This window comes from Bactrocera tryoni, unplaced genomic scaffold (genome assembly GCF_016617805.1).
Source record: "Bactrocera tryoni isolate S06 unplaced genomic scaffold, CSIRO_BtryS06_freeze2 scaffold_25, whole genome shotgun sequence".
NCBI lineage: Eukaryota > Metazoa > Arthropoda > Insecta > Diptera > Tephritidae > Bactrocera > Bactrocera tryoni.
The window spans coordinates 2,007,048-2,079,136 of NW_024395977.1; the positions used below are offsets into that span (position 1 = coordinate 2,007,048).

A 72,089-nucleotide genomic window follows, 5' to 3' on the forward strand; every position below is an offset into this window, starting at 1 on the left:
ATAAGATGTTAAGCCCACTTTTGGATCAACGAATATGGGTTGCTCACATAATTTAATTAGTACAGGAGAGTGATCAGAAGATAGATCAGTATATGTATCAGCTGTTATGTGCGATTTATCTATATTTTTGATTACAGCAAAATTAATTAAATGTGGTATTTTTGTACGATCTTCTTCTTCTTCTTAATTGGCGTAGACACCGCTTACGCGATTATAGCCGAGTTAACAACAGCGCGCCAGTCGTTTATTCTTTTCGCTACGTGGCGCCAATTGGATATTCCAAGCGAAGCCAGGTCCTTCTCCACTTGATCATTCCAACGGAGTGGAGGTCTTCCTCTTCCTCTGCTTCCCCTGGCGGGTACTGCGTCGAATACTTTCAACATGACCTAGCCAGCGTAACCGCTGTCTTTTAATTCGCTGAACTATGTCAATGTCGTCGTAAATCTTTTACAGCTCTTCGTTCCATCGAATGCGATATTCGCCGTGGCCAATGCGCAAAGGACCATAAATCTTTCGCAGAATTTTCCTCTCGAAAACTCGCAACGTCGACTCATCCGTTGTTGACATCGTCCAAGCCTCTGCACCATATAGCAGGACGGGAATTATGAGCGACTTATAGAGTTTAGCTTTTGTTCGTCGAGAGAGGACTTTACTTTTCAATTGCCTACTCAGTCCGAAGTAGCACCTGTTGGCAAGAGCAATCCTGCGTTGGATTTTCAGGCTGACATTGTTGGTGGTGTTAATGCTGGTTCCTAAATAGACGAAATTATCTACAACTTCAAAGTTATGACTGTCAACAGTGACGTGAGAGCCAAGTCGCGAGTGCGACGACTGTTTGTTTGACGACAGGAGATATTTCGTTTTGCCCTCATTCACTGCCAGACCCATTTTCTGTGCTTCCTTGTCCACCCTGAAGAAAGCAGAACTAACAGCGCGGGTGTTAAGGCCGATGATTTCAATATCATCGGCATACGCCAGCAGCTGTACACTCTTATAGAAGATGGTACCTTCTCTATTTAGTTCTTCGGCTCGAACTATTTTCTCCAAAAGCAGGTTGAAAAAGTCGCACGATAGGGAATCGCCTTGTCTGAAACCTCGTTTGGTATCGAACGGCTCGGAGAGGTCCTTCCCGATCCTGACGGAGCTTTTGGTGTTACTCAACGTCAGTTTACACAGCCGTATTAGTTTTGCGGGGATACCTAATTCAGACATCGCGGCATAAAAGCAGCTCCTTTTCGTGCTGTCGAAAGCAGCTTTGAAATCGACGAAGAGGTGGTGTGTGTCGATCCTCCTTTCACGGGTCTTTTCCAAGATTTGGCGCATGGTGAATATATGGTCGGTTGTTGATTTGCCAGGTCTAAAGCCACACTGATAAGGTCCAATCAGTTTGTTGACGGTGGGCTTTAATCTTTCACACAATACGCTCGATAGAACCTTATATGCGATGTTGAGGAGGCTAATCCCACAGTAGTTGGCGCAGATTGTGGGGTCTCCTTTTTTATGGATTGGGCATGCTTTCGTCCGACCATATTTTACAAGGAAGCTGATGCATGCACCTTATCAGTTCTTCGCCGCCGTGTTTGAATAGCTCGGCCGTCAATCCGTCCGCCCCTGCCGCTTTGTTGTTCTTCAGGCGGGCAATTGCTATTAGAACTTCTTCATGGTCGGGTAATGGAACGCCTGCTCCATCGTCATCGATTGGGGAATCGGGTTCTCCTTCTCCTGGTGTTGTGCGTTCTCTGCCATTCAGCAGGCTGGAGAAGTGTTCCCTCCATAATTGAAGTATGCTCTGGGCATCAGTGACTAGATCACCTTTGGGGGTTCTACAAGAGTACGTTCCGGTCTTGAAACCTTCTGTAAGCCACCGCATTTTTTCGTAGAATTTTCGAGCATTACCCCTGTCGGCCAGCTTATCAAGCTCTTCGTACTCACGCATTTCAGCCTCTTTCTTTTTCTGTCTGCAAATGCGTCTCGCTTCCCTCTTCAACTCTCAGTATCTATCCCATCCCGCACGTGTAGTGGTCGATCGTAACGTTGCGAGGTAGGCAGCCTGTTTTCTCTCCGCTGCGACACGGCACTCTTCGTCGTACCAGCTGTTCTTTTGCACTTTCCGAAAACCAATGGTTTCGGTTGCAGCTGTACGTAAGGAGTTTTAAATGCCGTCCCACAGTTCCCTTACACCGAGTTGTTGACGAGTGCTCTCAGAGAGCAGGAGTGCAAGCCGAGTAGAAAATCGTTTGGCTGTCTGTTGTGATTGCAGCTTCTCGACGTCGAATCTTCCTTGTGTTTGGTGGAGCGCGTTTTTTGCTGCTCAGAGGCGGGTGCGAATCTTGGCTGCAACAAGATAGTGGTCCGAGTCGATGTTAGGACCTCGGAGCGTACGCACATCTAAAACACTGGAGACGTGTCTTCCATCTATCACAACATGATCGATCTGGTTGGTAGTTTTTCGACCCGGAGACAGCCAGGTAGCTTGATGAATCTTCTTGTGCTGGAATCTAGTACTACAGATAACCATATTTCGGGCCCCGGCGAAGTCAATCAGCCTCAACCCATTCGGGGATGTTTCGTCGTGGAGGCTGAATTTACCGACCGTAGTGCCAAATATACCTTCTTTGCCCACCCTGGCGTTAAAGTCGCCAAGCACGATTTTGACATCGTGGCGGGGGCAGCTCTCATAAGCGCGCTTCAAGCACTCATAGAAGTCATCTTTGGTCACCTCGTCCTTCTCTTCTGTCGGGGCGTGGGCGCACATTAGCGATGTGTTGAAGAACCTCGCTTTGATGCGGTTTGTGGCTAGACGTTCATTCACCGGAGTGAATGATAGTACTCGGCGACGGAGTCTCTCTCCAACACCAAACTTGCGCTCCTTTATATGGCCACTGTAGTAAATGTCACAAGGACCTACTCGTCTCTGTCCTTTTCCCGTCCGACGCATTTCTTGGACGGCGGTGATGTCAGCCTTTATTTTCGCGAGGACATCAACCAGCTGGGCAGCGGCACCTTCCCAATTAAGGGTCCGGACATTCCTGGTGCATGCCCTTATCTCGTAGTCCTTATTCCGTTTGCCATGGTCGTCATCAAAAGGGGGGTCTCTCATCCGAGGCTGGTTATAGCTATTCACTGGGGGCGTTTTTTACGTGGCGGGTCCCAACCCCAGCGCACAACCCTATGTAGGGGATGTTTTGCCTTCTCACTTTAGCTTGCCTTCGAACGGATGTTCTTAGGCTACCCAGAGGATACTTGGTCAAAGACCAGCTCACTACGCTTGAGCCATGTGTAAGAGAATCGTTTCTGGCCACTCCCAAGTGAATGGCGATCAGAGAACTTTCCTCACTTGCGTGGACTTCTACACATGACTCCATCCTCCGATCACTAGGCCAATATGTCGGCTTACCAGGAGATATTATGTCAAAGTTATTGTGCCTATTTGTAACAGTGTGATACAGCTGTCTTCCTTTCGGATTAATTGTGAGCCCCAATACGTGTGATTTGCATTGTAATCTCCATATGCTAGAAATCTATGGCCTAGTGCTCCAAAAAAAATCTTTGAATTGGATGTCTGTTATTTTAAACCGAGGTGGGCAGTATATGGCGGTCAGATTTAAGTCCCCGCAGCGATTTTTTATTTTTATTTTTTAAGTTATTGTTGTAGCTTGTAATTGCGCGGTGACATAAGGTTTTGATGTGTGGTGATTTAACCGGTTTCTAACCAACACTGCTGTTCCTCCATGTGCCTTTCCATTTGGGTGGTTTGTAACATAGAGTCTAAATCCCGTATAAAGAAATTGTTTTTATTCGTAAGATGAGTTTCTGACAATAGCATTACATCAATATTATTTTCGTCCTGGGATCTAATAAGTTCCAATTTATGTTGGTTAACAACGTTAGCATTGCATAAACAAATGTTCAATACACTCATTTTTTACTTAGAAAAGTTTGCAACATTTGGTTTTGTGATTTGATTATCTCTTGAATCATATTTTGCATTGAAGTCATAAATTGTGTCATACATTGCGTAAGGTTTAAAATCATAGTTTCAACGCTTCCATTTGGTTGGTTTTGGGGCAATTGCATTTGTGTAGTATTGCCTTTCACCACGTTTGCATAGCTCCCTTGTGTAATTAGATTTGATGGAATATTCATCATTTGGTTACGACGTGCTTGGATGCCCTGTACAACTTCGATTTCAAGTCTTTGTATACAGGGCAACCCCTGTAGTTAGCAGTGTGATTTCCTCCACAATTGCTGCATTTTTTATATAAATCCTCTTCTTTAAGAGTACATTTTGAAGTAGGATGTAGATCACCACACACTACACAGACACTTCGTAGAGTGCAATATGCTTTCGTGTGTCCATACTCTTGGCAGTTTGTACATTGTACTGGACCATTTCCCTTGTGTAGTTCCTCAACGGTGATTCTGCGAAGGAAAATATATTTTAAATTGTAAATCGGGTATACTCGTATTTCATTTTTTTTTTAATTTGTTAGAATCTGGCATCATTTCTATTTTGAACATTGGTTGTGGCACTTTGTTCCTGTGAAAAATATTTATTACTGATTTAATGCTAAAACCACATTCTTCTAGTTCTTCTTTAACGTCGTTAGAGTCTACCGAAGACTCTATATCTTTTATGACAACAACTAGGCCTTCTGTGCTCTTCAGTTGGTAGGAGTAGTAATTCTTGTTATTATTTGATAGGAATTTTACAACATCCATGAAACTTTTTTCAGAGTATGCTTGAATTTTTGTTTCATCTATGTTAGATATAATCTGTGAAACACTACCGGCACTCACCTTTTTGACTTCGACGAATTCGTTTGGAACCAAAACTATATGAATAATCGGCGATCGCGATGTTGAAACGTGTATGCGCACGTATAGAGAACAAAAGAGGCCGGGCGCCGTCCGTCCGATGTGTTGAGTTGATGTGTGTGGTGTGGTGTAAAGATGTGGTGTGGATGTGGTGTGTATGTGTGGGGTGTAGTTATTTTTATTTAGAGGGGGGCGCAGAAGCTCATTTAACCATATGTTACCTGTTTTCAAGGGCACAATGTGAAAATTGTTTGTGCCTATTATATTGCTCATTTTGGAAACAAGCGCATTTGAGCTACGCTCACGCAAATAGATTGGAGGGGGTTTGGCATTCACGACCGTGGTGGTACCCTTCGCTTCGTCGTTAGGCTCTTTGCTTAATAAGGCAAATCTTTTGCCATTAAGAATTTCTGGCTTTTTACTGTTTGACGTGCCTGCTTGAAATTTTTTGGTATTGGCCGCTGTTTTAATTGGACTCAATTTCCTTTTTACATTAATATAGCGATCAATACCAGTCTGAACTGATGACCTTTTTTTGCTTGGTACATTTTCACCTTGCATTTTATTTTCCTTCGCTGTCCGGGTGCTTGCTGGTACCTGCATAGTGGCTGCTGTCAGTGAATTTGTTGTTGCCCGATTGCTGTGTACTTCTGCTTCTGCTGACTGCGCTTGCTTAGTCCCTCTTTCATCTGATCGCTGCGATGACTCATCATCGCCGTTACATTTGTTTCTGCCAGGAGTTGCTTTTGTTGGCTCAACAAAGCTGAAGTAGGCATTTAAGGAATGCCTACGGTTTTGCGGGTGAGGCTGCGAAGCACTCATTATTGTTTGTTTTTTTGTTTTGTTTTTTATTTTTATATATTTGTTTTGTGCACTATTTGTTAATGTTTATTATTAAAAGTTTGTGTGCACTGTTTTTTTTTATTTCCTTGTTTGTTTTTGTGTAAATCAGAATCACGGAGCGAATTCAAAAACACATCCGTACACCTTAAACACTCGATGGTATTTTCAATATCAGCCTGTGGAACTGTTGAATGCGCCAGTTCAAATGAAGTAAATTTTGACAGACGGGTGACCGGAGTATCAACGGCCTCGTCGAGTGTCGTACGAAGATCAAAGGTATCTAAATGATAAATTTGGGGAAATGCTTAGAGATGGGATTTGTTTTAATAGCACGTCGGCGTACAATGACATAGTTGACTATAGATCCGGAATGCGGATGAGACATGTAGACGCATTAAGTCGCGTACATTGTTTACAATAATGTCGTTAGTTCGGCAGGTGGACGGAATATGTGGCCGCATGCCAGTTGTGTTGAAGTTCGAGTAGTAGTTTTGCATACTGTTCCAAGAACTTGTTTTCTGTTCTTTAAGGGGCTATACACGTGTGACACTTTCAAACCGAATTTTTTATTTTTTTTTTTGCTTTTTCAATAGTTTATATATTCAAAAATATCCTATGAAATCGGCAAAGTCGTATCTTGAATAGTTTTTGAATGGCACCGTTCTAAACAGCGACCGCTGAGAGGTGCAAACATATATAAGTAAGCGAAACTTTAAATGCGTTTTTCTCGAAATGACATTTTTCAAAATTGCTGACATCATAACTCAACGAGAAATTGACCGATCGACTTCAAATTAAAACCGGGTATAGCTGAATACATTTGCCATAAAATGGACAACGATATATTTTGATTGGTTGAAAATTTTTAATTTGGCATTAAAAAAACGACCATTTTTTTCGTTTCAAAATTACGCCATTTTCTTAATTTTTGATATTTTTCAAAGATCGTAGTTCATTGTATAGAAAATATATTTAAGTTTAATAAACATTTTGAATTTTTTTGTTTCAGCTACTCATTCGACCGGAATCATGTCAGCAGTTGAGGCACATTTTTTTGCCACTTCTGCAGACAGCACATATCTCTGTTATTTTTCAATATTTTTGTAAAAAAAATTTTAATATAGCTAAAAATTTACTTTATTACGTCCGTAGAACATCGAAATATTCAATCTAGTACTTTCATTTAAAAAAATTCACGAAAATCGCCTAATTTTTCATGCGTCACACTGGCATAGCCCTTTAAACATTTTCCCTTTTACAAGACCAGATGCAGCATGCGACACGGACTTCTCTATGATGGCACTTGAAAACTTTTGGCTAAGGAAATGACAGAATATCCTGCACTTAGTTTCTTTAAAATGTCAACTTTCTATGTTATTGTTAGCAAACGTAAAATCGAGGTATCACTGTATACCTGAAATTATCGAAATACTCACAAAAACAATTAAATGGTGTCCACATCTGTCTATCTTCAACGTTCTATTCATTATCATTTGAGCATTGACGAGAATTAACAAGATTTTTTGAAATCCATTTTAAACGTCTGGCCTGTGCTTTCTGTTTTAGGTTTTACGTTTCACTGTTTTTTTAAATTTAAATACATATACAAATTTGCTCCTGCACTATACAAAACCGTTTTTACACTCAGATGACCACACATATTGTGCTCTATTTCGCAGTATTGCTAGAATATAATAAAAAAAATCTTGGTTTTTAGTGCTAATGATATGTACTACAACTAGTTGCCAGTAAATGGTCGTTTATGTAAAAATAACTTTAAATACATTTGTACGTTCATTTGAAATATGTCCAGTAGGCTGGACAAAAGGACCGAGGAAGTTAAAGCTGATGGTAAATTACAGTACTTAACCGTATGTTTAAACTTCGGACCAATATCCATAATATTCGTGAGGCAAAAATAGCATTCTGTAACATGGTCTTTAGATCCTTTTAACCAAGCTGTTAACAACGTTACGCAAGTTTTATAATAGATATGAGGGGCCCATGCTTTGTCTTGGTCCCCAACTTTAACACCAAACAAGCGGAGTAAATTACGTTTATGCAATTTAAAAGATTCGAACACCGTTAGTCTACTGATAAATTTTGTAAAATAAAATGATCGTAAAACACGCTGTTTACTTCAAACAAGCAGGCAGAACCGGTCTAAACCTGATAAATCCATGATCGTATGAAAATATTGCATGAGATGAAGCAATATAATGAAATTTTATGTATTGTAAAATTTAAAGTCGAGGGTTATAGAATATCTGTGGGTGGTAGAAAAATTATGTTTTCAGATTTGACTTCAGGGTATCAAATTTTCATGTCACAAATTATTTACCAGTGTTAGATGTGAAATAACATAACCTAAATATGCCTATTCGCGCAAAGTTTTATTTCGACAACGTTGTTGGCTCTCCGTTTGTATAGTGGTACTTCGAAGTTCATCTGAGCGAATTAAGATGTGAAATTTAAAGCTGACGTATTTAATTAGCGACTTAATGCACTTTTATTAGTTTTCACAGAAACTGTATCTGGAGATTGGGAACGTTGTTAGCATCCGATCTCCCTATGTGAGGAATATATAATAAAATAATACGAGTAATTTTTTTTCAAGTTTGAAGTTTCATCTTCCGTGCAATGCTGGAAGTTATTATTAGTTTTAACTTAGCCATATTACAATTGGCATTGTGACTCATATGAATTAATTGGAGTAAAATAAAGTATTGTTTCATGTGACTTTCAATTTAATATTTTTTTTATTCATACTTACTGCGGGAAATATATGTATTTAATCTTGCACAATCTTCTATCATTTCAATATCCCCAAGACAGTCTCCGGGCCCGCTGATAGATTCCAATTTATCCACATATGTGTGTTTTGTCTGATAAAGATAAAGCTTAATGTAATTTTAAGACGACCTTAATATTGGAGAATTATTTGTTATACTAACCCGATCAAAAACTCTTTTGTACAGTTCGACTTCTCCACTTAGAATAAAATACACCGTGGAAGGTGGATCGCCTTCCTTTATTATTTTCCTTCCAGGACCCACGAAACATAACTTAATTACTGGTGTTAGTCTAGCTCGTACTTTCTGGGGAATATATACATATATCATCATTTGAAAATAAAATGCCAAATTTAATCGATAACTAACCGGTGGTATTCGAGAAAAACACGTGAGGCTTGCCAATAAATTTACTAACTTTTTTCGGTCGTTTATTGAGCGAAGGTAGTGATGGGTTCGCAATAATGTCTTTTCCTTAAATAATACAATTAAATTTTATTTAAATAAATTAATTTAAGATTTAGTAGTTCATTATCGGAGCATTTAACTGATATTCAATTAGTTATTACGTGAAGCTATTGCAGGACACTTCATAATTTTTTTAAATAACACACGTTCCAATATTACCAATCAAAATGTAAATGTGTGCCAAAAATTAGTTGAATCGAATTAATAATTCACTTCGTCTCCATATAAGTAATAGGCTGACCCTGTACCGGAAATATCGGTCAGTATGTGAGTTATATTAGCGAAATTTAAATAGCGTACTTTTCTAATAACAACATAGCTTTCTCCATAAAATGAATAAAATAGGGTGAAAACTTATCTAGTCGGCATATAACTAATATCCCTCATAAATTGTAGATGGTATATGAGGTAGCTTAATAGAACTCAGAGACTTTTTTCTGTTAAAAATAACAGGTAATAGCAAAACTAGATAAAAGCGATCCAATCTTCTCTTCCTTATTGGCGTAGACATCGTTCACGCGGTTATAGCCGGGTTTAAAACAGAGCACCAGCTGTTTCTTCTTTTCGCTGTTTGGCACCAATTAGAATTTGCAAGGGCAACCACGCTATTCTTCACCTGGTCTTTCCAACCGAGTGGAGGTCTTCCTCTTTCTCTGCTTCCCTTGGCGGGTACTGCGTCGAAAACTTTCAGAGCGGAATTGTTTACATCCACTTGTACGACATGACCTAGCCAGCGTAGCCGCTGCCTCTTAATTTGCTGAACTATGTCAATGTCGTCATACAGCTCATTGTTCTATCGAATGCGATATTCGCTGCAGCCCTGTTGGCAGGAGTTATCCTGCGGTGGATTTCTAGGCTGACGTTGTTGGTAGCGTTTATACTGGTTCCAAGATAGACGAAATTATTTACGACTTCAAAGTTATGACTGTCAACAGTGACGTTGGAGCCAAGCCGCGGGTGCGACGACTGTTTGTTTGAGAACTTTCGTCTTGTCCTCGTTCACTAACAGATCCATATGCTTCGGTTCCTTATCCAGTCTGAAAAGAGCAGAACTAAAGGCGCGGATGGTGAATATCTGGTCATTTTCAGGTCTAAGGCCTTACTAATAAGGTGCAATTAGTTTGAGCTTTGGTCTTCCAAAATGTACGATAAAAAAATGGTATATCCGATGCTGAGAAGGCTTATACCAACATTTGGCGCAGATTGAGGAGTTTTCCATTCCGTGGATTAGGTAGAGCACATTTGAAGCCGTTTTTGAATTTTGCAATATATTGGATCCCGCCGCTTTGTTGTTCTTAAGGCGGGTAATTGCTATTTGTACTTCTTTATGATCTCCCAATGGAACGTGTGATCCATCATCATCGATTGTGGAATCGGGTTCGCCTTCTCTTGGCGTTATGCTTTCACTGCCATTGAGTAGGCTGGTTATGTTTTCCTTCTATAATTTCGGTTTCTTGTAGTGCAAATAACCATATTTTGGGCCCCGTCGAAGTCGATCAGCCTCAACCCATTTGGAAATGTTTCCTCGTGCAGGCTGAATTTACCGGCTGTTGCGCCAAAGATACCTTCTTTGTCAATACTGGCGTTTAATTCGCAAACACAATTTTGACATCGTGGCGGGGGCAGCTCTCATAGGTGTGCTCCAAGCGCTCATAGAAGACAGACGCAAATCAGCGATATGTTGAAGAAATCTGCGTTGACGCGGATTGTGGCTGGATGTTCGTCCACTGTAGTCTCTCTCCTATCCCGAATACTGCACTGAATATGCGCTGCTTTCAGTCTTTGTCCCGTCCATCGCACTTCTTGGACGGCGGCGTCTTCCCAATTAAACGAACGGACATTCTAGGTGCATGCCCTTTAATCGTAATCCTTATCCTCTCTTATACGAGGCTGTTGTTACCTGTTAATCGAGGTGTTTTTTACGGGGCGGGTCCTAAACCCAGAGAACAACCATGGGGAGGGATGGATCGTTTTTTACTTTAGCTCGTCTTCACACGGATGTTCTTTGGCTACCAGGTGGATACTTGGTCTAAGACCTGAAGACGTGAGCTGATTGAGCCATATGTAAAAGAATCGTTTCTGGTCACTCCCAAGTAAATGTAAGTTCCAAGTAAATCTTCACTTGTGTGAACTTTTATGCATGGCTTCATCCACCCTCCAATACTGTTGCGTAAAGCGACATCTTTTTAAAAATACATATATACTAAGTTCATTTAAAATAACAATTATGAATTTGAACATCAAAAAACCAATGAAAATTGTAAAGTTTCACTTATAATGTATGTAGGATTTGTACTCACGCACTTAAATGTTAACTTCTTTTTTTGAAATTAAACTCGAGTACTGCGATTTGATATTATTTTAAGAACATTTTAAAACGTACAATTTTTATTTGTTAATAAAAATGGTTACTATAAAAGTAAAACGATTAATAGGTGAATTTGGAAAAAGATACTTCGATGATAATTTAAGTCGTCACATGCGTCAAATGATGTTTACAAAAGTAAAAAGTATTCACAGTTAATTTTGAAAAATACACTTTGAAGATAATTCAATTCGTCAGATGCGTACGGCTACGCGTTCTCTCGTCAAGTCGTCGCCTATCACTGGCATTTTCTGGTTCGGAGTCTGTTGTTCGAAACTTCTTGCGAAAAAGGGTTTCCATGTTGCTCAAACCCCACAACTCGGCCATCCTGCATTGTTTTCGACCTCGAATACGCCGTCGTCTTAATTATGAAAATTTTACCATGGTTTTACAAATTCTGCACAAGTCGTCATTCGATTTCGACCTACGGCTAGGCCAACTTTTTTAACATCATAGGTATTATTGAAATTTTGTAAAGGTCATTTCCTCTTCAAGAAGCTTCTCATTTATCTAAACTGCCGATATAGGACCACTATAACATATAGCTGCCATACAAACTTCTTGTATGAAAAACTTTCACATTTGACCATGTATCAATGTTATTTTCTAAGATAATAATGCAATATACGAAGAAATTGTCGGATCGGCTTAATATAGCATATAGCTATACAAATATATTACAAATTGGACGATCGGAATCTAGTGCTGGTATGGAAAACTCTTGCATTTGAAAAGATATATTCACGAAATTTGGTAGAGATTATTTTCTAAGGCAACAGTGTATGCTACGAAGAAATTGTTCAGATCCAGCCATACAAACTGAATGATCGAAATCAAGGGCTTATATGGAAAACTTTCGCATTTAACAGTATATCTTCACGAAATTTGGTTAGAGTTATTGTTTATGGAAATAATGTTATATCGGTAGAAATTGTTCAGATCGGCTCACTATATCATATAGTTGCCATACAAACCGAACGATCGGAATTAAGGGCTTGTATAGAAAACTTTCGCATTTGACATGGTATCTTCACGAAATTTGACATGGATTACTGCTTAAGGTATCAACATAATGTCCGAAAATATTCTATCTATATATACTACCGCATATAGCTTCCATACAAACTGGACACATAGTTACTAAAAGAAATGCTCCTGTGATATACTGTAAGCGTCAAAAATAAGTAAACAGCAGTTCTATCAATATTAAAGTGTTTATAATAATGCAGTATTTAATGAAACAATATTTACTTTTTTTGGCGCGAAAAAACGAGAGTATTTTTACTTTAAGTGCATTATTTTTGGCTGTGCTTAATTTTTGTTTATTATTTATACTAAGTCAAACTCTTATAATTAAGCCTTGAATTCTGTAATACAAATTTTTATTGTTGCATTAAAGACTGCGTTGTTGTAAACACTTTAATATTGATAGAACTGCTGTTTACTTATTTTTGGCGCTCACAGTATACCCTTAGCTTCGGTGCAGCCGAAGTTATCGTTTTTTCTTGTTTGTTTAAGTCTCTTCTTATTTATTAAAATGGTTTTGTTCTTTTTTTGAGTCACTGCACTTTGTTTAGTTCTATTTTTTTTTTGTCACTACATTTGTTTTAAATATAATTAAATGTTATCTTTCGGTAAGACTCGAAGGACCATGAATAAAAGGTTACAAAGTTTTTATCGAATAAAAATAAATTTTGTTTGCATTTTCACAATTTCATCAACGGAATTATAATTTTTATAATTACAAATGTTATAAATGTTTATTATAATAAAAGTAAGTGTCGATAAGCGGGGCAGCGAGAGTCCTACAAGGTGCATTCCAAAGTAAACAGGTCCTTTTGAATCTAGTGCTACCTGGTGGCGCTATCTATACGTCGACTGGTGCGTTAGAATCTGCTATCTCTATCGATTGTCCAGTGAGAATTTCATGACATTTGATTGATTGGAAGTGAAGTTATTGCGTTTTAAGTGTGAAAGTGAAAATGAATTAAATTTTGTTTTAAAATTGCTACAACTTTTACCTTAACATTTCAATTGATAAAACAAGTTTATGGCGAGGGTTGCCTATCCCGTAGCCGAGTGCACGAGTGGTTTCAACCTTTTTAAAATGGACGTGAGGACATAAATGACGATCAACATGAGGGCCAATAAAAAAAAAAAATCCATCGAAAATGTGCGTGAATTCATCAAAAATCAGCCGAAATCGTCATTAAAATTCATGGAAATGGAATTGAACATCTCCAAAACATCCATTTGTCGCATTTTGACCAAACATTTGGGCTAACGAAAGGTGTGTGCACGGTTTATTCCGCACAAATTGACTGACGACCAAAAATTGCTCAGAATCCAACATTCAAAGGACATCTTGTGATACCGATTATTTGACCAAAAATCACATTTTAACCATTAACCACTTCCCGTATTCACCTGATACGGCATCGTGAACCTTCTTCCTTTTCGGAAAAATGCATTTGCCAATGAAAGGAAAGCGTTATGCAGACGCAGTCTTGCACCGGCATACTGACGGTCATACCGGCCAACGAGCTAAACCACTCGTTCGACATGCTTTTGGACCATGCAAAAAGCTGTTGTTTTAATTGTAGAATCAAACTGTTTGATTTGTATGATCAAACGCTGAAACTTAAATAAGATTCTTTAGATTTTTACCACTGGTAGGGGGAAAACAAAGACCTTATTCAAGCTGAGAAATATTTCATTCTAATTGTATTTTTAAATTTGTTAACCTTATATACTATTTTTGAGTTCTTAGTTATCTTATTAAATATATGTGTATGTACGGCACACCACATGGGGTTGTTTTCAACTATACAATGCAATACATGTGTGTGTGTGTGTGTTATCACAATGTATCTGCTGTATGGTTTGGGATTACTTTCAAGTGCACAAGTGCATTTGTAATCAATTGCCCAAACCTAAGTAAATATGTTTATATTATATTTTTTAAGTGCATGAGTATTGCATATAAATGCATACGTGCCTCATATATGTATGTATGTGTGTTTATTTATGTACGTTTTGTACTGCCTCGGTCTTATCTTATATTTGTGGACTGTATAAAGTATTACAATAGTAAGAATTATTGCTAATCTTAGAGTGCTAATACACGAGGCAACTTTTGTTGCGGCAACCCTTGTTTTATAGGCGAGGGGGCGACGAGGAGAGGGGAATCGCGCCGAGTTTCCAGTGTTCAGCAACTCGCTTTGTGTTCTTATTCGTAACAGTTCGCTGCGACGTTTTTCAGCATTCGTGTTCTTTCTTTCGTAGTACATAGTTGCATTTGCGTATTTTTTTTTTGAAATTAATATTTTGAATATATTTAAAAAATTTAATTTCATCTTTTGGTAAGTAATTTGCAAATATGTATACAAATATACATAATATAATATAAATATTTTAGAAACTGGAGTATGACGAAAAAATCTAATTAATTAAAGATATTGTGAAATGTATGGAGGAAGCCATACAAATTGATTCAGACGATAGTAAAACGGGTGATATATGTTTGTTTTAATAAATAAAATGTATTTCTTAATTGACAGAGCTGATTAATATATGTGATAGAGTGGCCCAAATACCTATAAGGAAAAAGAAACGACAATGGGTTAAAGTAAAGAGAAAGGGAATGAGAAAAAAACTCGAACAGAGTTGCGCAACACAAGTTGCTCGTGTGAAGGTAATGGGCGACAGCAAAAGAGAATCGCCCGAGAATTAGCAACAAAAGTTGCTTCATGTAATAGCGGTCTTATTTAACATTTGTGAAATGTATAAAAGGTTTAAATATAATAGGGCAATTCACAATATGGTGCAAATGGTCTTGGATATTTGCGGTTGCAAATTCACTGTACATTTTGTTACTGTGCACCAGATTGTGAATTGCCCTAATGTTATTGTCTGTCCTTTGGTAGCAACGAACATGTACAATTTTGAACAGCTGTATTGAAGCAGAAGGAGACTATTTTGAATAAAATAAATTGATTTTGCCGAAAAAACCATTTGTTCTGTTCGTTTTAAGTCCTGTTTACTTTGGAACGTTCCTTGTATTTCCACTGGCTGGAGCTTGCGATCGAGTTTCCGCGGAGGAAGGTCGAAAAGTAGTATGAATATATAAACGGCTATCATCCAATCCCTGTCTTATGTGAGGTGGTGAACAGACTCGCTGCGATGGTGTGGTATGTTGTCCTGTGTGGTGTATTGTGCAGTATTTTTTTAGGGTGAGCCAGTTTTTCATGGGTAGAGTGGAGGAAGCAGAGAACGTGTATTATAGAGAAGGTTCACCGCGTTGCCAACTTTACGATATATCATTTTTCGAAGGGGTACTCTTTTCTATTAGTGGATTTCACCCCAAAAATATTATTAGCGGGTTTCACCAACATTTAACATGAAGGGGTCGAAAATAGCAGAATTGAGCATTTTCAGTGTTAAATGAGAAAAGTGATGCTAATTTCAATGTACGCTTGCAGATTCCCATATTAACAATGCGCAAACGGCTATGGATATCATTTATAGATATTCTCAATATATTTGATATCAAAGCACATGTATATATAATTATGTGCATAATAAAGTCATATTTGTATTATTACTTAAATATTTAATTAATATAATTATAATTAATATAGGTTTTTTAAGTTATATATTTATATATGTAGGATTTGTACTCACGCACTTATATGTTAACTTCTTTTATTGAAATTAAACTCGAGTATTGCGATTTCATATTAGTTTAAGAATATTTTAAAACGTACAAATTTTATTAGTTAATAAAAATGGTTATTATAAAAGTAAAACGATTAACAGTTGAATTTGGAAAAATACTTCTGATGATAATTTAAGTCGTCACATGCATCAAATGGTTATTACAAAAATAAAAACGATTAACAGTTAATGTTGAAAAATACACTTTGAAGATAATTTAATTCGTCAGATGCGGCTACGCGTTCTCTCGTCAAGTCGTCGTCTATCACTGGCATTTTCTGGTTCGGGGTCTGTTGTTCGAAACTTCTCGAAAAAGGGTTTCCGTGTTGCTCAAACCCCACTACTCGGCCATCCTGCATTGTTTTCGACCTCGAATACGCCGTCGTCTTCATTATGAAAATTTTACCATGGTTTTATAAATTCTGCACATGTCGTATCATAGGTATTATTAGCTTTGACTTGAGTAACTTGATATGGATCCAAATATTTTGGTTTTAATTTGAGACCGCCACTAAACTGCATTCTCTTCACGGCGACTAAATCGTTTACTGAATATTGGTTAGCTTTGCGTCTAAGATTGTATGTCTTTTTGTTTTCAGTTTGCATCTTTAATATTTGTTATTTTGCATGTTGTCGTATTTCGTTTCTTCCTTCTTGGAGTTGTGATCTTATTTCTTCTTCTATGAGTTGTGTGGTATTTAAGTCGTCAGCTGTACGCATTTTAACGCCCGTTAATAATTCGAAAGGTGTCATGTCAATACTTCTTTTGTATGTGGAATTTATTACTTGTCTGTGAATTTGTACCACTTCGTCGGATCATTCTTGCTCAGTTTCGTTAAAACATTAATAATAATCGTGTTTACACGCTCATTTCACCATTGACGGGAGGCAAGCCAGTCGTTGTTTTAACATGTTTCATGTTCTCGTCTTCACAATAACGCCGAAAATCGTCAGACGTGAAAGCTGATCCACCATCTGTGACTATGTGGATTGGATTTCCTAATATTGTACTTTGTATTAACAAGCGGCTGATAGCTTCGTGTGATGAAGTCGTCTGTGTTGGGTACAACCAAGCAAATTTCGTGAACGAATTAATTACGGCGAATATATGTTTATAAAGTTTATTGGTTGACTCTAGTGGACCAAGAAAATCTACGTGATACGTATAAAGAGGATTTGCCCCTTTATGAAGCGGATGCAATGCACCTTATTTTTTACCCAACTTTCTATTTGACACAATGCATGCTACATAATTGTCGATATACATTTTTATTTTCTCTTCAAGCTTTGGAATAAACAAATCAAATATTTCGCTTTTTAATCGCAAAGTGCTCTTTTCATGAGCGCGTTGAATTACCTCTCTTTGCATGCTCTTGGGTACTACGAATAATTCGATAACGTTGACTATTTTGTAAAGAATACCACTTTTTCCACAATAGTCATTGTAACTTTTTATACCCTGAACAAGGTATATTAAGTTTGTCACGATGTTTGTAACACCCAGAAAGAAGCCTCGGAGACCCTATAAAGTATATATATAAATAATCAGTATGTTGAGCAAAACCATGTCCGTCTGTCTGTCTGTCCGTCCGTCCGTCTGTATATATACGAACTAGTCCCTCAGTTTTTAAGATATCCTTTCGAAATTTTACAAACGTCATTTACTCTTCAAGAACCTGCTCATTTGTCGGAATGGGCGATATCGTACCACTATAACATATAGCTGCCATATAAAATGAACGATCGGAATCATGTTCTTGTATGGAAAACTTTCACATTTAACAATGTATCTTCACCAAATTTGGTATAGATTATTTTCTAAGGCAACAATGTAATCTCCGAAGAAATTGGTCAGATCGGTTAACTATAGCATATAGCTAACATACAAACTAAACGATCGGAATCAAGTACTTGTATGGAAAACTTTCACATTTGAAAATGTATCTTCACCAATTTTGGTATAGAATATTTTCTAAGGCAACAATGTAATCTCCGAAGAAATTGGTCAGATCGGTTAACTATAGCATATAGCTAACATGCAAACTGAACGATCGGAATCAAGTTCTTGTAAGGAAAACATTCACATTTGACAATGTATCTTCACTAAATTTGGTATAGATTATTCTCTAAGGCAACAATGTAATCTCCGAGGAAATTGGTCAAATCGGTTAACTATAGCATATAGCTACCATAGAAACTGAACGATCGGAATCAAGTTCTTGTATAAAAAACTTTCACATTTGACAATGTATCTTCACCAAATTTGGTATAGATTATTTTCTAAAGCAAAAATGTAATCTCCGAAAAAATTGTTCCGATCGGATTACTAGAGCATATAGCTTCCATACAAACTGAACACACAGATACTAAAAGAAATGCACCTGTGATGGGTATATTAGCTTCGGTGCAGCCGAAGTAAACGTTTTTTCTTGTTTTCTTTTGTAGAATTTGCTTTATCGTATTCAGTACTTCGTCGTGTTCTTGTGCACGTCGTAGGCAAACAAGAAAATTATTATCGCTTATCATCATTATTGGATTGCGGCTAAGAGCGTCAACGTGCCTCATTCGACTTCCAGATCGATGTTCTAGCTGATAATCGTATTTTTGCAGAAAAAGGATCCATCGCGCTACTCTTGTAATCATATCCTTTTTCTCAAGCGTTTTTGTTAAGGCGTTACAATCAGTTATTAGTTTAAAGTGTATAGCCAATAAATACACTCGAAACTTTTTCAGCGCTTCTATTACAGCTAATATCTCTAATTCGTAACTGGAATACTTACGTTCAGCATCAAACGTCTTTTTGCTAATGTAATAAATTGGATGTAATTGGTTGTCGTCTGGTAGTTTTCGCAGTAATACGGCACCTTAGCCGTCAGCGGAAGCGTCTGTATGAACTTCAGTTTCATACTTCTGAAAGAATATACCTAACACCAGTTTTTCACTAAGAATTTTCTTGAGTAAATTAATTGCAGCTATTTCGTCGCGATTCATTTGGTACTTTTTACCTTGTTTAGTCAAATCAGATAATGGTTTGAAAATTAACGCAAATGATGGTACAAACTTTCGAAAGTATCGGGCTAAGCTAAAAATTTGTAATTGTTTTAAATTTTTCGGACACGGTTACTTTACTAAGTCTTCGATTTATTGATTTTCAATAACACGACCCAAAAATTCTTCTCGCTTTTTTAAAAATTGACATTTTTTCCAATTAACTACAAGTCCATAATATTTACACTGATTCAACTTCTTATTCTCCTTCTTAATTGGCGTAGACACCGCTCACGCGATTGTAGCCGAGTTAACAACAGCGCGCCAGTCGTTTCTTCCTTTCGCTTTGTGCCGCCAATTCGTTATTCCAAGCGTAGCCAGGTCCTTCTCCACCTGGCCCTTCCAACGAAGTGGAGGTCATCCTCCTCCTCTGCTTCCCCCAGCGGGTACAGCGTAGAATACTTTCAGAGCTGGAGTGTTTTCGTCCATTCGGACAACATGACCTAGCCAGCGTACCCGCTGTCTTTAAATTCGCTGAACTATGTCAATGTCGTCGTATATCCCGTACAGCTCATCGTTCCATCGAATGCGATATTCGCCATGCCCAACGCGCAAAGGACCATAAATCTTTCGCAGAACTTTTCTCTCGAAAACTCGCAACGTCGACTCATCAGTTGTTGACATCGTCCAAGCCTCTGCACCATATAGCAGGACGGGAATTATGAGTGACTTATAGAGTTTGGTTTTTGTTTGTCGAGAGAGGATTTTGCTTCTCAATTGCCTACTCAGTCCGAAGTAGCACCTGTTGGCAAGAGTTATCCTGCGTTGGATTTCTAGGCTGACATTGTTGATAGTGTTTACGCTGGTTCCAAGATAGACGAAATTATCTACGACTTCAAAGTTATGACTGCCAACAGTGACGTGAGTGCCAAGTCGCGAGTGCGACGACTGTTTGTTTGATGACAGGAGATATTTCGTCTTGCCCTCAGTCTGGAGAAAGCAGAACTAATGACGCGGGTGTTGAGGCCAATGATATCAATATCATACGCATACGCCAGCAGCTGTACACTCTTATAGAAGATGGTACCTTCTCTATTTAGTTCTGCAGCTCGAACTATTTTCTCCAGAAGCAGGTTGAAGAAGTCGCACGATAGGGAATCGCCTTGTCTGAAACCTCGTTCGAACGGCTCGGAAAGGTCCTTCCCGATTCTGACGGAGCTGTTGGTGTTGCTCAACGTCAGTTTACACAACCGTATTAGTTTTGTGGGGATACCAAATTCAGACATCGCGGCATAAAGGCAGCTCCTTTTCGTGCTGTCGAAAGCAACTTTGAAATCGACGAAGAGGTGGTGTGTGTCGATTCTTCTTTCACGGGTCTTTTCCAAGATTCGACGCATGGTGAATATCTGCTCGGTTGTTGATTTTCCAGGTCTAAAGCCACACTGATAAGGTATAATCACTTTGTTGACGGTGGGCTTTAATCTTTCACACAATACACTCGACACTGATTCAACACTTCTAAATTACGCACTGCATCATTTTCGTTCATAGCTGGTACAATTAAGTCGTCTATGTAAGGGAGTGCTATTCCTCTACGCTTCAAATCGCAGAAAATTGCATCTACGTGTCTTTGGAAAACACCGGGAGAGTCGACAAGCCAAATCGAACTTTTAAAAACTGGTACTGTCCGCCATGTGTAACGAATGACCTGTATTTGTGGCTAGATTCAGACACAGGCACATGGAAAAATCCATTTTTTAAGTCAATTGTGCTAATTATTTTTGCATTTTGCAATCGGTCTAGCTGGTCTTCTATCAAGGGTAATGGAAATCTATTTTTTACAATTACTTTGTTTAATTGTCTATAATCTACACACAATCTAGGACTAACGTCTCTTTTTTTACTAAAACCACCGAACTACTAAAATCAGAATTTGAATTTTCAATCACTGATCTCTTAGATCATTAACAATACTCATTTGTGTTAATGGCAGTCTACGTGGTCTAAACGATATTGGAGTTTCATCACTTAAAACAATATTCATTTGCACATTTGTTGATTTGTACTTATTCGGCTTATATTCGCACACCATTTTACGCACTTTTTCTTTCGCTTCCACACTATTTGTTTCATCTATATCAAATTAATCTACTAGGAAGTCCACTTGCATTATATTAAAAACGTTTTCAACGTTGTCACAAGGAATTTTTCGAATAGAAAGTTCATGACGATTTATTTGTATATTTGCTTGCAAACAAAAATCTTCGCCGATCACTACGTCATTGTCGATTAATTTTGATGGTACTACAAAAAAATTTAAACACAAAACTTGATTTTCAATACTTATATCAATACTAAGTTCTCCAATCGGTTTAATATTATTACATGCCGTACGTTCACCAAAACCTATTAAAGAAATGTTTGTTTCTTTCAACACAGGTTCTCGTAGCGACTTGAAAACATTATCCGTAATAATATTAAATTTACTTCCCGTGTCAAATAAGCAATAGTATTTTTTTCGATCAATAAACTTTTCCTTGTTCATAATGCTACTTTTGGCACATAAAAGAGTATTACTTTTTTATTTATAACTTCTGGGCAATCTTTTGAAATATTTTTTGCACTGGAAACACTTGGTGCCTTCGCTTTGTCTTTTTACTCTGAGCTTTTATGTCCTCTTGTACCACAATTAAAACATCTTATGGTTTTACTGTCTATATTTAGTTAATTTACTTTCAAATGATTTCACTTCAATACTTTCTTTGTTATTTTTTCGAATCGATGCATACACTTTTAGTTTTTCTTTAAATTGTTTTAAATCTAATGCACCATATTGTTTTATTTATGTTCAAATCACTTATACCATCGATTTCGTATTGTATCAATGCATTGTTTTCTACGTTACCACGCATTGCTAACTGCTTCATACACAAAAAATATTCTTGAACACTTTCTTCCTTTTTTATTTTTCTAGCAATAAGTTGTTTGTGTATTTGCACACTGTTGACGATTGATTCTTCTTCTAAAGCCAATTTTAATTTTTGCCACGATGTGATTCCGCGTTCACTCTGAATAAACAGTTTAGCCAAACCTCGTAGAGATTTTTTGCAAATATATGCTTTTGGAATTCGTTCCACCCCATTAAAATAGAAGTTTCTTCGAATTCGCCTAACCACACTTCGACATCGATTTTGTCACTTCCATCAAACCAACGAGTAGAGCCTTCTATGTCACGAAAGTTCATTGAAAAACGAGACATTTCTTCCCCTCTTTTGCACACTGTAGGTTTATCGTCGTTTCTGCCCGTCATATTTCTTGCAACACGTTCGCTTTCAGCATTTCTCCGTTATCATTGTCTTCGGCATCTTTGTCATCATCGTCATCTTCGTCGTCACATTCGATAGCGTCGTTTTCTGCTGCTGCGCATAGCAACTTAGCACTTTGCAAATTTCGAAATATGTGCAGTGTCAAATTACTTACACTGCATGTCAAACCTAATACGTTACATATTGACAGCAAATCGGCAGCTATCAAACTGTTTTCGATGTAGATCAATTTCTGTGTATAGTGCTCATCGTTTTCCTCGAATTCAAAGCCAGTAAATTCTCGTAAGCGTTTTCGGTTTAGTCTATCTCCTTCTGTTTCGAAAATGAATTTGTGTAGAACCGTTATACATTCTTTTCGGCTTGCTCTGAGCTCCTGACGAACAAATTCGAAATTCTGCAAACTCACCATGGCTGTACACATTTATTGCGTCACTTTATTACCAAAAATTTTGAGTTTATGTTTCTTGTTTTTTAACACTTTTCATTTCGCAATGAAAATTATATTTTTCTTTTTGGTTTGAGCCTTAATTTTGAGTTTATGCTTCTTGTTTTTTAACATTTTCACTTCGCAATGATTGAGCCTTATACTTCTTTTCTTTTGGTTGAGTCCCCAAAATGTGTAGGATTTGTACTCACGCACTTATATATTAACTTCGTTTGTTAAATTAAACTCGAGTACTGCGATTTCATATTATTTTAAGAACAACGTACAAATTTTATTTGTTAATAAAAATGGTTATTATAAAAGTAAAACGATTAACAATTGATTTTGGAAAAAGATTCTTCGATGATAATTTAAGTCGTCACACGCGTCAAATCTTGCGTCGAAACTTCTTGCGAAACATACTACTTACTTTTAAGTATACTCACCATAGTTTTCCACCATAATTTATCGAAATGAATTACATTCAGGGGTGTTGTGTAATTTGATAGTTGTCGGAATCAGAATTGAAACCGATCAAAAAAAGCAGTAAGTGTCATGAATTAAGATATTATTGGTTTGATATTCGAAACAGAATTTGCATCGGTTTTGGGTGTCACTGAAACCAATTTTATCGGTTTTGCTGTCAGAAACAAAGCAAGAAGATATTCGCTCACAGATTTGAAATGTAAGTTTCTTAACTTCATGTTTTTTTATTGTTACGAATTAATATATCTTTATTTCTATAGGAGAAAACATAAGAATAAAACACGAAATGCCTTAATTATTGAGTTTTGAAAAAAAATGCGGATATTTAAGGAGGAGCCTGCTTCAGAGGCTTAAAAAATCGATTTTTTTTTGGGAGGGAAAGAAATAATTGATTAAAGCGAAATTTCTGGGGTTTATAGTTATATATTTAAACATCATCCGAAAATTTTTTGGATACGAATTCTTTGATATTCTGCCTTAGGGAAGCAATTGTCCAATGCATCTCGCATGTGCATGTGTCGGACGGCGGGCAGTATACAGGTCGCAATTTCTTTCGGAAACAAAAAATGCAAAGAGATTCATATTTGTTAATAACTTTGTTCAAGTTAAACTAGGAAAATTTCAAAAAAATAAGTGTAAGATTCTAAAAGTTTTTAAAATTTGAAGAAACAAGTGGTTTTTGACCAAAAAAATTTTACATATGTATGTATGTTCAAACTTAACTTTTCTTAGCTTTTTTTGTTTAAGTTTTGTGAGGACATAAGTGACGATCAACATGTGGGCCAATCAAAATTCGTGATCACCGGAAATTCCATCGAAACTGTACGTGAATTCATCAAAAATCAACCGAATCTTCATCATTAAAATTCATGGAAATGGAATTGAATATCATCATCACCAAAGCATCGATTTATCGCATTTTGATGGGCTTACGAAAGGGGTGTGCACGGTTTGTTCCGCACAAATTGACTGACGACCAAAAATTGCTCAGAATCCAACATTCGAAGAACATCTTGTCACCGATTATTTAACCAAAAATCACATTTTAACCAATAACCACTCCCCGTATTCACCTGATATGGCACCGTGCGGCTTATTCCTTTTCGGAAAAATGCATTTGCCCATGAAAGGAAAGCGTTATGCAGACGTAGAGGCCATTTAAGAAGCTTGCACTGGCATACTGGCGGCCATACAGGCCAACGAGCTAAAACGCTCGTTCGACATGCTTTTGGACCACGCAAAAAGCTGTATTGAAGCAGAAGGATACTATTTTGAATAAAATAAATTGATTTTGCCGAAAAAACTATGTGTTCTGTTTTTTTTTAAGTCCTGTTTACTTTGGAAAGCACCTGGTATTACAATTAGTTTACGCTGGCTATCTGTATCACCTAAAACTAATCGAGATAGATATGTAGTTATGTATATATAAATGAGGAGGATGTCTTTTCGATTTGAAATCTGAGTGACTTTCTGTTTGTGCCTCTGTCCGTCCATCCTTTCAAACGACAACTTGAATAAAAATTGGCATATCTTGATGAAATTTTTACATAGGTTCCTTGGCAAAAAATAAAGCTTGCTTTCGTCGATGCGCGTAATCGGACCACTGGCACGCAAAGTACATTAAGTTGACACTAAATTAAAATAAATAGAACTGTAATTTAGCGTAGGAAATCGCAGTAGCAAGGGGCACCCGTAGGTCAAAAATTTTGAAAAAGCGGGCGTGGCCCCGCCTTCTATTAGGATTAATGTACATATTTCCAAACCATTACAGATAACATTACAGAAATCCTCTCCCGCTGCAATACACTTATGACAACGAATTTGTCGAAACGAAATGAGTCAAAAAGGTGTCCTCGGAGTGGTCATATGAATTAGCTGAATACCCAGAAGTTACGCGAATGTACATATATCAGGCGAATGCGGTGGTTGCGGCACCATATTAGTTGAAAATGTGGCGAAATGATCACGAATAACCAATGCAGTATGAGATTGTGCATTATCGCACTTCTTTGTTTAATAAATTCAGACATAGTAAAAATCGAATAATTCTTTTTTAGAGCCTCACAAAAAGACGCGCATATCATATACTAATGAATATATTGACGTGAAATTTAGCATAGATGTCACTAACAGTACTACCAACTTACAGAAAAAAAGTTACCGATTCTAAAAACACACCAAGTATAAGTTAAAAATTCACCTTTCAATTTGATCACAGTAGTATCTTCCGAACCGATAAAGTTATGCAACCCAAATTAACAAAGAGCAAACTCCCACACCGCATATTACGGTTTTGATAAAAACTGCTACTAGTGGGATAAACCAATAACTTCAAGCATCAGAGATATTTAATTTTACATTCATAATGGCAAAAGAAAGATTCCCAGAAGCATATCTCGGGACCTATCCAATCGATTTAAACTAAATGCGGTATATAAAATTGTTCTGATATTTCTATGTTACAGTGTGAAAATGAGCGAAATCGGGCCTTAACTGTGCCGTCTTCCGATGTAACTCAGTTTTAAATTTCATTTGATCCTTTCGCTTTCGAGTACACAAGTAAGACTTCTACGAATATTGACAATGAGGTATGTAACTTTTTTTTAATATATGGGTTTAATCTGGTCAATACTTCCTTAGTCCGATATACCTAAATTAAAGATTTCCGAACTTCCAGGTGACTTTATCCCGCATATATCGGCCGAAATGTGAGTTATCTTATTAAAATAATCAGAGCCTCTTTTTTAATAATGGTGCATCTATGCGCTGAAATTGTATAAATCGGGGTGAAAACTTGCCTAGACCCCATATAAGAAACCTTATTTACGTAAAGGTATTACCACGGCTTTAATATTTGAAAGTTGCAAGAGTATAAAAAGTTCAGTTACACATGAAGGAAGGGCTAAATCCTTACTTGTTGTTATATATATATACATATGTATATTTGGCTTCAAAAAAATTTATCGTTGCTGAAAGGTGAGAATATGTTTGTTAAAAAAGAAAACCGAAAAGTGTAATTTCCGGCTAGATACAGCGTTTTGTATAAGAACGCGTTCGGCAGTAGTAACCCAGCAAACATATTGGCAAGTGTTTTGTAAATTAAGATTGCAGCAAGCTTGCATAAATAAGAGTTTTGCGAATGTCGTTGACAATTTATTTGCAAATGCAAGTGTTTTGCGAACGTCGTTGACAATTTACTTGCAAATGCATAAATTTAAGCAAAACGTGTAGTTCTCGCCGCAAAAGATTGTGCTAATAAGTTGTGTTAATAAATTATGTAAAATTGTTCTTAAAGTTGTTAAATTAAGTGCGTTTGATACTTTTAATTATCATTTGCTATTAAAAAAGGTTATAATCTACTTATTTAATGTCTGCAGCAAAAAAGAAGAAACGTGTTGTGCGCAGCAGCTTCGAAATTTTTGAACATATATGCAACGGTGCGGCTGCAAGTTCTGTAAGTACCCAGAGTGAATTTGTGGAACAGGAGGTTGTGTCTGAAGCACAGAATAATTTAGATTTCTTGTTGCGAAACGATGATTATATTTCTGATGAAAGTGAGAACTCGTCCGATGGCGCCGTTATTGATTTCAATAAACGTTTAGCTTCATGGTTTGTAGAGAGCAATGTGTCCAATGTACATGCTAATAAATTATTGGACTTATTAAGCGACAAAATTGAAGGTCTACCAAAAGATATCAGAACGCTAAAACGTCCGCCGACTGATGCTCCAGTTGTCTCGTTAGCAGATGGAGAATATGCGCATTTATTCTGGATGCACCAGCTAGGGCACTTATGCTTGGAGTCAAAGGACACGCAGGCTATAGTTGCTGCACAAAGTGCATTCAGAGAAGCAAACGGAAAGAGAATCGTATTATATTCCATTATCAAAATCATCTTTTGCGCACAAATATAAATTTTCGGCAAAGAACTGATGCCAGCCATTACAACCAGCAAAGTTCTTTGGAGATTGAAAAACTTCCAATCGACGTGATCCAAGTATTCGCTCTAGATTACATGCACGTGGTGTGTTTGGGTGTAATGAAGGCTTTGCTTGGATCCTGGATAAAAGTTAAAAATCGCAATTATTCTTTGCAACAAAATGATATACGAAAACTAAACACAGAATTTCAATCCATTGCGCATTGCATACCAAGAGACTTTTGTAGGAAACCACGGGATTTAAAAGAGATAGACCGCTTCAAAGTAACGGAATTCCGTCAGTTCCTTTTGTATACAGGCCAGGTTGTGCTAAAGGACATATTGAGCAAAGAGAGGTACATTCATTTTTTGCAACTTAGTCTTGCAATGCGAATTCTCCTCAATGCTGAAGATTGTGTACAAAATAACAAATGCGCAGAGGAGCTGATAAAGGATTTCTTACTCAGAGTCCCTGTTTTATATGATGATTTAATGTTAACATATAATTGCCACTGTTTGAGTCATTTGGCCAGAGATTCCATGCACTTTGGATCACTAGAGACAACCACTGTTTTCAAGTTTGAAAATAAATTAGGAAAAATTAAGAAACTAGTTAAGAAAAAAATAATGTTCCGTCCCAAATTTACAACAGACAAGTTGAGCAGAGTGTGCTTGGAAATCATCATACAAAAATTGTTTCTAAAAAATCTACAGTACAAAGTGATGACACTTACAAATTTGTTAAAACTAAAAACTTTTATTTATCATCTATTGCACCTGAGAACTTTTATTTAGTAAAAAATTAATTTTCAAACTTATTTCCATATCAAGATCTGCTGATAACGATTTTGTACTTCACGGGCTAAGGGTACAAGACTTACATAACTAATATGATAAGCCGCTTCAATCATCGCTTTTTAATATTTACCGTGCCGAAAATCTCAGTTTTAACAAAACACCGAATCACCATACGCTTGACGAAGTAACATCAAAAGTTATATGCTTCTACCCCAGATCGTCTTATATATTTGTGCCACTCATAGCAGATCATGTCGCAGAACAATCTCAATTACATCGTCGACCCCATTAATGATGACATCGCATCCTCACAAACTATTTATGTGATGCAACCAAGTCCAAGCACAACAACAACTTCTTTGGATAGTGCAACGTCGTCGGGTAAGATATTTATTTTTAAAGGATACTTTTAACATAACACCGCAACACTTTTCTCATATTTATTTTATCGGGCATGTGCTGCAATTCGTTTTCGCATGAAATTGTCAGCGAAATCGTGCTGACATGTGCTGAATTTCACTGATCCGTTTTCGTTTTCGAACACCAAATCGCAACGATTTGGCATGTGCCAGAAATCGAAACCGCCATTTGTTTTCCATTTTAAAATCGTGAAGCTGCGGGCACGCGAATTTATTAAAAAATTGAAGGAAACATTAGAAATGTAAGTATTTTAAATTTGTAATTATTGATATATATTAATTATGCCTCTAAATTTAGGGGCAAGCATAAAACGCCAAGGCAAGACGACTTTTTTAAGTTTTATGGAGCAGCATCCTGACATTGCCAAAAATTATGTCAAGGGCGACCGAGTGGCAGCGGAGGCTCTTTGGGCAGAACTAGTCAAAGAATTAAACAGCCAAGGACCACCACAAAAAGATATCAACGGATGGAAAAAAGTCAAAAGAGATATTCTTAAGTACACATAAGTGGTTATAAACAATTTTTCTTGAGCAGGTTTGGTCGGACTGGAAGGGCTGCGTACGCAAAAAAATTGCACACAACAAATCGGAGACAAGAGCTACCGGCGGAGGTCCCTTCAACCAATTTGTCTTAAGCTGCACTGAGGAAAAAACTGCAGAACTTTGCGGTCTTTATACTTGTGTAGAAGGTATTCCACAAAGTTCCTCATTCGGTGTACAATGCGACAATAGCAATGAATCATCTGATGACGAAAATCCCACACCGAGTACTTCAGCGGTTGCAACAAGAACGCGAAGACCAAATTCAATGCAAGCATGTATCAAAGAAACACATGGCCACGGAAGCAGGTGCGGTTGATTGTATATCTGGAACGTTAGGGAAGCTCCTGGAAAGTTTTGATGACACCAAAAATATTTTGAAAGATAGCAATGGTGCAGTGATAAAATCGATGGAAAAGTTATGCGATCTCATTTCAAGACAGAACTCTCTTACCGCAGAACAAAATGAAATTTTGCGTCAGCATAATTCCATAAAGGAGAGAATTGGGAAAGAAAAAGGTGATATGAAGAAACGCATGTTGGAGATAGAGGAAGAAAAGTGGGAGTGGACGAAACGTGCAAGATAATTTTAATTTATAATTTTTTTTAAATACTTAAAATGTTATGAGATCTCGGAATTTTTTTTTTAGTCATTTAAGAATTAAAATTTGTTTACAATTTATCTAGTTATTTAAGCATATCATGTACATAAGTACATACATATATAATCCTGTATAAACGGAGAATTGAAAAAATTTTATTTTAGTATAAGCAATGTGATAAATTAAATTTTATTTTTTTTTAACTGTAATATAAATGTGATAGATACCATTAAAGGTGGATGGGGTCATGTGTAGAAGTTCACGCAAGTGAGGAAAGTTCTCTGATCGCCATTCACTTGGGAGTGGCCAGAAACGATTCTTTTACATATGACTCAAGCAGCTCACGACTTCCGGTCTTTGACTAAGTATCCTCTGGTTAGCTTAAGAACATCCGTTCGAAGGTGAGCTAAAGTGAGAAGGCGAAACATCCCCTGCATAGGGTTGTGCGCTGGGCTTGGGACCCGCCACGTAAAAAACAATACCAATGAAAAGGAAAACACAGCCTCGGATGAGAGACCCCCCTTTTGATGACGACCACGGCAAACGAAATAAGGACTACGATTTAAGGGCATGCACCTGGAATGTCCGGTCCCTTAATTGGGAAGGTGCCGCTGCCCAGCTGGTTGATGTCCTCGTGAAAATAAAGGCTGACATCACCGCCGTCCAAGAAATGCGATGGACGGGACAAGGACAAAGACGAGTAGGTCCTTGTGACATTTACTACAGTGGCCATATAAAGGAGCGCAAGTTTGGTGTGGGATTCGTGGTGGGAGAGAGACTCCGTCGTTGAGTACTATCATTCACCCGGTGAATGAACGTCTAGCCACAATCCGCATCAAAGCGAGGTTCTTCAACATATCGCTGATCTGCGCCCACGCTCCGACGGATGAGAAGGACGATGTGACCAAAGATGCCTTTTATGAGTGCTTGGAACGCACTTATGAGAGATGCCCCCGCCACGATGTCAAAATCGTGCTTGGCGACTTTAACGCCAGGGTGGGCAAAGAAGGTATCTTTGGCACTACGGTCGGTAAATTCAGCCTCCACGAGGTAACATCCCCAAATGGGTTGAGGCTGATCGACTTCGCCGGGGCCCGAAATATGGTTATTTGTAGTACTAGATTCCAGCACAAAAAAATTCATCAAGCTACCTGGCTGTCTCCGGATCGAAAAACTACCAACCAGATCGATCATGTTGTGATAGACGGAAGACACGTCTCCAGTGTTTTAGATGTGCGTGCGCTCCGAGGTCCTAACATCGACTCGGACCACTATCTTGTTGCAGCCAAGATTCGCACCCGCCTCTGTGCAGCAAAAACGCACGCCAACAAACACAAAGGAAGGTTCCACGTCGAAAAGCTGCAATCACAACAGACTGCCGAACGATTTTCTACTCGGCTTGCACTCCTGCTCTCTGAGAGCACTCATCAACAACTCGGTATAAGGGAACTGTGGGACGGCATTTCAAACTCCTTACGTACAGCTGCATCCGAAACCCTTGGTTTTCGGAAAGTGCAAAAGAACAACTGGTACGACGAGGAGTGCCGCGCCACAGCGGAGAGAAAACAGGCTGCCTACCTCGCAACGTTACGATCGACCACAACACGTGCGGGATGGGATAGATACCGAGAATTGAAGAGGGAAGCGAGACGCATCTGCAGACAGAAAAAGAAAGAGGCCGAAATGCGTGAGTATGAAGAGCTAGATAAGCTGGCCGACAGGGGTAATGCTCGAAAATTCTACGAAAAAATGCGGCGGCTTACAGAAGGTTTCAAGACCGGAGCATACTCTTGTAGAACCCCCAAAGGTGATCTAGTGACCGATGCCCAGAGCATACTTAAATTATGGAGGGAACACTTCTCCAGCCTGTTGAATGGCAGTGAATGCACAACGCCAGGAGAAGGCGAACCCGATTCCCCAATCGATGACGATGGAGCAGACGTCCCATTGCCCGACCATGAAGAAGTTCGAATAGCAATTACCCGCCTGAAGAACAACAAAGCGGCGGGGGCCGATGGATTACCGGCCGAGCTATTCAAACACGGCGGCGAAGAACTGATAAGGAGCATGCATCAGCTTCTTTGTAAAATATGGTCGGACGAAAGCATGCCCAACGATTGGAATTTAAGTGTGCTATGCCCAATCCATAAAAAAGGAGACCCCACAATCTGCGCCAACTACCGTGGGATTAGCCTCCTCAACATCGCATATAAGGTTCTATCGAGCGTATTGAGTGAAAGATTAAAAGCCCACCGTCAACAAACTGATTGGACCTTATCAGTGTGGCTTTAGACCTGGAAAATCAACAACCGACCAGATATTCACCATGCGCCAAATCTTGGAAAAGACCCGTGAAAGGAGAATCGACACACACCACCTCTTCGTCGATTTCAAAGCTGCTTTCGACAGCACGAAAAGGAGCTGCCTCTATGCCGCGATGTCTGAATTTGGTATCCCCGCAAAACTAATACGGCTGTGTAAACTGACGCTGAGCAACACGAAGAGCTCCGTCAGAATCGGGAAGGACCTCTCCGAGCCGTTCGATACCAAACGAGGTTTCAGACAAGGCGATTCCCTATCGTGTGACTTTTTTCAACCTGCTTCTGGAGAAAATAGTTCGAGCTGCAGAACTTAGTAGAGAAGGTACCATCTTTTATAAGAGTGTACAGCTTTTGGCGTATGCTGATGATATTGATATCATCGGCCTTAACACCCGCGCCGTTAGTTCTGCTTTCTCCAGACTAGACAAGGAAGCAAAACAAATGGGTCTGGCAATGAACGAGGGCAAGACGAAATATCTCCTGTCATCAAACAAACAGTCGTCGCACTCGCGACTTGGCACTCACGTCACTGTCGACAGTCATAACTTTGAAGTTGTAGATAATTTCGTCTATTTAGGAACCAGTATTAACACCACCAACAATGTCAGCCTGGAAATCCAACGCAGGATTGCTCTTGCCAACAGGTGCTACTTCGGACTGAGTAGGCAATTGAAAAGTAAAGTCCTCTCTCGACGAACAAAAGCCAAACTCTATAAGTCGCTCATAATTCCCGTCCTGCTATATGGTGCAGAGGCTTGGACGATGTCAACAACTGATGAGTCGACGTTGCGAGTTTTCGAGAGAAAAGTTCTGCGAAAGATTTATGGTCCTTTGCGCGTTGGCCACGGCGAATATCGCATTCGATGGAACGATGAGCTGTACGAGATATACGACGACATTGACATAGTTCAGCGAATTAAAAGACAGCGGCTACGCTGGCTAGGTCATGTTGTCCGAATGGACGAAAACACTCCAGCTCTGAAAGTATTCGACGCTGTACCCGCCGGGGAAGCAGAGGAAGAGGAAGACCTCCACTCCGTTGGAAGGACCAAGTGGAGAAGGACCTGGCTACGCTTGGAATATCCAATTGGCGCCACGTAGCGAAAAGGAGAAACGACTGGCGCGCTGTTGTTAACTCGGCTATAATCGCGTAAGCGGTGTCTACGCCAATTAAGAAGAAGAAGAAGAAGATACCATTAAATTCTTATTTTTAAGTATCCCAATGCAAGTAGTATATTAAGTTCTTGAAATGCAAAGCAAGCACCTTCTGTAAATAATATTGAAGTACATTACGTCTTTTTATTTTGCTACCAAACAATTCAATAAAAAAAAATTATGAAATTGAAAGTGTTTGCATTAAATTGTTTGCAATTTGATTATTTTCAGCGGGGTCATCATCGATTACTTCTTCGGAAAACGCATACATGGAATCATCAACATTATAAAATCGACATATGTTGTGAAAAGCATAGCATACGTTAATAATTTTAACAACTTTCTGTGGGGTGTATGGCAAAACAGTTTGCAAACATTTAAAGCGACTTTTAAGCACCCCAATTACTCTTTCCACGATGTTACGAGCTTTTGCATGTTGCAAATTAAATTTATGCTGCGATGTTCCAGAAGTCGGATTGCGTTAAGGTGTGAGTAAATATGGTTCTAACGCATAGCCTGAATCCCCTAGTAACCAGGAGCTGTGGTCACCGCTTTGAAAACTGGATAAAAGATACTGTTTTATATTGGATAAATTCAAAATAAAAGCATCATGACTTGATCCGGGGTGGCACGCATCCACAGCTGTTATACTCATTTTATAGTCACATACCTGCAAAAGCGTTAATATTAATTTTGTATATACAATAGTATGAAAGCCATATTATTTAACTTACTATCATAGCATTGACGCTAAAACAACCTTTCCTATTTAAATATAAATGCTCATTGTCGCAAGGTTTTAGTAATTTGATGTGAGTCCCGTCGATGCAGCCAATAACGCCAGGTATAGCAAATTTGTTGTAAAAATGTAAATTGGACTGACGAACTTCATAATGTGTCCTTCCAAACTTTACCCACTTTGGACATTGTGTTCGCTCTAAAACGTTTAACATCTCTTTTAAAATTTTTGACACCGTCGTCCTATCACATGCAATATGTGAATCCTTTCCAATAGACCGTTGGAATCCTCCTTCCGCAAGAAATCTCAACGTGGTTGCTAATTTCAACTCAACAGGTATGGACGACAGATGTATTAAAGGCTTAATATCGTTAACTACATTCCGAAAGGCCTCTTTGTTTATCCTGTAGTACGACATAAAACTGCAAGAAGATGTTGTGTTTTAATTTTTAATAGAACGCCTTGCGCATGCACTTACACAGGCTCTGAAATATCCAAAGGATTGGAGTGGTCTCTTAAAAGTCGTCGCGCAACCTTTTTATCACTTTTCCAGTTCATTTGATTCAATAAATAAGCAGAAAGAATGAAAACGCTCGTTTTAACACAAATCTTCAACTCAAAATTAAACAATTTTTTTCTTTTCTCTGACAATCAGCTGTTTCGAACTTAACTTCGAACTTCACTGAAATCGCGTGGAATTCAGCACACCCCAAACTAATTCATGCGATTTGCAATTTCGGAAACGGAACGAAATCGCGTGATTTCCAGCACATGCCCGTATATTTTTTTCGGCAGCAACTCAATCAGTAATCATCGACGCATGTCAAAAGGCTGTTGAAAAGGTGGAGGAAAAAAATAAGCTAATATTGTTGCGCCTAACAGAAAACGTTGAGGGGATGCGCAAAGAAATCATTGATCTTAAAAAAGCGGTATCACATAATAACGCTACTATCTATTATACCAAGCAAGCCGTATGCTAATATTGAAGACTTCCTCAATTTTGAGAAAACTATTCTGGAAGATATAGATAAATTTTCCTTGCTGGTAAGAATTTAAATTTGAAATATCCGGTGACTGTAAATTGATGTCGATTTTATTTATATTTTTAGAAGGTAGATCTAAAAAGATGGTCAACATCCAATTCGAGAAAATTTGTTACGAAAGCGGGGCAGAAGATTATGACTGACAACGTTGCTGAGAGCTTTTCCTGGCGAGGAACTGCAGATAAGAAGTGCATTAGGGCCTTCACTGTCGCCACTGCTATTCATCGTAAGTGAAATACGTTTAAAAGGTTTCTTGTTACATTTCTATATTCATATTTAAATTCTATTGCAGAAACTTTCGCTGAAAATGGAGGCAAGGAAGAGGACTTTGTGTTTGCCTCTAAGTCATATTTCCAGTATGCAAAAAATCGTATTAAAATTAAAATTACAAAAAAAGTGAACTAAGATACTAAGTAGTAATGATTTTTTAAATGAAAAAACAATGAAGTTCCTATTTTTATATTTTAATGTAATATAATTCTGCGAAGAGACCAAATTTAATATTAAAACTGATTTTTTAAATGTATCAATAAAAAAACATATCCAAAACAAAGTAAATGTTTAAAACGCTTACTTATTTCATTAAAAATACGTGTTTTTTAAGCATTTTCAAAACGTGTTTTATAAGCATTTAGAAAGCGTGTAATTACGTTACTTAAAAACATGTTTTGCAATTGTCTTTTAAACGCTTATAAAGTTGATTCCTTTTAGATTATAAACCCCTTGCTTTGATGTGTTTTGTAAAGGTCACAGCAGCGTTTTATAAATGTTTTGCTTACATTTGAACGCTTACGAAACGCTTATTTTTATATGTAAATGCTGGCTGGGAAGACTTTTTAATTTAAATTGCTCGCGAAAACCCAATCGTTGATATATTTTTTGCCTAGGTTGGTATGGGTGTCAGTGACATCTGTGCCAAATACCACATCAAAATAATAATTAGCCTTAGTATACGTGCATTTTGCGGTTTGGCACGTTTCCGATTACTTTGACGGAGGGGTGAAAAAACCGAATTTCCGTATAAATGGGGTATGTACGGATAGGGGAGCTTCTCCAGAGGAGGAATATCCAAAAATAATGTGAAAATTACTAATATTTTTTAAAATATTCACGATTAAAAGTTCAAAAATTTGCACAAAGAAAACGTGTTATTTCTCTATGTTTCACAAAATTTTTTCACATTTTTTACTTTGTATATTTAAATACACACTCTAAACTTTGAAATAAGTTTTCATTTCACTTTTATTTTGCTATATTTTACCTAAATTTATTAATTTAAAAGTCACTTAGCACACTCATCGTTGAAAAGGTTAGATTGTTTACAATTATGAGGAAAACGAGCTTTGCCACATCTTAAACAGTAAATATGTAGGATCTTTAACAATTTTTCTTTGTTTGTTTTATCGCTTGATTCTTTTTTCTATATTAACTATAAAAAAATACTTTCTACATATGTACATATATGTGTAATACGTAATTTATGTGACTAAAGTACTTTCGCGAAGTACTCCTTTCTGCGTTGGCGGCCTTCGACCGCGCTTTAAAAAAATAACCCTGGCCGAGCGAATACCCGGGGTGACTGAAGTAATATGGCGTAATACTCCTTTCTGCGTTGGCGGCCTTCGGCCGCGCTCTAAAAAAATAACCCTGGTCGAGCGAATACCCGGGGTGACTGAAGTACTATCGCGTAGTACTCCTTTCTGCGTCTAAAAAAATAACCCTGGTCGAGCGAATACCCGGGGTGACTGAAGTACTTTCGCGTAGTACTCCTTTCTGCGTTAAAAATAAAAAAAATATATTGACTTTTTGTTATAAAGTGGTGAAAGTGGTTATATTCTTTGGTTATTATGCGCTCATATTCAAACAAAATTTAAGTTTTCGTTATAAAATTGACAAATTTTGATTATTATTTCTGTCAGCGATTTCCATTTATTTTTTATGATACATTGGTTTGTATATTAGGTGACGATATATATATATATATATATATATTATAGTTAAAATATGAGTTTGAGTGCATAATAACCAACAAATATAACTACTTTATATCCAAAACTCAAATTTTGTTTCAATATGAGTGCATGATAACCGTGAAATATAACCACTTTATATCCAAGACTAATATTTTAAATATAATCATATATATATCGTCACCTAAAATACAAACCAATGTATCATAAAAAATAAATGGAAATCGCTGACGGATATAATAACCAAAAAATATAACTACTTTATATCCAAAACTCATATTTTAAATAGATTATAGTGTAATTTAATTAATTTGAAGAGAAAAATGTGAATAAAGTAGGTTTAACGTGGTGAAATAGCTTCTTGAAATGTTCGAATTTTGCGAATTTTTGAACTTTAAGGTCGAATGTCTCGTAAACTAAGCGTTTGCGGTACCTAAAACCCTATATATTTTTTAATCAGGAGGACTTCCTCTTTCCAACGGTACCTTCAAATCGCGGCGCCAAAGAAATCGGAATTGTGCCTGCGGTTTTTACGATTAGTGAAGTTAATCAACAAAGAAGTTCCATTAAATTTTGTGTGGGAAAATCAATTTCTGGTGCCGAAACGTTTAAAATGTTGGAAGAGGTCTTTGATGATAATTGTTTGCCACGAGCAAGTGATTTTGACATCCACATCAACTGATCATCAACACGTCAATAAAATAAAGGAATTGGTTTGAAAATCGATGCTTAATAGTCAGAGGTCATGTCAGTAAGACCGTTGGAATATCGGAAGAATCAGTGAAAATCATTTTGAAAGATCATTTGGGACTAGGAAAAGTGAAAGCACGATTGGTTCTAAAAGCACTAAAATAACTACATATGCTAACTCAGAAACAAAAGGTCAAACGGCCGAATATTGTGACAAATGTAAGCCCAAGCCAAAAAAAATCACCAAAGCAAGGTTATGTTGACAGTTTTCTTCGATTACCGAGGTATGGTGCCTTCTGAATTCCTTTCTACCGACCAAACTGTCATCAAGAAACTTGAGTATTATGCGTCGTTTGCACGAAGCTATTCGTAAAAATAGGTCCGAATTCTGGGCCGACAACTCATGGTTTTTCCACCATGACAATACACCGTCGCATATTGCATTAATTCTTCGTGAGTTTTCGTCAGATTTTCAAAAAATATCGGGCCGCAACCACTGTATTCGCCTGATTTAGTTCCGTGGGACTTCCAGCTATTCAAGAAACTTAAACAGCCGCTCCATGAAGAACTTTTTGAGTCAGTTGTAGACATTAAAGGGAATCGATAGGCGCATTGAAGGCTATTTCGGAAATAACAATTGTTTCTACTGTTGAGGAGGGTCACCACATAGATTTTGAAGAATAAGTTAAGAATTTTAAATTATAAAATTTTTTTTACTATTTTTCGCTAATAGTAGTATACTTGTATGTACATACATATAAGCTGAACGAGCTTCGCATTAAGTTAAGCAAACTTTTCCTCCTGTTTACAGAATCATCGCATTAAAAAATGTTCCGAATTATAAGCGAAAATCACAGCAATACAAAATTGGTGAAAGCAGAATAAACAAATAAGAAGGGCTAAGTTCGAGTTTAACTGAACTTATTATACTATTGAAACATGCAATAATCAAACCCCGTGAAATTCCTCCAAGTGCAGACAAAACTTTATTGTAAAAAATATTGCGAAAAAATTAAACATCCGCGATTCCTCATTGAAATCATAAATAAATTTTGACCGAAGAGATTTAATTTAACAGATTTGATGTGGAAAACACTAATCAGAGAATCGGAATACATTATATAAGGTCTAGACCAATTCCAATCTAATTCAGCGTTAAACCACATAATTTTTGAGAAAACTTGTTCCATTAAATCCGGAGTTTCTGTGTTTCTTTTTAAACAAAAAAACGTTATCACCTTTACATACAATTAATTGCCACAGACTAATAAAATCGTCCCAGGGTGTCATTGAGATTCCTCACATACAATTACCAATCATATGGAGCAAAGTCTGCCAGATGTTCGAAAATCCTGATATTAGTTATATGGGGGCTAGGACAAGTATTTGCTCAATCTTATACATTTTAGGTACAAGGATACACTGCTATGAGTTACACACTCTCTCATTTTCAACTGACATATTAGCCGATATATGCGGTATAAAGTCTCTGGGAGTTCAAAAGTTTTTGTTCTAGGTATTCGGGGCTCTAAATTTTTAGTTATATTTAAGTAGAATAATCCAACGCAATTTTAAACTGTGTTATACGGGAAGTAGGTTACATTTATTTTCATACTGTAAGATAAGAATGTCAGTACAATGTCATATACCGAATTAGATTGAAATCCTAGATATGCGATTGTACCTTAAAGTGGGCGGTGCCACGCACATTATCCAATTCTGACACCGGTTTCTATAAAGTCCTGTAAGCAGGGCCAGAAAACAAGTTATTATATAATTTTTGACTAAAGTAAATATAATTTTTGTGTTTTTGAGGACTACACAAATATGTCAAAAACTTTTAAATTTTTATTTTTGTATTTTTCTCTCAAATAAATCATGTTTCGAATTTTATTTTTCGCTTACAAGAATAATAGTTCTGCGGTGATTTTCAAATAAATTTTACGCAATAAAAACGTGAAGGTATTATTTGACAAGGCAAAAGAAAAAGCTTACTCTTTAACTTTTGTTGCGTCAGAGCTCACAAATAATTCTTATTTTGTAAGAGAAAAATAAAAAATAAAAATATAAAGATTATTTTATGAGGAAAAAGTATAAATTGAACAACAATTATTATATTGGGTAGTCGAAAAAGTCTTTTTGTATTTCCAATCAAACTAAGACGCTGAAGTCATATGTAGAAGTTCACGCAAGTGAGGCAAGTTCTCTGAATGCCATTCACCTGGGACTGGCCAGAAACGATTATTTTACCTAAAGCTCAAGCAGCTCACGACTTCCGGTCTTAGACCAAGTATCCTCTGGGTAGCCTAAAAACATCCCTTTGAACGCGAGCTAAAGTGTGAAGGCGAAACAGAGCTGTGCGCTGTGTTTGGGACCCGCCACGTACAAAACGCCCCCAATGAAATCTAGTCAACAGTCTCGGATGAGAGACCCCCCTTTTGATGACGACCATGGCAAACGGAGTTGCCATACGAATTGAGGGCATGCACCTGGAATGTCCGATCCCTTAATTGGGAAGGTGCCGCTGCCCAGCTGGTTCATGTCCTCGTTAGAGTGAAGGCTGACATCAGGACTGGGGCAAGTAGGTCCTTATGGCATTTACTACAGTGGTCATATAAAGGAGCGTACAATTGGTGTGGAATCCGTAGTGGGAGAGATACTCCGTCGCCGAGTACTGTCATTCACCCCGGTGGAGGTAGCCACAATCCGCATCAAAGCGAAGTTTTTCATCATTTCGCTGATCTGCGCCCACGCCCCAACGGAAGAGAAGGACTATGTGAGCAAAGATGCCTTCTATTAGCGCTTGGAGCGCACCTATGAGAGCTGCCCCTGCCACGACGTCAAAATCGTGCATCGACCTTAACGCCAGGGTGGGCAAAGAACAGCCGGTAAATTCAGCCTCCAGGAAACATCCCCAAATGGGTTGAGGCTGATCGACTTCGCCGGGGCCCGAAATTTGGTTGTCTGTAATAATAGATTCCAGCAGAAGAAAATACATCAAGCTACCTGGCTGTCTCCGGATCGAAAAGTCACCAACCAAATCGATTATGTTGTGATATATGGAAGACACGTCTCCAGTGTTGTAGGCGTGCGTACGCTCCGAGGTCCTAACATCGACTCAGACTTCTATCGTGTTGCAGCCAAGAATCGTACCCGCCTCTATGCATCAAAACATGCACGTAAACAAGCACATGGAAGGTTCGACGTCGAGAAGCTGCAATCACAACAGACAGCCGAACGATTTTCTACTCGGCTTGTACTCCTGCTCTCTGAGAGCACTCGTCAACAACTCGGTAAAAGGGAACTGTGGGACGGCAATTCAAGCTCCTTGCGTACAGCTGCAACCGAAACCATTGGTTTCCGGATAATGCAAAAGAACACCTGGTACGATGAGGATTGTCGTATCGCAGCGGAGAGAAAATAGACTGTCTACCTCGCAACGTTGCTATCGACAACAACACGTGCAGGATGAGATAGATACCGACAGTTGAAGAGTGAAGCGTTACACATTTGCAGACAAGAAAAGAGAGAGGCCAAAATGCATGAGTATGAAGAACCTAACAACTGACCGACAGGGGTAACGCTCGAAAATTCTACAAAAAAATGCGGCGGCTTACAGAAGGTTTCAAGACTGGACCATACCCTTGTAGAACTCCCCAAAGGTGATCTAGTCACCGATGCCCAGAGCATACTTAAATTATAGAGGTAACACATCTCCAGCCTGCTGAATGGCAGTGAATGTACAACGCCGGGAGAAGGCAAACCCGATTCCCTTATCGATGACGATGGAGCAGACGTTCCATTGCCCGACAAATCAAGTTCGAACAGGAAGTATCCGTCTGAAGAACAACAAAGCGGCAGGATCGATGGATTGCCGGCCGAGCTATTCAAATACGGCGGCGAAGAACTGATAAGGAGCATGCATCAGCTTCTTTTTAAAATATGGTCGGACAAAAGCATGCCCAAATTGGAATTTAAACCAATCCATCTGACCAATCCACAAAAATAGAGATTCCACAATCTGTGGTAACTACCTTGAGATAAGCCTCCTCAACATCACGTATTAGGTTCTTCGAGCCGTTCGATACCAAACGAGGTTTCAGACAAGGCGATTCCCTTTCATTTGACCTTTTCAACCTAACTCTGGAGAAAATAATTCGAGCCGCAGAACTAAGCAGAGAAGGTACCATATTCTATAAGAGTGTACAGCTGCTGACTTACGCCGATGATATTGATATCATTGGTCTCAACAATCACGCCGTTAATTCTGCTTTCTACAGAATGAATAAAGCAGCGATGCAAATGGGTCTAGTGGTAAGCGAGTGCAAAACGAAATATGTCCTGTCATCAAACAAACAGTCGTCGCACTCACGACTAGGCACCCACGTCACTATTGACACGCTTAACTTCGAAGTTGTAGATAATTTCGTTTATATTGGAAACAGCATTAACACCAACAACAATAACGAAGAATATCTCTTGGCAACAGGCGCTACTTCGGACTTAGTAGGCAATTGAGAAGTAAAGTCCGCGCTGTTGTTAACTCGGCTATAACCGCGTAAGTGGTTTCTACGCCAGGAAAAAGAAAAATAATCAAACTTCAAATTATTGTTTTTTTTTTTTTTACTTACAAATAAATAAACAAATATGTACCATTTTGGTCGACAACTTTGTGCCATTTTTCCACTAGAGATACATTAGTATTCCATCAGTGTTAAACTTTCATCAGTGTTAAGCAAAATTTCGAAATTTCCAGAACGGAAGCGAGCGAGCCTTTGCTGTGCTACACGAACTGATACAGCATCGTCTCCGTAAACTTCACAAATTTTGGCTTGCGTGACATTCTTCCCTTTTTTATACAAAATATACCGAATTTCTCATTATTTTCATTCACTTTTGAACAGATGTAACTTTTTTCAACATCCCCGAAGTTAGTTTTTAAATGAAGCTTAATTTTACCTTTTCAACACTATATGGTATGGCATAATGTGATTGGTAGCACAGGGGATATACGACTGCGACGACAACAATGAGAATACTTTTTCGACCACTCAATATTATATTACGGTCCAGGCCTGTAATACCATCTCGGGTGCATAAATTAATGTCTTATTGAGTTATGGATTTCCCGCGCTTTTAGTAGTTTTGAACAATATTGAGGTATTGGGACAAGGAAGCACAGAAAATGGGTCTGGCAGTGAACGAGGGCAAGACGAAATATCTCCTGTCATCAAACAACCAGTCGTCGCACTCGCGAATTGGCACTCACGTCACTGTTGACAGTCATAACTTTGAAGTTGAAGATAATTTCGTCTATCTTGGAAGCAGCGTAAACACCACCAACAATGTCAGCCTAGAAATCCAACGCAGGATAACTCTTGCCAACAGGTGCTACTTCGGACTGAGTAGGCAATTGAGAAGCAAAGTCCTCTCTCGACAAACAAAAACCAAACTCCAAATAAGTCACTCATTATTCCCGTCCTGCTATATGATGCAAAGGCTTGGACGATGTCAACAACTGATGAGTCGACGTTGCGAGTTTTAGAGAGAAAAGTTCTGTGAACGATTTATGGTCCTTTGCGCGTTGGCCACGGCGAATATCGAATTCGATGGAACGAAGGGCTGTACGAGATATATGACGACATTGACATAGTTCAGCGAATTAAAAACAGCGGCTACGCTGGCTAGGTCATGTTGTCCGAATGGACGAAAACACTCCAGCTCTGAAAGTATTCGACGCAGTACCCGCCGGGGGAAGCAGAGGAAGAGGAAGACCTCCACTCCGTTGGAAGGACCAGGTGGAGAAGAACCTGGCTACGCTTGAAACTACTGGCGCGCCTTTGTTTACTCGGCTATAACCGCGTAAGCGGTGTCTACGCCAATTAAGAAGAAGAAGATATGTTAAACAGAAATTTTTTTTGATTATTTTTGCAAAACACAATATGTGGCAACACTGGTATTTGTCATGTCATGTAAATAAACATACTATGAAAGTGAATTGCATATAAAAATGTGGAACTTTAAATACAAATATCTCGAAAACTATAAGTCTGAGGAGGGTATATGGGTGAACATTTTTTAATCCTGAGGATCTCCTCTTTCCGTTTATACCCTCAAATCGCGGCGCCAAAAGAATCGAAATCGTGCCTGTCTAATATACGTGTATACATATATCTGTAAGGTAGCCTATAATAAATACTTACTGCCATAGTTAGGATCCCGACCTTCCGCTGGGGTCGAATCAGCATGTTAATATTTTTTTTCACATTCAGTGAGAGCTTTTGCTCACCGGAATCCATTAACCAAATCCTATTTAATGTTACACTTCGCACGAGATTTTTGAATCTTAAACGCGCCATTTTCTTTTTAACATCTCCTTCACCACGTCCTCGTTTCGTAGCCATTTTGCAAGTTTAATATGTAGTTTAAAATATATCTGCGTATTATATGTAATGTTTCTTTTTTACGATACACATATGTACGTTGTATGTAATACAATACAAAAATTTCAATGTATAATGATTATAAATCCCGTTGATTGTTTTATTCATTTAAATATGTGCACATATTTCAGTTTGATATATTTTTCACAACAACCAAGTCATTTTAAACAGGCACGAAGCCAGTGGAACAGGTATATAATAATTTGCGTATACTGCTTTACAACACGGGTAAGATATTACTTATGGGTTCCCAGTAATTAACGCAAGTATTACCCGATAGGCAGTAGCGTAGCTACAACTTCGGGCGCCCGGGGCCAAGGACGTCGTGACGACAAAGTAAAAATAAAGATACTGTTTTTTTGTCACTCCTTCGTCGCAATGTGTCACTCTCACAGTTTGCCCTATGCTTCAACTGTGACATATCCGTTGGTTCCTCAAAATATGTTCGGTTAATGAAACTATGGAATTTTAATTAAATTACTTTAAATTACAATGATATGATATGTGATTTTGCGGCGATCAAAGCTAGAAAAGTGCATCTTTAAGTTCTAACACTAGTTTTAAGAAAGATATAAGCCAAAAGATATAAGACAAATTCAAAGGCTGAGAAGTATTCGAGTAAAAATTAATATTTTTCATTGTTATTCAGATTATTACATTGTGAGTGTACAAAACCCTTTATCTTTTATAATAAATTTTGTAAAAAAATTTGTTTAAATATTTTTCTAAATATTAAAAAACAGCGAAGGTCGTTTTGCCCGCCCCCCCCCCCATGACGTTGCGCCCGGAGCGACGGCTCCCTTCGACCCCCCTTTAGCTACGCCACTGCCGATAGGATACATATGTATGTATGTACTACCCTCGACTATCTCTCATGCCGACAATACGTTTTGTTTTTCGCTTATTGTGTGTTTTCCTAATTACTTCCGCTACCTAATTCGAACTTACCGTTCTCGAGTACTATCTTTCCCTTTCATTACTCGTTTGTACATTGCTCACTAGCTTTTCAAATCATAAATTTAAATAATTACACGTGTACAATGGCTCCGACACCATCAAATATCAGGAATAATTACTCCGCCATTATTCATACGGGACCTAAAAATACACTGATGGGAAACTACTACCATCGGGATTTGTGTTGCTCACTTTCAACTATTACAATGTACCCATCCAAATTGATATCGTATTGAGCAAAGTATTAACGGGTTTTCCAATAAGAGCGCTACAAAAGCTGTTTTAAAAAGGGTTTCGGATATCAGTGAAGTTCTTTATTCCTGTTAAAGTACATTCAATGCTATTATGTATGGAATGCTTGAAGTGTAGACGGCGAATCCAATTTTCGACGGTTTTCAAGATAAATCTGCCGATACTGCTAAAATTTCACGTGCGATATTCATACGAAATTCATCAATCGTCGCTGGCTTGTTGGCGCATACCATAGACTTGAGGAAATCTCACAGGAAACAGTCTTACGGCGTTAAATCGTATGACTTAGGCGGCCAATTGACTGGGCCATTTTGTGAGACAACACGTTCACCAAACTTGGTTTTCAATAAATTGATTGTCACATTTGCTGTGTGGCTTGTGGCACCGTTCTGTTGGAACCACATATTGTCCAAATCCATATCATCCAATTCGGGCCAAACATATTCGGTTATCATTGAGCGGTAGCGAATCACATTCACAGTAACGTGCCGGTCTTGATCATTACGGAAGAAATACGGCCTAATGACACCGCCAGCCCATAAACCGCACCAAACTTTTTTTCGGGATGCAAAGGTGAGTCATGGCGTACGTGTGGACTGCTGCCTGACCAATAACGCATATTTTGCTTATTGACGAAGTCATTCAAGTTAATTTAATCGTGTTAGGATATAGGCCTAGACCTTTTCGCAAAACTCGTCACAACGACGTGTGAGGGACTGATTTGGGTCTTGCTCAGTTTATGCGCTAGCGGTAGCAATATTGTTGACACTGCAGGTATTTCTTTGGCTCGTGGCACGGGCACATTTTGTACTGTGCCTGTGGATTCAATCTTTTCCACGAGACTCTGAATTTCGGTAGTAAATTTTAATAATTTCGACTTGTTGTTGGATCGTATATCTTTCCACGATAAATTGTCCAACCTTACTGAAGAGAAATATCAAAAGAGCGGTGAAAAATATGGCGTCGTTTGCTGTCCCTATCGGTCTACTTTTGTAGCGTCCCTAATGAAAAACCCGTTAGTTGCCACGTTAGCTGTGGTAACTGTGTATTAAGTAATAACTAATTTGCACCCATTAGCTGTGATAACATCGTGGGCTATATTAGTTAATTTGAATCCATCTGTATAAATTGTTTTAAACATTTTGTTGTTATAATCGTTTGTTATTTCTCGGAATTTTGTTTAAAAATTGTGTTACTGGTGGTGGATTTTTTAAACTTATGTACAGATGTATTTATTGAAACTTCACTAATCAGCCATTCATCTTGAGGGTTGATGGTATAAAACTTATATTGGGATTGTCAGACTTAATTCTCATTTTGTTTTTTCTAGTGGTCGTACGACGTACCGGCCATTATTTGATTGCGTAGAGAAGTCTTCATAATGCTGATTTTTTAGAGTCTTTTTTGTTATGAGAGACAGCTTCACTAACTTTTGAAATTTCCTTAATTGTGAATTAAGGTATTTGTTTGCATAATCCTCAACTTGAGTTGGAATGGTGGCAACTGGTTCTGTAACTAGTCCACTTTGTGTTTCACAGTGCAGCGTTTGAGCTTTTTGTGGCTTTGAGCAAAATGGTCTTGCTTGGTAATTTTTATAATTTTGGGTTTTGGGATTTGCTCTTGCAATTAAACCCGTGGTTCTTTTTGTATAAGCGATTTTTTGGGGTGAGGGGGGATATGTGCTGTAATGAAGCATTGAATGTTGTAATTTATGACAATATAAGCAATTGAATTTGCTTTTGCAATTTTTATATGCATGTGCATGTGACAAGCAATTTGTGCATAGTCTTTTTGATCTGATTACACTAGTTTACAGTATTGAACTTTTTGTCTGTTGCCGCTAATTATGCGATTGATATTGTTCACTTATCACTTGTTTTTGTTAAATCTACCCTCAAAAAATTTTGAGCAGCTCGAGTTACTTTGTTTTTGATTTTTATCATTTAAGCATATATATTAATCGAAACAGGCGTATGCGATTGATATTGTTCACTTATCACTTGTTTTTGTTAAATCTACCCTCAAAAAATTTTGAGCAGCTCGAGTTACTTTGTTTTTGATTTTTATCATTTAAGCATATATATTAATTGAAAACAGGCGTATTTTACTGTCTTAAGATTAGTTTCTCAAGTTTTTGCGTCATGAGTAGTTCAGGAAGACGTTGTTTAAATAACCTGATCATTTTTGCTACATATGCGGAGAATATGTGTTTAAAAACTGTAGAAAAGTTATATCAGAGTTGGTGAAAAATACCTATTTTGAGTATTTTGGGGTGCTCTTGGATAAAAATAAGAATTCTTGGGCTGCCAATTGTGTTTGTAAATCTTGTGTGGAATATTTGAGATTATGGAAAAGTGGTAAAAGAAGTGCCTTTAAATTTGGAACACCGACTATTTGGTGAGAACCATGAAATCATCTCGTAAACTGCTATTTTTGTAGTGTAAACATAAACGGTTTAAACACTAAAAATCGAGCTATATGGCGGTACCCAAGTACTAGCTGTGTTCAACGTCCAGTGCAGCGTTCACCTAACTCTTCAGAGCCTAAAAATATATCTGAACCATTAGAGCATGACATTGAAGGACCAAGCTCATCACAAAATGATGCTGATTTTGAAGGTATGTCTAATGAGCCAAAACGCTTTTCCCAAAATGAGTTGAATGATCTGGTAAGAGATTTAAATCTTTCTAAACAAGCTTCAGAATTGTTAGCATCAAGACTAAAAGAAAAAAACTTGCTATCCTCGGATACTAAAATAAGTTTTTATCGTGAAAGAGATGCAGAATTACGGCGTTATTTTTCCGAAGAAAACGGCATTACCTTTTGTTCAGATATCAAAAACTTGTTGATAAAAATGGGCTTGAAGCGATACGAACCAAACGACTGGCGTTTATTCATTAACAGCTCAAAACGTAGCCTTAAATGTATTATATTACATAATGGAAATAAATACGCTGGGGTACCCACAGTACAAAGATAAAGGAGGAATATTGTAACATTTCGCTAGTCTTGAAGAAAATAAAAAACAATGACCTTGAGTGGCAAATATGTGTCGATTTAAAAATGGTCAACATTCTTCTCGGTCAACAAAGTGGTTATACCAAGTTTCCCTGTTTTGTATGTCTATGGGACAGTAGAGCTAAACAAGAGCATTGGGTAAGAAAAAATGGAGCCTGAAAAGCACGATATAGTCCACAATTCATTAGTAGCTCGTAACAAAATTATCCTTCCACCATTACATATAAAACTGGGCATCATGAAACAGTTTGTACAATCACTAGATAAAGATGGGAACTGCTTTTCTTACATTTGCCAAAAATTCCCTCAGCTCATTATAGAAAAGCCGGAATTTTTGATGGACCCCAAATTAGACACCTTACGAAGAATACTCAATTATGAAATTCTATGGCTGAGTCAGAACTAAGGGCTTGGACAGCATTCGTATCTGTGATGCAGAATTTTCTCGGAAATAAAAAATCTAAAAATTATATTGAACTTATAGAAGACATTCTGTTATAATTAAAATTATGGGATGCAATATGAGTATAAAACTCCACTTCCTCCATAGTCACCTAGAGAGGTTTCCGGAAAATTTAGGAGATATGAGCGAAGAGCAGGGAGAGCGTATGCATCAAGACTTACGCATCGTGGAAGAGCGCTATCAAGGTTTCTGGGATACAATTATGATGTCTGCCTATTGTTGGTCTCCAATACGCCATTTTCCAAAGTCTACACAACGGAGAAGAGCTTTCAAACGTAGTTTTTTAGAACTAAATGATTAATTATTTTTCTTGATAAAATTTTTCTTAATAAATACATGTTTTTTTCTGTGTAATACCTACATAGTTGAAACTCAGAAACTAGTGCTGATAAAAATATTTAAATTATATTTTTGGAAATAGCATAGTAGTCAGCAACAGCTAAAATTTTTTCGGCAACAAATGTACTGTAAACTAGTGTTATTAATTCATTCAATAATTATTTCGTTCGTTGACTTTCAAGTTTTTAAACCTCTCGCAAGATGTAAGTTTATGCCCTCTTTTACACAGTTCGCATGACATTTGCTTTTTCTTTTCGGATGCCAACGGTTGCGTTTTGTAAATACTTTTGTTTATATTCTTGTTACTTCTAGCTTGGTGTCTTTTGAAGCTCCTATTTTGGTAATTTTTAATGATCTTTTTTCCTCTACCATTTCAGGAATTTCTTGCCACGCGATTGCTCCCACAAAAGTAACGACTTTTCTGGTAATACGGCGGTGCATATATTTACCGGAATAGGGACTTAGCTGTCTGTGGGGATGTTTTGTGTCGACAGATCAGCCAAACAGTGGATTCTAGTTTGATGAATTCTACAATTGATTCTTTCTTCATTTTTGGCAAGTTCATTAGAGTCGTTACTTGTTTATCGACGAGGATTCTTTCGTTTTCGTATCTAGCTTTTATAACTTCCCAAGTTAAATTGAAATTATCGCCATTTTATGCGAACTATGTGATCATTACACCCTGATCTTTTGTTTTGTATCGGATCTGATACAATTTTTGTGCTTTTGATAGTTTTGGATGGTTGATGTAAACGGCTGTAAACATGTCTCGCAAAGACGGCCATTCTTCATAACTTCCATGAAATGTTTTTGTATCATATGCGGGCACTTCGAGGTGGATCCTGAACTTGCATTTTGTGTGTCTATTTGTGACAGCTCTTCTCTCGGATGTGGAGTAGGTGCGATTGCTTTTATTAGCTTTAATTGATCGTGGATCAAAGCTTTTGTTTCTTCGTACTGGTCTAAGCAGTTTTCGTATCCGCGTAAGCAGATAATTTAAAATTTTGTGGTAGATCTGAATGTTTAGAATCTACAATGGCGTCATGAGCCGCTTGAAAGGAGTCCAAAAAATTTAAGATTTTGGTTTTTCATTTCTAATAACGATTCTGAGTTTTCGTGTATATGTGAAGAAGCTAATCTAGTGCAGTATCTTAAAAAAAATATGAAATAAATTTAATAGCCTCTTTTTAGCTTGTAGCTCCTGCAGGTGTATTTTGATTTTTGTCGTTATTAACCATTTTTGTTATATTATGTATTGAAATATTTGTCGAAACGAATTAAATTTTTCTCAGTGTAAACTGATTTATAGAATCTGTACGCAACGATAAAGTATAATAAATTGATTGCTCGTTTTTATTTCGGATTATAACGGTTAAAAAACGTATTTTTTACTAATATCGTTTTTATTTAGTTGCAACGAAGTTGTTTTTATTTAAATTTTATTTTGAATATACATATTTTTCAATTGTTATTTTATATTGGAATATTTCCGTATCTTTTGTATTTAGGTACACCCGAATACGCGGACTTGTATGTACATATATGCTTATGTAGGTACTTACATATTTTTTTGTGCAATTGAGAGCTCGTTGAGGAGATCAATGCGATTTTACCTAAGCACGAACGAATTGTGTGTGTGTTTCTGATTATTCTTATGTTCTTAAGCAATTGGGAGCTCGTTAGAGAGATCAATTCGCTTTTTGTATGCAATCCTGCTGGTTTTTGTTTGCCAAAGAACGTGTTATATTGCCTATAGTTGTCAGTATGAATTTTGAATATGTGTTAATATGTAATATGTTGAGATTTTGTTTAGTGTCACAGGCAGATTCTTTCCGATATGTTTGTACTATATAAATGTTTATATATATTTTTTATTTTGAAGTGAGAGAGAGATTTAAAACGGAATTGAGAAAAAGATGCACTTTTTTATATGTGAAAATGCACTTTGTAAATATGTTTTACTATATACATACATATACTAGCTGACACCGCAAGCTTTGTTCTGCGTGAAATTATGTATTTTGAAATGAAAAGAAAGTTGAATTTATATTGCGTTCAAAATCATTTACTTGCGATTTTTCTAATTTTTTTTAAATATAATGCAGCTCGATTTCTATTCCGGTGCGTAAATGTACAGAGAAGATGGTTTACCAACTTGTGAACACGCCACGTATAGCTGGCTGTGTGAAAACCATGGCATTTCCAGATTTATGCCACACACTTCTAGCGACTATCCTTATGCCCTGTTGATTGTCATCTCAAAGGCAATTTTCCCTGAAAACTGAATAGGTTTGAACTGAAATGGCAAAACGTTGAAACTCAAAGAAATTTGTAGATTCAATTATTCTTCTTTAGTCGGGTTCCATTACACAGTTTAGGCGCATGAAGATTGCGAAACATAGTAATGACAGATCCAACTTTGACACGCAAATGATGCGGGGGCATATCAAGCCTTTGCAAAGAATCTAGAAATTCCACTGGATAATTCACGGCTTCATGTTCATCGCGAAAAGTGTTCGACCTTCAGTGGCATGCGAAGTAGCTATCGCATCTTTCATCGTTTGATTCCAGTGGCTATCATGTTCCAGCAATTTTAGAGAGAGTGTTTCGTGCATTTATAGTCAGACATACAAACTGAAGTGGGATTGTGGTATACGCAAGGTCCATTAACCATACTGGTTTTCACCCCTTCGTACAATTCTAGAGCTATATCTGGATTTCATCTGGTATAACCACCATCCAAAGAAGAATGTGTGCGTGCGGCAAACCTTTTTTGAACACCATAAAGTTTTCACTGAATAATTTTAAAAAATTTACGTTTTGAATAGCCGAAATAAAAAAGCAAACGACAGAAATTGAGCGATTCAAATAATTTACAAATAAATCAATTGGTAAACAAAACAAAAAAATTGAAAAACCCAATTTTGTGTGGAAAAGTCACTTTTTGGAAATTTACGCTTGTAAGCCGGTTAAAAATAAACATTTTCTATTTTTTTTTTGCAAACCATTCTCATTGGATTCCTTTCAAAGTTGTTTAGGCCATTTTCCATTTCATGCTATAGCCAACAGACAAAAAGCCCAACTTATTTTATATATAAAATATGCAATTATTTTATATTTTCGACCATTTTTGCCTTTACTTACTTGTTGTATGCAGTCGTGCTTAATGCTTTATAAAGCAAAAGGGGTACTGTCGGAAATTTTTCGAAAGGAAATGTTTGAATTTGTATTGCTTTTTGTTAGTTAATTTAGTTAGTAGGCTTCGAATAGTTAGCGATTTCATTTTATATATGTGTTTATATATTATATATTAAAGGACTTGATACACCCTCTTGTTATTCCTTTTGCATGTAAAGTACGTCTGTAATGTTCGTATGTATGTTTCTCTCGCCAATTTTTTTCCTCCGTTTTTCCCAGTTGGTGTTTGTGTTTCTTTTTTGTTTGCGCCCGAATAGTTTTTGTTGTATTTATATACTTTTAGTTTGGGAGTTTCGCGTCCGGTTTGTGTGTTGTTTTTTGTTTTGTGTTGTTAGAACTGTTTGCTTGTTTAATTTTATAAATGCACTTTGTTCTTGTTTCTGTCATTTCACCTTTTCTCTCCACTCTCTTCACATTTTTATTTATATGTATATGTTATATTTATACCCTGAACAGGATATATTAAGTCACGAAGTTTGTAACACCCAGAAGGAAGCGTTGGAGACCCTATAAAGTGTATACATATATAAATGATCAGTCTGTCCGTCCGTCTGTCTGTCTGTATATATACGAACTAGTCTCTCAGTTTTTAAGATGTCGTTTTGAAATTTTGTAAAGGTCATTTCCTCTTCAAGAAGCTGCTCATTTATCGGAACTGCCGATATAGGACCACAATAACATATAGCTGCCATACAAACTTCTTATATGAAAAACTTTCACATTTGACAATGTATCAATGTTATTTTCGAAGATAATAATGCAATATACGAAGAAATTGTCGGATCGGCTTAATATAGCATATAGCTGCTTTACAAATTGGACGATCGGAATCTAGTGCTGGTATGGAAAACTTTTGCATTTGAGATTATTTTCTAAGGCAACAGTGTATTCTACGAAGAAATTGTTCAGATCAGTTAACTATAGCATATAGCTCCCATACAAACTGAATGTTCGAAATCAAGGGCTTATATGGAAAACTTTCGCATTTAACAGTATATCTTCACGAAATTTGGTTAGAGTTATTGTTTATGGAAATAATGTTATATCGATAGAAATTGTTCAGATCGGCTCACTATATCATATAGTTGCCATACAAACCGAACGATCGGAATTAAGGGCTTGTATAGAAAACTTTCGCATTTGACATGGTATCTTCACGAAATTTGACATGGATTACTGCTTAAGGTATCAACATAATGTCCGAAAATATTCTTCAGATCGCATTACTATAGCATATAGCTTCCATACAAACTGGACACATAGTTACTAAAAGAAATGCTCATGTGATATACTGTAAGCGTCAAAAATAAGTAAACAGCAGTTCTATCAATATTAAAGTGTTTATAACAATGCAGTCTTTAATGAAACAATATTTACTTTTTTTTGGCGCGACTTTAAGTGCATTATTTTTGGCTGTGCTTAATTTTTGTTTATTATTTATACTAAGTCAAACTCTTATAATTAAGCCTTGAATTCTGTAATACAAATTTTTATTGTTGCATTAAAGACTGCGTTGTTGTAAACACTTTAATATTGATAGAACTGCTGTTTACTTATTTTTGACGCTCACAGTATACCCTTAGCTTCGGTGCAGCCGAAGTTATCGTTTTTTCTTGTTTGTTTAAGTCTCTTCTTATTTATTAAAATGGTTTTGTTCTTTTTTTGAGTCACTGCAATTTGTTTAGTTCTATTTTTTTTTGTCACTACATTTGTTTTAAATATAATTAAATGTTATCTTTCGGTAAGACTCGAAGGACCATGAATAAAAGGTTACAAAGTTTTTATCGAATAAAAATAAATTTTGTTTGCATTTTCACAATTTCATCAACGGAATTATAATTTTTATAATTACAAATGTTATAAATGTTTATTATAATAAAAGTAAGTGTCGATAAGCGGGGCAGCGACAGTCCTACAAGGTGCATTCCAAAGTAAACAGGTCCTTTTGATTCTAGTGCCACCTGGTGGCGCCATCTATACGTCGACTGGTGCGTTAGAATCTGCTATCTCTATTGATTGTCCAGTGAGAATTTCATGACATTTGATTGATTGGAAGTGAAGTTATTGCGTTTTAAGTGTCAGCATGTTTGTGTTATCGGTGCGAAAATGAATTAAATTTTGTTTTAAAATTGCTAAAACTTTTACCTTAACATTTCAATTGATAAAACAAGTTTATGGCGAGGGTTGCCTATCCCGTAGCCGAGTGCACGAGTGGTTTCAACCTTTTTAAAATGGACGTGAGGACATAAATGACGATCAACATGAGGGCCAATAAAAAAAAAAAAATCCATCGAAAATGTGCGTGAATTCATCAAAAATCAGCCGAAATCGTCATTGAAATTCATGGAAATGGAATTGAACATCTCCAAAACATCCATTTGTCGCATTTTGACCAAACATTTGGGCTAACGAAAGGTGTGTGCACGGTTTATTCCGCACAAATTGACTGACGACCAAAAATTGCTCAGAATCCAACATTCAAAGGACATCTTGTGACCGATTATTTGACCAAAAATCACATTTTAACCATTAACCACTTCCCGTATTCACCTGATACGGCATCGTGAACCTTCTTCCTTTTCGGAAAAATGCATTTGCCAATGAAAGGAAAGCGTTATGCAGACGCAGTCTTGAACCGGCATACTGACGGTCATACCGGCCAACGAGCTAAACCACTCGTTCGACATGCTTTTGGACCATGCAAAAAGCTGTTGTTTTAATTGTAGAATCAAACTGTTTGATTTGTATGATCAAACGTTAAAACTTAAATAAGATTCTTTAGATTTTTACCACTGGAAGGGGGAAAACAAAGACCTTATTCAAGCTGAGAAATATTTCATTCTAATTTTATTTTTAAATTTGTTAACCTTATATACTATTTTTGAGTTCTTAGTTATCTTATTAAATGGGATTACTTTCAAGTGCACAAGTGCATTTGTAATCAATTGCCCAAACATAAGTAAATATGTTAATATTATATTTTTTAAGTGCATGCGTATTGCATATAAATATATGTATGTATGTGTGTTTATTTATGTACGTTTTGTACTGCCTCTGTCTTATCTTATATTTGTGGACTGTATAAAGTATTACAATGGTAAGAATTATTGCTAATCTTAGAGCGCTATTACACGAGGCAACTTTTGTTGCGGCAACCCTTGTTTTATAGGCGAGGGGGCGACGAGGAGAGGGGAATCGCGCCGAGTTTCCAGTGTTCAGCAACTCGCTTTGTGTTCTTATTAGTAACAGTTCGCTGCGACGTTTTTCGGCATTCGTGTTCTTTCTTTCGTAGTACATAGTTGCATTTGCATATCTTTTTTTGAAATTAATATTTTGAATATATTTAAAAAATTTAATTTCATCTTTTGGTAAGTAATTTGCAAATATGTATACAAATATACATAATATAATATATATATTTTAGAAACTGAAGTATGACGAAAAAATCTAGTTAATTAAAGATATTGTTAAATGTATGGAGGAAGCCATACAAATTGATTCAGACGATAGTAAAACGGGTGATGTATGTTTGTTTTAATAAATAAAATGTATTTCTTAATTGACAGAGCTGATTAATATATGTGATAGAGTGGCCCAAATACCTCTAAGGAAAAAGAAACGACAATGGGTTAAAGTAAAGAGAAAGGGAATGAGAAAAAAACTCGAACAGAGTTGCAACACAAGTTGCTCGTGTGAAGGTAATGGGCGACAGCAAAAGAGAATCTCCCGAGAATTAGCAACAAAAGTTGCTTCATGTAATAGCGGTCTTATTTAACATTTGTGAAATGTATAAAAGGTTTAAATATAATAGGGCAATTCACAATATGGTGCAAATGGTCTTGGATATTTGCGGTTGCAAATTCACTGTACATTTTGTTAGTGTGCACCAGATTGTGAATTGCCCTAATGTTATTGTCTGTCCTTTGGTAGCAACGAACATGTACAATTTTGAACAGCTGTATTGAAGCAGAAGGAGACTATTTTGAATAAAATAAATTGATTTTGCCGAAAAAACCATTTGTTCTGTTCGTTTTAAGTCCTGTTTACTTTGGAACGTTCCTTGTATTTCCACTGGCTGGAGCTTGCGATCGAGTTTCCGCGGAGGAAGGTCGAAAAGTAGTATGAATATATAAACGGCTATCATCCAATCCCTGTCTTATGTGAGGTGGTGAACAGACTCGCTGCGATGGTGTGGTATGTTGTCCTGTGTGGTGTATTGTGCAGTATTTTTTTAGGGTGAGCCAGTTTTTCATGGGTAGAGTGGAGGAAGCAGAGAACGTGTATTATAGAGAAGGTTCACCGCGTTGCCAACTTAACGATATATCATTTTTCGAAGGGGTACTCTTTTCTATTAGTGGATTTCACCCCAAAAATATTATTAGCGGGTTTCACCAACATTTAACATGAAGTTTTTCACGGGTAGAGTGGAGGAAGCAGAGAACGTGTATTATAGAGAAGGCTCACCGCGTTGCCAACTTTACGATATATCATTTTTCGAAGGGGTACTCTTTTCTATTAGTGGATTTCACCCCAAAAACATTATTAGCGGGTTTCACCAACATTTAACATAAAGGGGTCGAAAATAGCAGAATTGAGCATTTTCAGTGTTAAATGAGAAAAGTGATGCTAATTTCAATGTACGCTTGCAGATTCCCATATTAACAATGCGCAAACGGCTATGGATATCATTTATAGATATTCTCAATATATTTGATATCAAAGCACATGTATATATAATTATGTGTATAATAAAGTCATATTTGTATTATTACTTAAATATTTAATTAATATAATTATAATTAATATAGGTTTTTAAGTTATATATTTATATATGTAGGATTTGTACTCACGCACTTATATGTTAACTTCTTTTATTGAAATTAAACTCGAGTATTGCGATTTCATATTAGTTTAAGAATATTTTAAAACGTACAAATTTTATTAGTTAATAAAAATGGTTATTATAAAAGTAAAACGATTAACAGTTGAATTTGGAAAAATACTTCGATGATAATTTAAGTCGTCACATGCATCAAATGGTTATTACAAAAATAAAAACGATTAACAGTTAATGTTGAAAAATACACTTTGAAGATAATTTAATTCGTCAGATGCGGCTACGCGTTCTCTCGTCAAGTCGTCGTCTATCACTGGCATTTTCTGGTTCGGGGTCTGTTGTTCGAAACTTCTCGAAAAAGGGTTTCCGTGTTGCTCAAACCCCACTACTCGGCCATCCTGCATTGTTTTCGACCTCGAATACGCCGTCGTCTTCATTATGAAAATTTTACCATGGTTTTACAAATTCTGCACAAGTCGTCATTCGATTTCGACCTACGGCTAGGCCAACTTTTTTAACATCATAGGTATTATTAGCTTTGACATGAGTAATTTGATACGGACCCAAATATTCTGGTTTTAATTTGAGACCGCCACCAAACTGCATTCTCTTCACGGCGACTAAATTATTGATTATTGGTTAGCTTCTTTGCGGCTTAGATTGTATGCCTTTTTGTTTTCAGTTTGCATCTTTAATATTTGTTCTTTTGCATGTTGCCGCATTTCGTCTCTTCCTTCTTAGATTTGTGATCTTATTGCTTCATCGATGAGTTGTTTGTTGATTAAATCGTCAGCTGTACACATTTTAACGCCCGTTAATAATTCGAAAGGTATCATGTCAATACTTCTTTTATATGTGAATTTATTACTTGTTGGACTCTGGACCTCTATGTTTGTGTTTTTTTTTTTTTTTTGTCATTACATGACCCAAAAACTCTACTCGCTTTTTTAAAAATTGACATTTTTACCAATTAATTACAAGTCTTTACACTGATTCAACACTTCTTCTAAATTACGCACTGCATCATTTTCGTTCATAGCTGGTAAAATTATGTCGTCTATGTAAGGGAGTGCTATTCCTCTACGCATCAAATCGCGGAAAATATTTTTGGAAAACACCGGGAGAGTTCGACAAGCCAAATTGAACTTTTAAAAACTGGTACTGTCCGCCATGTGTAACGAATGACCTGTATTTGTGGCTAGATTCAGACACAGGCACATGGAAAAATCCATTTTTTAAGTCAATTGTGCTAAATATTCTTACATTTTGCAATCGGTTTAGCTGGTCTTCTATCAAAGGTAATAGAAATCTATCTTTTACAATTACTTTGTTTAATTGTCTGTAATCTACACACAATCTTGGACTACCGTCTCTTTTTTTTTTACTAAAACCACCTCACTTCAAAAATCAGAATTTGAATTTTCAATTATGCCGTCTTTGATCCACTGATCTATATGATCATCAACAATACTTCTTTGTGTTAATGACAGTCTACGTGGTCTGAACGATATTGGAGTTTCATCACTTAAAACAATATTCATTTGCACATTTGTTGATTTGCACTTATTCGGCTTATATTCGCACACCATATTACGCACTTTTTCTTTCGCTTCAACACTATTTGTTTCATCTATATCAAATTAATCTACTAGAAAGTCGACTTGCATCATATTAAAAACGTTTTCAACGCTGTCACAAGGAATTTTTCGAATAGAAAGTTCATCACGATTTATTTGTATATCTGCTTGCAAACAAAAATCTTCGCCGATCACTACGGCAATGTCCATTAATTTTGATGGTACTACCAAAAAATTTAAGCAAATATCTTGTTTTGCAATGCTTATATCAATACTAAGTTCTCCAATTGGTTTAATATAATTACATGCCGTACGTTCACCAAAACCTATTAATCGAATGTTTGTTTCTTTCAACACAGGTTCTCGTAGCGACTTGAAAACATTATCCGTAATAATATTAAATTTATTTCCCGTGTCAAATAAGCAATAGTATTTTTTTCGATCAATAAACACTTCCTTGTTCATAATGCTACTTTTGGCATATAAACGAGTATTACATTTTTATTTATAACTTGTGGGCAATCTTTTGAAATATGTCCAAATTTTTTGCACTGGAAATACTTGGTGCCTTTCGCTTTGTCTTTGTACTCTGAGCTTTTATGCCCTTTTGTACCATAATTAGAACATGTTATGGTTTCACTGTCATATTTAGTTAATTTACTTTCAAATGATTTCACTTCAATACTTTCTTTGTTATTTTTTCGAATCGATGCATACACTTTTAGTTTTTCTTTAAATTGTTTTAAATCTAATGCACCATATTGTTTTATTTATGTTCAAATCACTTATACCATCGATTTCGTATTGTATCAATGCATTGTTTTCTACGTTACCACGCATTGCTAACTGCTTCATAAACAAAAAATATTCTTGAACACTTTCTTCCTTTTTTATTTTATACATTTATTGCGTCACTTTTTTAACAAAAATTTTGAGCTTTATGCTTCTTGCTTTTTAACACATTTCATTTCGCAATGAAAATTATATTTTTCTCGTTGGGTTGAGCCTTATGCTTCTTTATATTTTTAACCCTTTTCACTTCGCAATGATTGAACCTTTTCTGTTGGTTGAGTCCCCAAAATATATAGGGCTTAAACTCACCCACTTATATGTTAACTTCGTTTGTTACATTAAACTCCAGTACTGCGATTTCATATTATTTTAAGAACAACGTACAAATTTTATTTGTTAATAAAAATGGTTATTATAAAAGTAAAACGATTAACAATTGATTTTGGAAAAAGATACGTATTTTACGTAATATTTTATTTTATATTATTTTACGTATTCAATTTAATTACGATTTATAGCGCGATTGTGTAAGCAGTCTCTAGTCACTATTTGAGACAGTTCGTGGTAAAGTCTTAATTTGTGACTAGTTAGCAGGTCACAACACTAAAATAACTCTTATTTGTCATTTTGAATATACTGAATAGAGATCATCATAGATATTAATCGATTGTCGTTTTTTTATATTTTATAAGCAACTCAAACACGAAAAGGTTAAAAATAAATTTTACAAACTTTTCGTAAATATTATGAAACCAAAATGTATGTTGATTTTTATTTTTATTGGTAATTATGTTTTTTGACTATGTAATAGATATTTGTAATTGACATATTTATTTTCATTCAAGTGTAAAAACATCTCTGAATAATGCAATTTAATAGATTTTGAGACTTACAGAATAGCAAAATCATCTCAAGTCACAAAAATTGTTTCTAACTTAAAATCTCAAATTTAGAACTTGTGACTGTATCAGAGTACGGAATTTCACGGTTAATTTTATTACATTTTTTTAAATATATATTTTGAGTAGGTAAATCCTATCACTGCCAACCACGGCTACCCATTTTTGTCAAATATTTCAATACAACTACACATTTTTTCTCTATGCACTAACACCAACGCACATTTTCGGGTTAGTTTTTGTTTACTTAAATACGATCAAAAAATGTTTCTTACATTTCTTGGTTTATCCGAATGAGTGCGAAGGAGAAAACATAATTGATAAAAGGATAATAAAAAAACGATTGAAAGACGCATGTCATAGCATCGTAAAAGAGGCTCGTACAACAAGAAGGTAAGTAAGTGAATTTTATGTGATTTTTTTTTAAATAATTTGCAAATAATTACTTCATTTGTTTTTATAGCATTAGAAATCCGAATGTGTACTGTGAAATTGGACTGCGCAGTCCAATATAATACGCAAAAATAAATACATACATATGTATTTTATGCGTTTAAGGCGGCCTGCACAATCCAATATAATATGTGAAAATAAATGTTTGTTTTATATTTTAAATGATCAAATAATATTTATCTTTTCTTTTAGATGTCATTATTATTTTTATTTAATTAATCTTTGCATTCAGAGTAAATTCTATTTGTATTTAATATATTTTAGTTTTTTAGATAATAATGTATGAATCTTTTCTTTCAGATATTATTATCATTTTATACAATTAGTCTATCTTTTTCTTTTAGATATTACAAATGCAATGTAATTATTATTTATTTTCAGGTTTTAATAACCATAAAATGAAGGTATTTGTCTTTTATAATCTTTTTTCAGACGATAATTATGTGTAAATAACAATGTTAGCCTTAATTTATTTAATTATAATAAAATGTATTTAACATGTATTAAATATGTATTAAAAATAATAAAATTAAAATCTTTGTTTGAAATTTTTAAAGTAGGAATTAATAAATGCAACCCTGCATCAGCCGTCGATTGGGGATATTAGAGCAGGACAGATATACTTTTTTATATGACACTGCTGAATGAGCGCAACAGAGATGTATGATCACATGTATACGTACGTTTTTTGTTTTTTTTTTGCAATATCTTTTTATTTATTGAATCTGCTTTTTGTTTTAAAAGCCTAACAATAAGTGTTAAAATCTTAAATCTATTTAAAAACTAGACAAGCTCAAGCATTATTCGTGTTATAATTTCAGTAGGTGAAGTCTTAAAAGACTCGAGTGACTCGTTAACTATGTTGGGTAAGCTGGACAACTCGAAGTTGTTCTTTGGGCAATTTGGTTGAAATACATTTTCTAGGTGATTTGCAAAACAATTAGCCTTTTCCTCGTCACTTCCAGCCCAATTTCCGCCCATGTCTCGTATAGGCATGTTGGAGTTAGTTGGTGGCTTCAGGGACTTTTGGGCTTTCCAAAGAGAATTTTGCTTGCTTGAATTTGGACACAGCTTCTTTATATACATTTCGGTATTGGATTCTTCCTCACGTTTAAGCGTTTTTTTTAGTTTACGTGCAGCTGATTTCAATTGAAACTGAGTGGAAGGGGAGCGACTTATCTGCCATTCACGCCTTGCACGCCTTTTTTCGTTTACAAGCTTTTCTATTTGTCTGTTAGTAATTTTTCTGGCACCAAGCGGCTTATAGTTTTTGTTTGGTGTTGCTAAGACAGCAGCTTTAGTTATTATATCATTGAGTTCTTCTATGCTTTCGTCGATATCTCTACCTGTATTTATTTTGTACTCAACATTAATGTGGCTACTCACGTATTTTTTATATTTTAGCCAATTCGTTTTATAAGAAGTCAAACTTACTTTTGGATTAACGAATATGGGTTGTTCACATAACTTTATTAGTACAGGAGAGTGATCAGAAGATAGATCAGTACTTGTATCAGCTTTTATAAGCGATTTATCTATATTTTTGATTACAGCAAAATCAATTAAATCTGATATTTTTTTACGATCACTAGGCCAATATGTCGGTTTACCAGGAAATATTATGTCAAGGTTATTATGCCTATTTATAATAGTGTGATACAGCTGTCGTCCTTTCGGTTTAATTAGCCGTTAGCCCCAATAAGTGTGCTTTGCATTGTAATCTCCACCTGCTATAAATCTATGGCCTAGTGTTCTAAAAAAGTATTTGAATTGGATGTCTGTAATTTTAAACCGAGGTTGGCAGTATATGGCCGTTAGATTTAAGTCCCCGCAGCGATTTTTTATCTTTTTTTTTTTAGTTATTGTTGTAGCTTGTAATTGCGCGGTGACATAAGATTTTGATGTGTGGTGATTTAACCGGTTTCTAACCAACACTGCTGTTCCTCCATGTGCCTTTCCATCTGGGTGGTTTGTAACATAGAGTCTAAATCCCGGTATAAAGAAATTGTTTTCGTTCGTAAGATGAGTTTCTGACAATAGCATTACATCGATACTTTTTTCATCCAGAAATCTAATGAGTTCCAATTTATGTTGGTTAACACCGTTAGCATTCCATAAACAAATGTTCAATACACTCATTTTTTACTTAAAAAAGTTTGCAACATTTGGTTTTGTGATTTGATTACCTCTTGAATCATATTTTGCATTGAAGCCATAAATTGTGTCATACATTGGGTGAGGTTTAAAATCATAGTTTCAACGCTTCCATTTGGTTGGTTTTGGGGCAATTGCATTTGTGTAGTATTGCCTTTCACCACGTTTGCATAACTCCCTTGTGTAGTATTGTCCTTAAGATTTACTGGTTTTGAAATTTGGACGGGGATTTTAATATTTTCATTAGATGGAATATTCATCACTTGGTTACGACGTACTTGGATGCCCTGTGACAACTTCGATTTTAAATCTTTGTATATAGGGCAACCCCTGTAGTTAGCTGTGTGATTTCCTCCACAATTGCTGCATTTTTTATTTAAATCCTCTTTTTTAAGAGTACATTTTGAAGTTGGATGTAGATCACCACATACTACACATACACTTCGTAGAGTGCAATATGCTTTCGTGTGTCCATACTCTTGGCAGTTTGTACATTGTACTGGACCATTTCTCTTGTGTGGTTCCTCAACGGTGATTCTGCGATGGAGAAGATATTTTAAATTGTAAATCGGGTGTATTTCATTTTTCTTTAATATGTTGGAATCTGGCATCAATTCTATTTTGAACATTGGTTGTGGGACTTTGTTCTTGTTAAAAATATTTACTACTGATTTAATGCTAAAACCACCTTCTTCTAGTGCTTCTCTAACATCGTTAGAGTCTACCAAAGACTCTATACCTTTTATGACAACAACTAGGCCTTTTGAGCTCTTCAGTTGGTAAGAGTAGTAATTCTTGTTATCATTTGATAGGAATTTTACAATTTCCATGAAACTTTTTTCAGTGTATGTTTGAATTTTTGTTTCATCTATGTTACCTTTTTTCAAAGGCACAATGTGGAAATTGTTTGTGCCTATTATATTGCTCATTTTTGAAACAAGCGCATTTGAGCTACGCTCACGCAAATAGATTGGAGGGGGTTTGGCATTCACGACCGTGGTGGTATCCTTTGCTTCGTCGTTAGGCCCTTTGCTTAATAAGGCAAATTTGTTGCCATTAAGAATTTCTGGCTTTTTGGTGTTTGGCGTGTTTGCTTGAAATTTTTTGGTATTGGCCGCTGTTTTAATTGGACTCAATTTCCTTTTTACATTAATGTAGCGATCAATACCAGTCTGAACTGATGGCCCTTTTTTGCTTGGTATATTCTCACCTTTTATTTTATTTTCCTTCGCTGTCCGGGTGCTTGCTGGCTGCATAGTGGCTGCTGTCAGTGGATTTGTTGTTGCCCTATTGCTGTTTACTGCTGCTTCTGCGCTTGCTTAGTCTCTCTTTCATCTGATCGATGCGATGACTCATCATCGCCGTTACATTTGTTTTTGCCAGGAGTTGCTTTTGTTGGCTCGACAAAACTGAAGTAGGCATTTAAGGAATGCCTACGGTTTTGCGGTTGAGGCTGCGAAGCAATCATTATTTTTTTTTGGTTTTGTTTTTTGTTTTTATATATTTGTTTTGTGCACTATTTGTTAATGTTTATTATTAAAAGTTTGTGTGCACTGTTTTTTATTTGTTTGTTTGTTTTTATTTGTTATTTTTGTTTGCTTCCTTTTTGCAAAAATTAGAATCACGGAGCGAATTCAAAAACACGTCCGTACACTTTGAACACAATCGAAAATACGTACGTGTGAGGGGAAAAGTGGGTAGAATCTTTACGCGGCCTATGGCCACATGTTTACCCACTTTACTACCTACTGATTCACTGGTTTTTTACCCGCTCATGGTTGGCAGGGAAGCTTGTAAATTTGTCTACACACAACCTTGTAAATTTGTCAACACCCATTGTTTCATACAAAATCTCCGTTGTCACGGACAACCAATGGCCGAACTTCATGTTTTGTCACAAAGTCAATACGTTGAAGGACTGTCGCCACAACAAAGCGTCACAACATTGTGTTGTTGGTAGAAAATCCAAGCTGTGCCGAAAAAAATAAACAATGGCCGCCGATTGTCACCGCTTCCCTTGCCGCTGGAACAGCTTCGCCTACAAAGAAGCGTAAATATGTATGTTTATGTGTGAGCTTCCCTACATATCGACACAGAGTTTTGCGAGCTGCGTAAAAATATTTTTGAATTACAAAATTTTTTTTACATTCCTTGACAAATACAATCGAACCTGGTTATGGGCAACAATCAAAGATACAGATATTTGTAGTTAGTTAAAAATAAAAATATTATATGGTACATAAGCGACTGCGGAGACTTAAACGAGTCGTACTTAAAACAATTATTTCTATGATATTTAAAAAAAACAAAACGTGAGATGCAGCAAGATGCGGGCAGTTAAGAGGGATTGGCTTTTAAATGGAGTACCACTTAACCGGGATTGACTGTACACATAAATAAGAGGAATTTGAATATTTTCTTTGAAAAATTTCTTGACTTGAAAATCGACAAATAAACTATGCCTAAACTGCCATATTGATTTCTGATGCTATTTGAGACGATTGTTGTTTTTGTAGAACAATATTTGTAATTTTTGCGGGTGACATATCTACATGTGAAAGCATATAAGTATGTATGATTATATTTGAGATGATTGTATCAGAACAAGATTTGTAATTTTAACGTGCGTAATATTTACATGTGTACGAATATAGGTATGTATGATGATGTTTAGGACGATTGTTGTTTTTGTATGTTTTGCATGTGTATACAGATACATATGTATATATGTACATAGGTTTGTTTATGAATTATTTGTGTGGCAATGTCATACATACATGTGTGTGTATGTACATATAGAGCAGCGCGCGAGTTACATGTACGACTACGTATGTAAAAACACTTGACAATGCAGTTGACAAATACGACGAATTGTTAAAGCAAATTGCAACATAACACCATTTCCGGCTTTTGCAATTTGCTTAAACAAATAAAGTAATCAAAAATTAATTTAACAAGCAAATTTCCTAAGAATTATTGAAGTTAACAAAAGTATGCTTATTCAGCAATGATTGTTAAAAATAAGTTAATATTATTAATAAGCAAAGTTCTAGTTAGAATAAGCTTCATTTTAAGTCAATTTTATAAAATAAAGCAGTCTGGTCTTGATCGCCATCAACGTCACCTCGTTGTAATCCAATTTGATTTTTTTGACTTTTTTTTAAAAAACCCGTTCACCGCGACGCAACATATAATTGGCGCAGTCGGTAATCCTTGAAAAAAATTATTACAAGGATAGTGATAAACGTAACTATAACACCCAATCAAATCCTGCGAATCTGTAGCCAACTCAGGAAGTTGACCAGACCCTCCAGGATATAATAAAAATAAAATAAAATAATTTTTCGCAGTGAAAACGACCATAATAAAAGGCGTTAACCCACCGAAAATAACCGAAAAAAAACCTTTTGATTTTTGCAGTGGAAACGGACATAAATAAAAAGCGTTAACCCACCGAAAATAACCGAAAAAAAACTTTGTGATTTTCGCAGTGGAAGCGACCATAAATAAAAGGCGTTAACCCACCGAAAATAACCGAAAAAACAACAAGTTTTGCAGTGAACAAAAGAAAAATAAAAAAAAAGCAAAGCTTGGAGTCACAAACATCGAGGCGACAAAAAATATTCAATAACAACAGAAAAATGGAACAAGACGAGATTCAGATACCCAACGTAGAGCTCATCGAGCAACTGAGCAGAAGAGAGCAGCAGTTGGAGCAACTTCGACAAGCGTATGTCGATCTCCAACATCGTCAAGCAACCAATGAAAATGACCTACAACGAATTATGAAAAACATTCAGCACATACCCACATTCACGGGAAAAGGAGAAGTAACAATAAATTCTTTTATGAGCAGCATCGAATATCTGCTGTCAAATATAAGAGATGAGGAAGTCAAAAAGGAAGCCACAATTGCAATATATTATAGGGCAACACAAGGGGAGGCAAAGGACGTTATAATAAATTTACCGCACCCGGACAACTGGACGGAAATCAAGAAAGCGCTGAAGTTAAGATATAAACCTGATCTGGAACCCCATGAAGTATACAGGAGAATATGCAGTATAAAGGCAAACACGGTGAGTGAGTTAGCAATACATATACAAAATATCAAATACAAAGCTGATGAACTTAGAATACTATATTATAAGGGCGATGTAGAAATAGACATGAGCAACGTGAACAGTCTTTTAGTGAACACAATTGAAGAAATACAGGGGATATTATTAGACAAAATTTACGAGGAACATGACCTTTATAATATTATAGAGATAATGACAAAAAGAAGATATGAGGATACATGTATTAGGTCAGAATTAAAAAAAACCAAACTAGCATATGGACAGCACGGACAATACAACAACAATAGAAAATACTATAATAATAGTAATGAGAAATATATAGGCAAAGACGATAGACCAGGTCAAGTTAGGCAAAATGTTCCAAATTTTTTACAAAATAAGGGAAATGTTGATAACAATTGTAATCAATTTAGACAGAAAGGAAATAGAGATAATAATTCTCACCAATATGGGCGAAGGTTCCCAACATACTTATAAAGATAATAACTCAGGTAGAGAAAGGAGAAATATAAACGAAAACCAAGTAAGACTAAATAGAGGAGAACCTATGGAGTAAATAGTATAGAATTCGATCAAGAGAGATCTCAAATGGCAGGACACCCTAGCAGCAGGAGCAGCCAAAATCGCTTGCAAACGCCTAGACAAAGCTATAGGGAAGTCAATGAATCAATTTTTTTTTATAAGGAAGCCTCGGAGAGCTTACCAAGAATAATAATAACAATTAAAAATAAAAGATGTATTGCGCTTATAGATACGGGAGCGAATATAAGTTTAGTGGATTCTGAGTTGAACGAATTTCGAAAAATCCCACTTAAAAATAATATAAAAATCAGAACAGAACAAGCAAGGAAAGTATTACCCATGAAGTGCATACGAAAGCACCAAAAGAATTCAATTTACCTGAAAACGCATATATAAGATGGCGATCGACATCATTAAAAAATAGAAAATATAATTTCATAATAGGAATTGATTTATTAAAGTACTACGGAAATTCAACACGAAATAAAAACTACTACAGAAAAGCAAATAAATTCTAAATTATACAGATATCCACCCCAACAAGAAGAAGAAGTTAGAAAACAAATCAGAGAAATGGATCGATAAGGAAATATAAGGAAAAGTAATTCTTCATATTCCAGCCCTTTAATAGTAATTCCAAAGAAAATGGATAATTCAGGGAAAAGAAAGTACAGGATAGTAATCGATTATAGAAAGTTAAATGAGGTAACTATAGATGATAAATATCCTCTTCCTAACATTGATTCAATTTTAGATAAATTGGGACGAGCCCAATATTTTACTACATTAGACTTAGCAAAAGGTTATCATCAAATTACAATCAAAGAGGAAGATAGGTGTAAAACAGCGTTCGTAACACCTCATGGCTTGTATGAATTTACAAGAATGTCATTCGGGTTAAAGAATGCACCAGCAACCTTTCAACGACTCATGAACGAAATTTTACGAGACTTTATAAACAAAACATGCGTAGTATACTTAGATGATATACTAATCTTTAGTACAAAGTTACAGGCACATATACAATCAATTAGAGATATTTTCAAGGTATTATAATCAAAAAATTTAAAAATACAAATGGATAAATGTAATTTTCTGAAAAAAGGAACAAAATTTTTAGGACATATTCTAACAAAAGATGGTATCAAGCCTAATCCAAATAAAATCAAAATAATAGAAGAATTGGAATTACCAAAAATGGGAAAAACAGATTAAGAGCTTTTTAGGTATAACAGGTTATTATGGGAAATTTGTTAAGGACTATGCAAAGGTAGCACAACCAATTACAAAATATCTAAAACAAGCAGTCCGAATTAATATACAAGATTCTTCATATATAGAAGCATTCGAAAAACTTAAACGATTAATAAGCTCGCATCCAATTTTACGGTATCCAAATTTTGAAAAAGTACTTACATTAACTACAGATGCATCAAATTATGCAATAGGAGCATTTATATCTCGAGAAGGACACCCAATATGTTATGCATCAAGAACCTTAAATAATCATGAACGAAATTGTTCAGCAACTGATAAAGAATTTTTAGCAATTATTTGGAGCGTAAACTACTTTAGACCATATTTATACGGTAGAAAATTTAAGATCGTAACAGATCATCAACCAATTAAATATTTACATTCAAAATATAGAGGGAAAGACATGTCACTAAAACATCAAAGATGATGGTTAAAATTAGGTGAATATCAATTTGACATCGAATATATTAAAGGAAATGAAAACAGAATAGCAGATTTTCTTAGCAGAATACAGGATAATGAAGATGAGATAAAAGGAAATGAGGATGAAAATACCGATGAAATTTCAGAGCATGACCTAAATATAGTTAACAATTTAGATGACGATACATCAATGCAAACAATACATTCAGCAGAAGAAAATTTACAAGATCATTTTTATATCAAGGAGGAGATACTTAATAAATATAAAACCCAAATTATTTTGACAAACAACAAGACAGAAGAACTAAAACAGATACATAGAAAAAGAATTATTTTTATTTCAGAGTATGATTTCGATAGATTGAGTGAAATATTTAAAAAATATATAACAAAAGGAAAAGTAGGAATTTATTCGGAATTATCCGAACGACAGTACAATATAGTACAAGAGAAACTAATAGAAATGTTTTTCAAATGATAAACAATTAGAATTTATAAAGAGCACAATAAGAGCACAGGATATAGAAACAGAAGTGGAAGCTGTTAAGTAAATTTCGTTGTATCACATTAGAGAAAGTATGCATTCGCGCACACAAGAAACATATAATCAACTTAGAAATAAAATTTATTATCCGAAATTAGGAGAGTTAATACAAATAGTAATTAATCAATGCGAAACATGTCAAGAAGTAAAATATGATAGGAGACCTGTTAAACAAAAATTTTTTCATACAGAAACGACTACGAAGAATAATGAAATAATCCACATAGACACCTATATATGTAATAAAAATATTCCATTTTTTATCACTTATAGACACATTTTCCAAATATGGAGTATTATATCTTTTAACTGATAGAAATCACATTACATTCATCGAACAGTTAGAAGACCATTTTACCAAAATAGGAAAACCAAAGGAAATAGTAGCTGACAATGAACTTAATGTTACAAGAATTAGGGAGTTTTTAAATAATGAAAATATAGAACTCCATTTAACCAAACCCAACAATAATACAATTTCTGAAAAATTTAGAATGTTATATAAGCATAAATTAAATAAAAATTTATCAATTAAGCAGCTAATTCAAAAAGCTATTATTACAATAAAATTCACACCCAACGAGGTACATAACAATAAAGTAGATAAAAAGATAGTAAGATAACATTTAGAACAGCAAAAAGAAAAGACAATCAACAAACTAAATAGGAACAGGGAAGACTATACAGAACAAAGAACGGAAGGATTTATAAAAAGTTATAAAGCAGTTAGGCACAAGGAACAGCCTAAATATAGAAAACAAAACTTAGAAAAAATCCATACCAGTAATATAAAAAGACCTTTAAAATTTACAGATTTGGATAATGTGGACAGTAATAGCTTTAATGACACAACATTGTAACGGGACTGTTCACATGAGCTATGAACTGCAACATCTCACATCGTATCACTTCCCGTCACGTCACATCGCATCACATCACATCACATCACATCACGTCACGTCACAACACCTCATCACACAACATTTCACAGCATACACCAATACCCACACACGCATCAAACACAGTACTTAAGACCGATCATTACTACAACACTACAACACAACAAACACACGATTATCAACGAGACGACTCGTAATCAGCATCTGTTCACCACCCAAACCTTCAAAAGGGATTGATCCGACCGATATCGGTCTCTTACCGTTGCATCCGTGAAGCAAAGCAGTCGTCCGTGACATTTAGTTTTTCATTTTTAACCGCAACAATCGCCGAAATTTCTGTTTTTTAACAAACCGCCAAGTGACGTGAGTTAAGTGGAGCATACATACGCTAAATAAAAATATTATAGAGAAAAGAAAAGTTCTTTGCGTTGTGTTTTCTGTTATTTAGATCCGTGCTTTCAAATTCCGTAAGTACATATGTATGTATATCTAGTGAACAATTGGTCCTTCGAGCCTTTCAGAAAGGCACCTAAGCAAAATTTTAATAACTTCCTGGTGCAAATGCGCAAGTGCACACAGAGAAAAATATGGCTAATAAAAATAAAAAGATTGTCTCCATGATCAGTTGCAGGGACGAAGAAGAGGACAGAGGTCAAAGACGAAGATATTTTCATAGAGATTTCTTCTTATTTATATGTGGGAAATCTTCTTATTTTTATTTAAAAGTTTATCTGCTTAAAATAATGAGAAAACTTCTTGTTCGATAAATTCTGTCTAAATGTAGGAGAAGGCGGTGAGAAGCGAAGTTAAGCGTACCGTTGCAAGTTCCATTGATTTCTTTTGACATCTTTTTTTCCATACTCTTGAATTCAAAAAGTAACTGAAGTGTATGAAAGAAAATAGAAAACAAAAACGAAATGTAAATCACTATAAGCAACAATAACATAATGATATGTGTTGAGCACGCAACCATAATATACATTATACGCGTCGAAGTGCACGGGATGTAGCCTTGCGTATATTAGTTAAAAACAAGTAAGGAAGGGCTAAGTTCGGGTGTCACCGAACATTTTATACTCTCGCATGATAAAGTGATAATCGAGATTTCATTATACGTCATTTATATATTTTTAAAATACCGTATTTTTGTAAAGTTTTATTCCGCTATCATCATTGGTTCCTAATGTATACATACATATATTACATATACAGAGAAGGCATCAGATGGAATTCGAAATAGCGTTATATTGAAAAAAGGCGTGGTTGTGAACCGATTTCACCCATATTTCGTACGTGTCATCAGGGTGTTAAGAAACTATTATATACCGAATTTCATTGAAATCGGTCTAGTAGTTCCTGAGATATGGTTTTTGGTCCATAAGTGGGCGAGGCCACGCCCATTTTCAATTTTTAAAAAAAACCTGAGTGCAGCTTTCTTCTGCCATTTTTTCCGTAAAATTTGGTGTTTCTGACGTTTTTTGTTAGTCGGTTAACGGACTTTTAGTGATTTTCAACATAACCTTTGTATGGGAGGTGGGCGCGGTTATTATCCGATTTCT

At 36.2% G+C, this 72,089-nt stretch overlaps 3 protein-coding genes and 1 pseudogene across 3 annotated transcripts in view; 1 reads left to right on the forward strand and 3 right to left on the reverse strand.

Moving 5' to 3' along the window:
- LOC120780377 overlaps nucleotides 1-5,379 on the reverse strand; it is an 11,717-nt gene extending 6,338 nt beyond the window's left edge. Inside the window, exons 1-3 of the mRNA XM_040112666.1 lie at nucleotides 5,035-5,379; nucleotides 4,520-4,764; nucleotides 4,379-4,422 (exon numbers count right to left, since the gene is read on the reverse strand). Of these exons, the coding sequence (XP_039968600.1) occupies nucleotides 4,379-4,422; nucleotides 4,520-4,764; nucleotides 5,035-5,379 (634 nt within the window). The remainder of the gene's footprint in view (nucleotides 1-4,378; nucleotides 4,423-4,519; nucleotides 4,765-5,034) is intronic.
- Nucleotides 5,380-8,038: 2,659 nt separating this feature from the next.
- LOC120780378 lies at nucleotides 8,039-43,959 on the reverse strand. Its single transcript, XM_040112667.1, has 5 exons — nucleotides 43,625-43,959; nucleotides 8,823-8,927; nucleotides 8,616-8,759; nucleotides 8,435-8,546; nucleotides 8,039-8,109 (listed from the first exon to the last, which is right to left on the reverse strand). The coding sequence occupies exons 1-5, from the start codon at nucleotides 43,823-43,825 to the stop codon at nucleotides 8,039-8,041; spliced, it is 633 nt and encodes a 210-aa protein (XP_039968601.1). The 5' UTR covers nucleotides 43,826-43,959.
- On the forward strand, nucleotides 27,987-35,192 carry LOC120780945 (annotated as a pseudogene).
- LOC120780941 (putative nuclease HARBI1) lies at nucleotides 33,203-34,567 on the reverse strand. The gene is made up of 2 exons (XM_040113171.1): nucleotides 33,714-34,567; nucleotides 33,203-33,649 (listed from the first exon to the last, which is right to left on the reverse strand). The coding sequence occupies exons 1-2, from the start codon at nucleotides 34,134-34,136 to the stop codon at nucleotides 33,461-33,463; spliced, it is 612 nt and encodes a 203-aa protein (XP_039969105.1). The 5' UTR covers nucleotides 34,137-34,567; the 3' UTR covers nucleotides 33,203-33,460.
- Nucleotides 43,960-72,089: the final 28,130 nt, after the last annotated feature.

What these genes read in the sequence shown, in the direction of transcription:
- LOC120780941 (XM_040113171.1), bottom strand. Translation starts at nt 34,136, where the DNA reads ATGTCGTACTACAGGATAAACAAAGAGGCCTTTCGGAATGTAGTTAAC. An exon ending in TTAGCGTCAATGCTATGATA is followed by an intron (nt 33,650 to 33,713) that starts GTAAGTTAAATA and finishes ACGCTTTTGCAG; the next exon opens with GTATGTGACTATAAAATGAG.
- LOC120780378 (XM_040112667.1), bottom strand. Translation starts at nt 43,825, where the DNA reads ATGGCTACGAAACGAGGACGTGGTGAAGGAGATGTTAAAAAGAAAATG. An exon ending in GTTTTTCTCGAATACCACCG is followed by an intron (nt 8,760 to 8,822) that starts GTTAGTTATCGA and finishes TATATTCCCCAG; the next exon opens with AAAGTACGAGCTAGACTAAC. An exon ending in AAATACATATATTTCCCGCA is followed by an intron (nt 8,110 to 8,434) that starts GTAAGTATGAAT and finishes TAATTCGCTCAG; the next exon opens with ATGAACTTCGAAGTACCACT.